General features: G+C 48.3%; 1 protein-coding gene and 1 long non-coding RNA gene across 4 annotated transcripts; one reads left to right on the forward strand and one right to left on the reverse strand.

Annotated features, from left to right (window-relative positions):
- Window positions 1-7,051: 7,051 nt before the first annotated feature.
- Window positions 7,052-20,787, forward strand: LOC143676894 (uncharacterized). Of its 3 annotated transcripts, none has more exons than XR_013172279.1 (3): window positions 7,052-8,286; window positions 18,018-18,201; window positions 18,610-20,787. It is a non-coding gene; the product is annotated as an uncharacterized LOC143676894 (long non-coding RNA). The 3 variants fall into 3 exon arrangements; XR_013172278.1 differs by having other exon boundaries at window positions 7,052-7,638; XR_013172280.1 differs by having other exon boundaries at window positions 7,052-7,236.
- OSR1 (odd-skipped related transcription factor 1) lies at window positions 10,189-16,776 on the reverse strand. The gene is made up of 3 exons (XM_077151814.1): window positions 16,512-16,776; window positions 11,564-12,266; window positions 10,189-10,864 (listed from the first exon to the last, which is right to left on the reverse strand). Exons 2-3 carry the CDS (start codon window positions 12,229-12,231, stop codon window positions 10,729-10,731), a joined length of 804 nt encoding a protein of 267 aa, XP_077007929.1. The 5' UTR covers window positions 12,232-12,266; window positions 16,512-16,776; the 3' UTR covers window positions 10,189-10,728.
- Window positions 20,788-71,596: the final 50,809 nt, after the last annotated feature.

Raw genomic sequence — 71,596 nt, forward strand, 5'->3', positions numbered from 1 at the left:
ACAGATCCTCAGATACCCGTAGGACTATAACAAAAATGTAACAGCCACGTCATCACAGGCTTAGAATTAGAGGAGAAAGAGAGTGTGGTTGAAAAAGTGTTCAAAGAAATTGTGGCTAAAATTTTTTCTAATTTGGCAAAAAAAAAAACCCACAACCACATAATGTTACATATTCAGTTATCTTAGTGAACGCCAAAGAGGACAAACCCAAAGAAATCCATACCAAAACCCATGGTAAGCAGACTTTTGAAAATTAAAAACCAAAAAATATCTTGCAAGCAGTGAGAAAGAAAAGATACATTACCTTAGGAGAAAAACTATTTGATTACAGCAGATTTTTAATCAGAAGCAATGGAGGCAAAAAAGAAGTGGCACAACATTTTCAACTGCTAAGAGAAAAGAACTGTCAACCCAGAAGTCTATACTCGGTGAAACTGTCCTTCAGGAATGAAGGGGAAATAAAGACATTCTCAGATGAAGGAAAACTAAGAAAATTTGGCACCATCAGGCCTACCCTAAAAAAATGACTAAAGAAAGTTCTTGAAACAGAAAGGAAATGATAAAAGAAGGAAATCTGGAACATTAGAAAGAAAGAACAGGAAAAGCAAAACCAGGCTAAATGCCGTAGACCTTCCCTCTCCTCCTGAGTTGTGTAAATTATATTTGATGATAAAAGCAAAAGCTAGAATATTGTCTGATGCGGATCTCTATACATGTAGAAGAAATACTGAAGACCATTACAAGCAGGGGGATAAAAGGACTTAAAGGAAGCAGGGTTTGCACACTCACTAGAACTGGAAAATGTTGACACCAGTAGATCCTGATGAATGAGGAAATAGCTCTGTATCTGAATTCTGGTGGGGTTATGAGAATCTACACGTGTGACAAAATGGCATAAAATTATACACACGCAGTGCACCAATGTAAAATTTCAAGTACTGATGCTGAACTATAGTTATGCAAGATCTAACCATTGAGATAAATTGAGTGAAGAGTACAAGTAATCTCTCTGAACTATCTTTGCGATTCTTCATAAATCTCCAATTATTTTTAAATAGGAAACTTTTTAAAACGTATAGGAAACGGTTCTGGATTAAAAGAACCTAAGCACCCAAATGCAATGTGAGGAACCTCAGCTGGATTCTGATATTTAAAAATATAAAAGTTTGGAAAATTTGGAGAAGCTTTAATATAAACTGAACATTTGATGTTTCTAGATGATATAAAAGTACTAATTTTCTAGATGACATAGTAATATTATGGCTATGTAGGAGAATTACTAATCCTAAAAGATGCACAGTTCAGTTCTTAGGGGGGGACGTATAATATAGACTGTAACTAACTTTCAAATCGCTCAGAGAGAGAGAAACAAATATAACAAAACATCACCAACCAGTAACTAAATGCAGAAGATGTGCGTGTTCATTACACTATTATTTCAACTATTCTGAACGTTTATAAATTTTCATCTTTAAAACTTGGAGGGAAGAATTGACAGTAACATGATAACGCAAAAATGTTGGTGTGAGATCTAGGTGGTGGCTTTCTGGGTGCTCAGTATAAAATTCTTTGAATTTTTCTGAATGTTTGTACATTTTTGTATAAAAATCTTAGAATAAAACGCGGCAGGGGGCCGAATAGCACAACTCAATTCCCTCCCCCAGAACTTAAAAAGGTCACAGATTAAAAAAAAGAAAGTAAACGCCTCTTATTAGCTGTGAGTTTGCAGTAGCTTCTGTAATAATTACTTTTTGAATTTTCCATCGATACTGCTTAGTGGAATAAACCGTCCAAGTACAGATTCCAAAGGGGCTATCTTAGACCAGGAGAACCCTAGAGGAGCTGCCGATTCGGAAAGTTGAAGGCATTTTATTGGCAAGTGACATGTGGACCAAAATGGCTCCGTAACTCCAGGGCTGGCGACAGGACTGGTCCAGAATCGCACTGCTCATTCAATCTCCTCTTCATATGTACCTTTCGATATTTCCTTTATACACAAGCCCTCCTAGCTGAACTGAGACTCCGAGCTAACGGAAGTGGTGAACCTTTGAATGCATGAGTCAGAACGAATTTTAATCGGATCACTGAATATTCAGTTTATTTTTTAACTACACAAATAATGTATGCTTGTTCTGAAAAAACAGAAAATGCAAGTAAGCACTAAACGCCATTTGCTGCCTGGCCCTCTGGAGCTGACATGCAGATGCAGATGTGGATACAGACGCAGGTGTGGAAAAGGTTATTAAAGTGGGAAAACATGCATGCCATTTTATAGCTTGGTTTTTTAAGGATAAATATTTCATGAGCCCTTTCCATACCCATAAATTTCTACTTGTTTAGTATTAACATAATAATCTGTTGTATGCATATGCCACGTTTTATTTAACCAATCCTCTGTTGCTAGATATGTGCTATTTTCCACTTTTTTGTACTTCAAAACAATACTGTGATTGCACACATTTGTTACACTTCAACGGTTGTTTCTAAGATAACTTCTTAGATATGGGAACTACTGGGGCAAAAAGCATCAGTTGCATATTATCGCCAATTTACTCTCCATTAAAGGGGTATTGATTTAGGCTTCCGCCAGCATCCTACAGAAGTTCCCGTTCTATTCTTCCTAATCCTAGAGATTGATTTTTATTTTCGTCAGTCTGATGAGGAAAAAAATAATACATCTTTTTTTAAAAAATGGATTACTAGTAAAGTTTTGTTTACATGATTATGTAAATGTATTTATCTCTTGTAAATGTATTGTTCCTGAACCATGCCTGGTCTTTGTGCAGCAGTAACCTGCACATGTTCATAAAGTGTCCAAATGTTTTTTTGTTATGAATGGCAATTTTTTCAGAAATCATAGTACTTATGACACCGATTCTTTGATATTTGAGAGCAACTTCATGGCATGATAAATGACCTTTTAAAGAATGCTCCATGTGTGACTGAGAAGGTGATCCTTGCTAACTGTGGTTGCAGAGATCAAACTATCCATCAGATTGATCTTTTTAATTATAAGACTCATATCATCTGTTTTCATTTTAATTTTTCAAATTTTGTGCCTGTTAAATTCTAATTTTGGTATATCCATTGTTGTATTAAAAACCCTCACCAGATGGTAGGGTTGTCATCTTTCAATGGTAGGTCATAAATGTATTATACAGATACATATATGTAATAATTAGCATTCTTTTTATTAAGTGCATACAAATTTGGAAGTGATGACTTCTTGGTGGATTATCCCTAATAATACCTCTTCTTTCGAAATCTCTTTTATCCTCCATCCATCCAGAAACTATGACATAATGGTTATGAGTACAAACTGTGTAGGCATTTTGCTTGGATTCAAGACCCACTAATAATCTGTGAATCCCTGGAGAAAATACTTAACCTATCTTGGCCTCAATTTCCTCTGCTTTAAAGTGGGCATAACAGCAATATCTATTTACTGGGTTATTTTGAGAATTAAATAAATAGAAGAGCTTAGAAAGGTGTCTGGCAAATTTTAATATTCAATATATATTAACACTCCAATAGCTTTATCAGTTTTCTCTTGGCTTGTATTTGCCTGTTAGAGATACCCTAGCTCTATAATGCCAAGCTGTGAGACAGTACTAGGGCTTGGCTTCTTTAGCCAGCAAGCCAGGAAAGCTTTTGGCCCTGGAAAATATATTTTTAATTATCACTGCTATGTATTCAAGTGGGGCATAAGAGAACGTTCCATTTAAATTTTTGGTGCTGTTTTGATGTTTTCACCAAATTCAAAGGACACTTCATATGTTGAAGACATTAACACACACCCCTCTTATTCGGTGCAATTATTTAGCCTCGGTACTTTTGGGGAATAGAGGGTTCAGTTCATAATGAGCTTAGAAATGAATGAAGTCTATTCAGAGAAAACAAAATAGTAGTGTTCAAAGTAAATTGAACTACAGCCCTTTTATTGGGGCTAGTTTGTGTGTGTTTTATCCCATCTCTCTGCCTTCACATGTGCATTGCTGAATTGATGAATAAATGAATAAAAACAATGGTGTTCGCATGTTCTTAAATAATGTGAAAAACATCCTCTGTTGCATGTTCCGTGGCAATGGCTGAATTCCGAGTAGACATCCAGCAGGAATCCCCAATCCAGCTTCTCCATCCAGGCACCCTCTGCCCCCACCCCACCCCCACCGACCATCCACTTCAGCATTCACAACCAGTATGCGCCCAAGCTCATATCTTCTTCCCTGAAACCTCAGTCTTATCCCCTACCTCTGTTAAGTGCCTTCTCCTGTCCACGCTGTCCAGCTCCCACTACTGCCTTAAAACGTACAGCAGATTAATGCAAAGAGTTCTCCACTGAAAATCAGAAAGTCCATTCAGTACTCAGTACCACATCTATGATGAGTGAGCATGCACAAGTCACTCAACCCCTCTGACCCTCTGTCTCCTCATCTGTGACATGAAGATAACAGTGCCTACCTTGTAGGGTTATTGTGAGTAGACAAACTGCCTGTGACTCTACCACACAAGAATTCCAGGCCTAACTCCAGGCCCTTTCTTAGCTAGGCCAGTCCTTCATGACCATCTCTAAGCTCCCAGGAATTCCTCTAACGGCTCCACCCCTCGATCGTGTCCCTGCTCAAACCTATCAGTGCTGGCTTATCTGTGCATGGACAAGGCCACAGAGACTGTACCTTATGGCTGCACCACCCCACGTGCTCTGGTTCCTGGTCTACTTCAGACCCCAAAGGGGTTCCGTAAACATTGACTGAGGGGTTACTTGGATCTGGACTTCTCTCCTCATCTTGCAAAGGCCCTGTCTTCTGTCTCTTCCTTTCCTGTCTTAAACTCCCTGCACCGCCCCAACCCACCTCCTGCTTACACACACACACACACACACACACACACACGTGCCTAGTTCTGTATGCTGTGAGATACTGAAAATATTCTGAGCTCTGGCTGCACCCAAGAAACTCAGCTCTTCACCCAGGTTAGTAAGAATTGAACCATCCTTCCAAGTTGATCTCAGTACTTGATGCAAGGTTCTAATTCTCCAGCAGCTCGTTTTCCCTCCCCAATCTTTGAAAGGTAAAGGGGGCAGCCATTCCTCCCCACTCTTTGCCTTGGTTTTCTTCTGTGTGCTCCACGTGGATCCTCACCCCACACCGTCTACCTACGGGCTCCACGTCGCATCTGCTCCTGCAAATGCCAGAAGCAGTCCGTCCCTGCCCGGAAATGACAAAAACGCTTTCTCTTACCTCACTAGCAAAAATATTCAATCAAACCAAACATTCAAAATGAATTAATCATGGTTTATACTTGCCCAGAGGCAGTTAAGCTTCTGAGAACCAACCCAGTGTTTGCAAAAGAGGAAAAACTCACAATCCTCCACCCATGCACACTTCTGGCTAAGTACTTGTACATTCTCACCATCGGAACAGAACCGTCATGAGCACCCGCCGCCCCCACCCCCACCCCCACCGACCATTCACTTCAGCATCCACACCAGCACCCATTCTCCACTCGCGCTCCTGCATTTTCCCCTGAAGCCTTCGGTCTTATCTACTTGTCTACAAGTCTCTGTGCAGTACTATTGTGTGACCCCTTCTCTTTAGGCCAGGATGTCCTGACACAAGCGAAAAAATAAAATCACAATTTCGTAGGAAAGGTCATTGGGGACTTTTCACTCTGCAGGATGGGCTCTGAGCGCCTCCCTCCCTCCTGCGCAGCTCCCCGCCCCCCCCCCACACACACACACACAGCCTTATCTATGTCTCCCTTTACCCCTGGGCACCTGCCACGCAGGACCGCTGAGCAGGATTCATACATACATTTTGTCTCCCAACCCCTCCTCTCAACAAAACACAATGGTAATTTGTGAATTGATTAACCCATTGGCCCCGTGGAGTTGAGGGGGACTTCCTTCAAGGTTTCCGGGCGTCAGGCAGCCCCGGTGCAGGTCCCCTTCCCCGCTCCCACCCCACTCGGGGTCCCTGGGCAAAGTGGGGGTGGGGGAAGAGGCAACTGTCAGAGGGACAGGGAAGCCTTTCTAAGCACACCAGTTCACAGGGTTCACGAATGCCAGAGCTGTTCTCCCACACGCTGAGGCTCAGGTTTCTGTTCACAGGAAGAGTAGTTGAGAAAATGTTTATGGCTTTCACCTCCGCATGGCTAACTAAGGTAGGTGGGAAGAATATTCTCCCTCTAGGAAGAAAACAGGCTCAGAGCGGCGCAGAGTACGGCGCAACGCCGCGGGGACAAGCTGGAACTGAGTCATCGGGCCCTGGCATCGGAGGAACCGCGCTGCTGCCTCTCCCCGCGCCCCCCGCGCGCACGTCCACAGCGGCTTCAGCCGAACCGCAGCCGCGCTGGGGCCCCTACCCCCCCGCCCGGCCGCGCCGGGAAAGCGGCGGGGAAGCCAGGGCTGTGTGTCTGGGGACGGCGCGGGAGAGGGACCCGGGCTCCGAGCGGCGGGGGGCGCACTGGGCAGAGCCGGGGCGCGCGCTGCCGCCGCCTTCAACCTCAGGGACCTCCACGGGGCTGCGGGGTTCGGCTGCGCGACGCCCCTGGGGCTCCAAGTCAAGGTCCCGGCGCGCGGCCACCGCGCCGCGCTCTTCCTGCTCCGCACTCCAGCGGTGAAGGGGCGCGCCCTGACCCTGCGAGCCCGGAGAGCGGGACGCGCCACTCCGCAGCGACGCCCCGGCCGCGGGAAGAGGCGCCGGGCCCCATCTGCGCCTGCGCCTGCGCGCAGCTGGCGCGGTGGGCGGGGAGGGGGCGGGGAGATGGGCAGGAAGGGGCGGGGCCGAGATGGGGGGGGTGTAGACGCCCGCGGCGCGGGCAGGCGGACTGGCAGAAAGCACCAGATCCCGTCGGCGGGCGCCGCCGGGCGCGCCCCTCCACTCAGGGCACCCGCCAGCGCCTCGAGCCTGCGGCTCCTGGAGGTGGAGGACGAAGCGGGTCTTGGCGCCTCCAGGGGCCGGATGCGCGCGCCGGGCCCGCGAAGTGCGCGCGCGGCGGTGTTCCCGCTCGGGGCAGGGCCCGTCTGTGACGTCGCAGCGCTGCGTACACGGGGCACCGCTGTGCCAAACGCGGAGCCCTTGCTCGTGTGGGACGCCCCTGTGTCCTTAGCGGCTGCCAGGACGCCACAGCCCCTTAGAGCCTGGAGGCTGGGTGGAGACGCTTTTGAGCCGGCTTTCATGGTCCCGAGTTTCCAAGTCGGTTTGACATCACAGGCCCCAAATCCTTGGAGCTGAGGTGACGTCAAGGAGGACCTGGCCATCCCCACTGCCTTGCCCCCCTTCTCCCGGGGAGTCATGGGCAGGGGGGTTCGCAGGAAAGGGACCTTCTACGCCCCAGTTCCGAGTTCCTCTCTGTTAGGAGGCGGCGGGCCCCGAAGCTCTTCCTCTCTGGGAGAAGCCGCTGCGGACTCGTCTTCCCCCGGCTTTCTGCTTTCTCCTGGCTTGGGGGTGGGGAGGGCCGTCTATCCCTCCCACTGAGAAGGCCGGCAGGCTGGGTGGGCCCCTCTCTGGCGCAGGAGCCTTAGCCCTAGCGACCTGGGGAGGGGCCCCGGCTGAATCCTCCGGCCCCTTCGCTCCTGAAAACCCGCCCCAGGCCCGCTGGAATTCTCCCAAATGCTCTGAAGGCCGCGTGTAACCGGTACGGACACTCGGAACGACAGACATCCTCTGATGGCAGGGAATGGGCTGGGACCTGCCAGCGGTGTAGGGAAGGAATTGGCTCCTGCCGAGTGGGGTAGCCAAGGAAACCCACCCCGCATTTCAGTCCGCCCCACACTGAGCACAAGGGGGGCCTGCCCCAGCCACGTGGTCCGGGAAGCGCAGCCTCGTGGGCTCGCCGCCAGGCCTGCCCTTCCACCTGCACTTGCTGTTCTGTCCAATCTGCCAAATCTCTGCGCGCGTGGAGACCGCAGCAAGCTGCCCACAGGAGCGGCCTCTGGGTCCACCAGGCCAATGGCAATGGTCCGTGGAGCAAGCCGAAGCTTTCTGAGTGGGTCGGCGGTTCCTGGGAAGCACCCAGCTTCACCCACTCCGAACGCCCCCCCCCCCACACACACACACGCGCGCTCACACAGCTCCTACCAGGCATCCATTCTTTCAAGTATACACACTTGATCCTGAGAGTCTCTCAGCTGCAGGGGCTAGGGGCCGAGGACTACAAGGGGATTCACCGCGTGGAGGTGGGGGTGGGGGCCCCGGAAAGGGAAAATGTCCCGCGCAGAGCTCCCCATTTCGGTCCTTATGATATCCTTGAGGCCCAGCTAACAGCGCAGGCTCAGTAAATTCTGTGAGTGTTGTGAGGGGAGGCCGGGGGGGGGGGGGGGGAGCGAGCCCGCCAGCAGCTGTAGCCAAATGAAATCCCGGAAAGATCAGAGGGACCAGTGGCGTTCTCTCCCCCGGCCCTCCTGGGCAGCTGTGTGTGTGTGCATGTGCGTGTGTGTTTACTTGAGCGCGGGCACGCACGCTCGTCTTCTTGTTGAAACCAAAATCGAAAAGGAACCTCTGTGGCCACTGCCCTCGGCCCTAACCCACGCCCAGGCCCGTGGCCGACCTGCCCGGGTTGGGTCTGGGCAGTCCCAGCTCTAAACCCACTGACTACCCGACTCCCGCGCGCCCAGAGGTTCCACATCTCGGGGAGCGGGGCTCCCTTCTCTCCTGGAGGCTTTGTGAACCCGGGTGGGACGTGGGGGGGGGGGGCAGCAAGAGGAGACCCACAGGGCCACTCCAGACCCAGGACGGTCGGGCCGGCCCTCCCACTCGCTGGGTGGCCCTGGGACCGGTCAAGAATCGTTCGGCGGGCGAGGCCAGGCTTATGGATGGGTGGGAGGCTGGGGGCCTACTGGGGCCGAGTGGGAGAATTCCGCGGGTGGGGGAGGGTGCTGGAGGGACGCAGCCGGAGTCCTGGATGCTCTTACAGGCGCGTCCGGCAGGGGGCGGCGCGGCTCCGGGCGCCGAGGGCGAGGCTCGTCCGCGCTGACCCTGCCCGACTGCCCCCGGCCCGTGGGGTTCCCGCCGCCGAGGCGCTGCCGCGTGGGGCCGGAGGAGGCTTCGGGGCAGCGAGAAGCCAGAGCGTTTCAACTCCTCGCGCCCCAGCCCGCGTTCTCGGCCGCAGGGCCCGGCTTGACCCTGGGAATTTGGGTCCCTGGCGCAGGGAAGCCCGCCCAGGGCGCGGGGCGCTGACGCCCGCGAGGCCGCGCTGGGTGTGGAAAAGGCCGCGGGCGCCACCGCCTGTGCGGCCCGGGGGTCGGGCGTCGCGGCTGGGGAGCCCGGCCCCGCCGAGCGGGAGGGACCGGCGGCCTGGCCTCTAACTGTGGGAAAACCAGACGCCCGGGAAAGGGTCAGCGAGCGGAGGGCGACTCCAATTTCTCCTCCGAAGAAAGCTCCCCCGGCGCCCGCCCCCGCGTTCCGACGCGGCCTTGGATCTGCAGGGAAACTTGACGGCGCAGCGCCGCTATCCCCGCAGGGACCAGCCCCAGCCAGAGAATTGCGGCCGGGGTCCTAAGGGAGGGGAGGATGTGGCTCTGGGGCTCGGGGGAAGCAGAGGAGATTGTGTCTACAGCCAGGTGGGGGTGGCAAGGAAGAATAGGTTCCAAGCTGTATGTGAGGGGACCCCAAAACAGAAGCAAGACGCCAGCCCGGAGACCTCTGGTTGGGGAGGGCCGCTATCCTGCCCCTTTTGTGGCCCCTAAGCGCCCCGCAGTCCCGGAGGCGCTGGGATTTCTCGCTACCCGTGTGCGGGCCACAGGCGCCTCTTCTCTGCAAACAGCCCTTTGGAGCGAACAGTGGGGGACACTGAGACCCTAAGACCGAAACGGAGAGAAAGGCAGTGGGCCCGCGGCCGGGACGCGGGGCTGCGGTGAGGGTGCGGGAAGTGGAGCAGGTTGGAGAGGGAGAAAGAAACCACCCCCCTCAAAGAAAGTGGCCGCCCAGTGTCCTGCATCTGTGGGGGGAATGACCCATCCTGCGATGGCTGTAAAATAACCGTTTATTTAATATTTTAGAAACTCCAGTGATAAATGTCCGTTACCGATGGTCAGCGTAAAGTGCCAATCGCAGCCCGGCGCCCCGCTCCTGGCCGGCTGCGCGCTGGCGGGGGCGCGGCTGCGGCGCAGGCAGCGTGGCCCCGGCCCCTCCTGGGGCTCGCGGCCCCGGAGCCCCCGGCCGGCTGCGCGGCGGGAGCGGGGAGGGGGCGTCCCGGCCCTCTTGGTGCCTGGGCCAGGCGGCTGAAGCAGATACACGGATTACACTTTTGCAGGCTCCCGGGGGGCGGGGGGGGGGGGGGGAGAGCCGCGAGCGCGCGGAGCTCCTTTTCCTCCCCCCACCTCCAGCCCTCCGCAGAGTTACAAGCTTATATGGGCAAAGAGAAAAATAATAAAGAAAACGTATAAAATAACAATAGAAAAAGTAATACTTCTGGGAGAGGCGCCGCTGCGGCTCCGCGGAGCTGTCGTTATTATTTTTTTCCTTTTTGTAAAATGCAGTTTCCCTTCTGCCACATGAGTACCGCCTTTTGGCCAAGAGTTTAGCCGCGTCCTGGGGCAGCCCCCGGAGGCCCCTGGTCACGGCCTTGGGCTCTGGAGTGCCGCGTGCGCCTGGGGACCCTGGGGACATTAGAGTGGGGGGAGGTCGCCGGCACCCCTCCCGTTGTCGCCAGAGTCGCCTTCGGCTTCCGGTCCTTCTGGAGGAGGGGGCGATGTGACCCAGAGTTCTGGGGGCCCAGAGGCTTTACTTAGCATTTGATCTTGGAGGTTTTGAGCTCCTTCACCTGTGAGTGTAGGGTCTTGTGGACAGCGAGAGTCCTGGACTGGCAGAATCCCTTCCCGCACTCTTGGCACTTGAAAGGCTTCTCTTTGGAGTGAATATATCTGAGGGCAAAAACAGAAAGTCAAGCCTTGCAAATGACACAACAGTAAGAACATTTGCCCAAGATCGTCTCCCACTGCTATAGGCCTTCGCCTTCAAAGGGGCTTGTGGGTACCCGGTGTGGGGGTGGGGAGGCAGGAGGCTCAGTCTGTGATGGAGTTAACTGAGACAATCCTGCCAGCAGGCCACCTGTCCTCCTGGTGCTGCAGGCACCACCTCCTCTGAGGACTGTGTCAGCTGGAAGGTGGGGGCAGGGGGTGGGGGGAGCTGGGCCAAGACAGTTTGCTAGAGCTGTGCTGTCCAAGCCCAGAATTGCAAGCCACATACGGCTCTTTAATTAAAAGTAATTTAAATAAGATAAAATACTTCAGTTCCTCAGTTGCGCTAGCTGTGTTAGAAGTGCAATTGTTACATGTGTTGGGTGCCACACTTCATATCATAGCAGAAACCTCTTTTGGGCGGCGCAAAGGATCAAAGAGCTGGGGGAGAACTGACCTAGTCTGCCATCCTGGTTGCCCCCATACTTCCTCCAAGAACCTTTCACTGCACTTTCTCTGACTTCCGTTATGATTATTAGGGGATTCCCAGAGGCTGGGCAGGCTTGGAGCTGACAGGGCTCGCAGACCTCCTCATTAAGGAGGCAAGGGTGAGCTAGAGGCAGACAGACACAGCTCCCTCTCGGGCCACCCACAGTGTCGCACCTGTGGTCCCGTAGGTGGTCTTGCCTCCGGAAGGCTTTGTGGCAGATGTCACAGGTGTAGGGCCGCTCGTCAGTGTGGGTCCGCTCGTGGATAAGTAAGTTGTAGGACTTGGTGAAGTGGCGACCACAGAACTTGCAAACAAACTCCTTCTTGGTCTTGGAAGGCAGGCGTCCCCTCGTGGGTTTCTTTTCTGGGGACAACTTGGTCACGTCCAGGAGGGCACCAAGCCCACTCGAGGGGGAGCCGGGGCCCTCCCCCCGGCCGAACTTGGACGGGTCTTCTTGTGTAGCAGCCAAGGCCAAGTTGGCAAAATCAAAGCGCGGCTTGGTCTTGAGCGCTGCGGGGCCGCTGCCTCCAGCACTGACCTCAGGTTTGGGCTGGACAACGTGAGGGAACCAGGGAAAGGCCGGCAGCTGGAAGCGCGCATCCACTAAGCTGGACACGGCCCCCGGCACTTTGGAGTAAGAGGAGCGTGGCAAGTGCATGGCTGGGTAGCCCAGTGTCCACTGGTGCAAGTGCACGGCGTGCAGCGCGCTGAACCCGTACAGGTTGGGCAGGTGGTCGGAGGGCACGGCGGGCAGGCCGTTCACTGCCTGGAGGAAGGAGTAGTTGGTGAGCTGCAGGGAAGGGTGGATGGGCACTGGCGCTGGCAAGGTTTTGCTGCCCATTGCCTTGATCACAGTGGGTTCTCACAACCTCGTAGCTGCAAAGAAAAAAAGAAGGGAGAGGAGGGGAGGAAAAGAGGCTCAGGATGGTTGCCTACCTCCCGAATGCCAGCCCAGCACACCCTCTCCTTCCCCAGGCCTGGGAGTCTGGAACCCACCTGCTCTCACAGGGGAAGTGGGAACATAAGATGCAAGGGGGCCCTAGGCATCTCTCTCTGCCCCTGCTCCCCTGGTCTGAGCCATCCTCCCCCCCCCCCCCCCAGTGGCCTCAGCCACAAAGGCAAACAACTTGATACGGAAACCTGGAGAAAACAAAGTCCCGTGCAATTGAAGCAATTTGCAGTGAGGGCCTGTGTGCACAGGACACGGAGCAAAGCATGAGTAAGGGGAAATCTGTGTGTAGAAACTTACATCTCCGCAGGGCCCAGTCCACACAGAAATACATGCTCCGCAAAGATAAACAGGAACTGGGAAGCACACTCACACATTCATGCACAGATAAACAAACACAGACAGGCACACTGACAGCTAAACACAGAATCACACTTTCTGCAGGAGAGTTGACAGCAAGGTGCAAAGATAAACGGGGGCGACCAGTGTTCTGTCATACAACACTGGCTATGAAACGCAGGGACCAGCCAGCACACAGGATCAGATCACACAGATGAGACTTGTGGGCATATAACACACATGCAAATGTGCACACACATACACACATCCTGGCTTCTATGCAGTAAGTCCTTGATTGGGTTCCAGAAACCTTGTCATCTTTGCCCTCAAAACTCTCAATTTTTACCTCAAATTTGTTTTTCTGTCTATTAATGACCCCTATCGACAGCACTCTCTGCAGCCACCTGCAGACTGACAGCCCCCAAGAGTCTTTGGGGCCCCTTCTCAACAAGAGTAATGACACCTGCAGTATTTACTCAACAACACACCTGTAGCCACATACAAGGGGGCTGCCCTACCTACCCCAGAGGGGGTTCAGGGTCTTTGGGCTCTCAAGATATTTCTGGATGTGTGCGGTGAGTCCGGGCAGGTGGGTGAGCCTGTGAGTGAGGACCCTGAGGCCAGGTCAGACCCCTGTGACCAGGTCTGGGCTCTGCAGAAAGGTCTCCCCTCTGCCCCTCCCAGACCTGCCCAACTCAGGTCAGTCCAATTTGGAAAACCTAGGAAAAAGGGAAGTTGAAGGGAGACTTGGGAGACTCCAGGGTTGAACTCCCAGCTCGTAGCCCAGAGTCAAGAAGTCACTCCCAGAGCCAGGTCCTTGTGACGCCCTTCTCCTTTGCCCCAGCTCCCCACTCCTTAACCTTCCCTTCTCCTATCCTTCCTCTACCTAGCCTGGTCCCCCTTCCCTGGGGCGTGTGGCCACCGCTGCGCCCCAGCCCAGCTGACACTCCACTCTGGCCAGCCAGGCCCAGGCGGCGCCTTTCGCTGCAGCGAGGCAAGCTCGGCCTTGGGCAGGGATGTGCTGCGCCTGTGTCTCGAGAGCAGTATGGACAACACTGACCCAGAAAACCTTTTCCCCCGGAGGCTGGCAAGCCCGCCTGGCTCCCTCGCTGGTCGGTGGACCCTAAGTAAGTGGAGCAAGCAGTACCAAACGCCAGGAGCCTGCAGAGGTTTGCTTAAGCAGTTCAAATCAGCAATCCATTGAAAACCAATTCTGCCGGCTACAATTCCTTCTGCCTAGGGGCTCGGAGAGGCACTGACCTGCAGCGGTCCTGCCCGCGGGGCCCCAGCGCCAGCCTTCGCTACTCCTCCCAGCACGGCTCGCGCTCGCGACAACCCAGACCATCAGGGCACTAACTCTCGGCGAGACCAAACACGAATTGAGACAGAGAGACGCTGGGACCGGTTCGGTGGGGGTGGGGGTGGCAGGGGAGGAGAAAACCTGCCAGCTTCAAAGGTCGCGCCCGACTTCGGCGGGTGTGCGCTCTTTGATTTGCTGTCACCTCTTCTTCCCCTCCAGGCGCTGGAAATCAGATCCTTATCTCCGGCTCCCCGGGGTCCGCCGGGCGCCACCGAGACCTCCGCCTGCTCCTCTGGGGCCGCGCCTATCCAGGACCCGGCGAGCGGCCGCGGCGGCGGGATTCTGGGCTGCACGGCGGGACTGAGCCTGCTGCGGGCCCGGGTCAGAGAACCCACCCACCTCGGGTCCTCTCGTTGCCGTCTCTCCGCTTCCCGCTGGGGCGAGGAGCCCGCCGCGGCGTTGGGCTCCGTGGGGCCCGGCAGCGACCAAAGCTTACAGCCTCCCCGGCTGTTTGCGCGACCTTGTTTCCCCCAAGGTAACATTTACTTGCCGCAGCGGCCCACCGTTTCTTCGTTTCTGCCGCTTCCCGAGGCCATGGCTCCTCGGCCTCGCTCCACGAACTTTCCCGGGGACGAAATTCGTTGGAACCGTGGCTCTCTGCACTAGCACCGAGACGGGCGCGAATCCGCCGGCGGAGTCCAGGAGGTCAGCTAGGAGGAAAACTAAGTCTCGCCCCGGTCTCTCCGGAAGAAGCTCGCGGGTGGCCCGCAGCGCGCCGGCCCCTGCTGCCTGGACGCCGGAGCCCCAGCGCGGACACTTTCGCTCTTCACGCAGTGCCGCAAGCTCCCCCGGCGGGTGTCCACTCGACCTGGGGCCCAAGCCTCGGCACTGACAAGTGCGGCTCGGGGTCCCGGCTGCACACACAATTCGCGCGGCGGAGCGGGGTTCCTGCGCTGCGGAGCGCGGTCCCTGCGCGGCGCCAACCCCGGTCTGCAGCCAGCCCTATGCTGGGCATTAATGAAGTGTGCCGAGTCTATTAAAGTGGTTTATTCGGGGCCAGTGGAGCGTGAGCGAGTTAACTGCTTGCATTAATGAGGACAGAGAGAGCCCCACGAGCTCATGCTTGGAGGAGCCCAGCAGCCGCCCGAGGAAACCATCCTGCAATCGAGTCCCCAACACGAGTGATGACAGCGCGTCCAGGCCCGCGCGGGAAGATGGACCAACACCAAATACTTCTGGTGCTTTCTCCCAACGAACGACATCGAACGAGCCCACCCGCTAGGCAGCCGTCCCACTGCCCTTAACCGCCCGCAGCGTGTCCAGCCATCTTCTCGCCAATTAATGAAACCGCAATTAATTCGAAAAGCCTCGGATAGAATATCCACCCGCTGCTCGCCCCGCGCGCCGCTCCAGGCCTCCTCTTCCCCCGGAAGGCCGTGAACCCGGGAGATGAGGCTGGCGCGCGTTTCTGTTCCCAAAAGCCCACGAGCAGCTCTTAGCCTGGGTGAAATTTACCAAATTTTGGCAACAAAGAAATTCTCCCCGCGAGTTCACAGTGGCAGAGCACACCCCACAACTGACTGAGCTGCTGAAAAGGGAGTGCAAATGGATTTTCATCCTTATCAGATGCATTTCGGTGGAGACATCAGCTCCGCAGGCTGCACACCTCTGTCCCTCTCCCCAGCGGCTCCCACCTCCTCTCCTGAAGGCCGCATCAGGCAACGCTCAGGGGAGCAAATGCATCCTTCCTTTCCAAGCCCGGGCCCCGAGACACCCGCGCTCAACGGTGTTTCTGCTACGGCGGTGTGCGGGTTTCGAATTGGGAAGCAGGGCTCGCGCCCCCCGCCTGGCCTTCCCGCCCGGGTACAATCGGGGTCTATATTTCGGGCCCTGAAGACACAGCCTAAGCGTCCTATGGAGAAAGCCCTGGAGTCAGAGCGTGAGTGGGAGGCTGGAGCCGGGCACGCTGCCTGGGGCTCGCGGTGGAGGCGGCCTCTACCTGAGCGCAACTTGGCTTAAGACAAACTTGCACCCCAGCGCGCCTCGGCCGGGGCGTGCACCTGTCCCCGGCGTAGTTGGCTGTGGCGAGGCCACCAGCTCTCCCTTCCTTCTTCGTCACCTAAGGCGGGCTAGCCGGGGCGCGCGTCTCAGCAAAGTTTTTGCCGGCTGAAGTCGAGCCGGGTTTCTAAAGTGGGTCCGCAGGCAGACTTCCGATGTCCGCCGGCACCCAGCGCGGGATTCCGCCGAGCTGGGCCCCGCTTCGGGCCGGAGCACAGGCCCGCCCCCCCTCCCCCGCTTCCCCGGGGGGTCAGAGACCGAGGACCCCGCGTGCGACCTCCCTGCGGCTGCGCCCCCAGCCTCCCCGGGCTGCAGCTTCTCTCGCTTTCACAAAGGCCCCGCAGCCTTCGTTTGGCAAGAGCAGCTTCTTTGGGGGACGCTGTGGGAGGGGAGGCACGCGCCGCGTTGCGACAGGACACCCGAGAATCCTGCCCCGTTCCCCCCGCCAAGCCGGGGCGCCCAGGGCTGCAGTTACCTTGTCCGCGGCAGTCTGGGTGCTGAGCGCGTCTCCGGGGTTCCGGCTGCGGGGCCCCGGGAAGCCAGAGGCGCGGGAGTCCACAGGCACCACTCGAGCGCTGGAGTCCTGGCCCCTCTTGGGCCGCGGGGACCCCAAGCGCCCGACACGCGGGAGCGCGGCGGAGGGCGGCAGCTCAGCGGCCCGGGAGTGCCGGCCGCCGGGGGACCGAGGCTCGCTCGCTGGGTCTGAACCCGAGCGGTGGGGAACGCGCTGAGGAGAGGCCGAGCTCCGACTCACTCATCCCTTAGCACCGAGCCGCCTACTTATTTTAATCCACCTCCCTCCCTCCTCCCTCCCCCCGCCCCCCTCCCCGCCTCGGGATTCCTCCCCTCCTTCCCCTGCCCCCCAACCCTGCCCTGCGCCTGCGCACTGAGACGCAAAGTTTTGCTGACCCGGGCAGCCGATTTTGGCAGCTGCGCTGGTTTGGCCCGGGCCTCTCTGGACCTGCGTCCCCTCCTCTTCAGCCCCGGGCGACCCCTCGCGTTGTCAGGCTCGGGAAGGCACGCCGGGCGCGCCGGAGGCCGCAGCCCCCCCCCAGATGAACGCTGGCTGCGACCGCGCCCTTCTGGGTCCTCGGCGCAATCTGGGCCCCGGGCGGGAAGCTCTGTACAGCGGCACCAGCGCGCCGCGGCTCGCTCCAGAGCACTCGGGCGCCTGCAGGGTGGGCTCCACTCTCTTCGCAGAGGCCGGGGACCCCGGGGCCTGGAGCAGCTTCTGGACATCCTGGCGCGCGCAGGGCGAATGCGGTAACCCAGGCAGTGCTGGTTAGTTCCTGGTGCGGGAGGGCCAGGGACACCAACCCATCCTAGCGCGAACCTGTGTTGTGGCGTCCGGTGGAAAGATGAGGGCAGGAAGTGTGGGAAAGAGGTAAGGGTGGCTATTTTCCTGGGATCCGGAGCCCTCTGGGACTCCACCCCAAGGCACAGCCGTACTCTAATCACGTATTCATTTATTTGGGGAAGATGAACGAGAGTTTGTAGAGGCGGCACAGGCCAGGGAGGCAAACTGCAAGGCTGACTCCACGGACCCTGAATCCAAGGGGCTGGTTCCGAGCCTGGGATCTAAGAGGGGTCAAGAATCTGGCCGCAAAATAATCTCTCGCTCCACTGCCCATGCCTTACTCAAGAGGGTACCAGTGTGGTCTTGATTGCCCTTCTCTGGGAGCTGAACTCGAGCTAACCCCAGCCCTGACCTGTCCCTGCTGCCTCTCTCCCACACCCAGCCCTTGGTTCTGGACAGGAGAGGGCGTCGGTTTCCCAGGGTTTGGGTGGGTCCGGATTTACATCCCTGGACTCCCAGGTTTTGCTCCAGAGTTGCTGGTGATTGACGGCTCTGTGCCCTTGGGAGTGTCTCTGGGGTTCTAACAAACTGGTATTGAGTCCCTGGGGAGGAGCTTCCCCTATCCCCAGCTGCAGTCCACAATGCAGAACTAATTTTTTTTTTTTTTTTTTTTTGGCGGGGAAGAGGAGTAGACTGAGATTCCTGGCCTTGGGAGCTGGTCATGGTGATACTGCAGTGGCACAGCAGGGGAGATGCTTGTCTTAGCCCCAGGCCTTTGGAGCCGAACTTAGCCTCCAGCCCTGAAGTTGCTTTGGCTTGAACGGAAGAGGAAGATGGGGGCACAAGGATTGTGCTCTCCCATACACAGGTTAGTGCTGCATGCAGAGCTCCTGCTGGGTTTGCCTCTGCAGCCGGGTGCCTAGCAGTTGCCCAGGAAATACAGGCGAGGCCCCTTGGGAGCAGAAGGGAGCACAGATCAGTCGGCAACCCCAGGTTCCTGGGCAGCAAGTTTGAAGAGGAGGAACTTCCTAGGAACTTCTGGGCTGGGCATTCCTGGCTTGTACTCACATTCACTTAGGGTTCAGGGAGTTTGTGTGTTCCAGGACACTCCACTGCCAGTTGTGAAAGAGTCTAGAAAAGGCTTCCCCAGTAGGGCCTCTGACTCTGCAGACCTCTTCGGAAATGTCTTCGAGGAAGAGTTGATGCTCAGGTGGGATGGGCATCCTGGGAGTCCTGCTGGAGACTGCTCACAGCTCACCTGTGCTTCTTCCTCCAGTTCACCTGAGGTTCTCTTCTGGAGCAGGGTTCCTTCGCTACAAGACGTTCAGAAAGTGCCAAGTCGTAAACCCCCTAAAGAATGCTTTGTGAGAAAGTGTTCATCATCCTAAGGAAAGGAACATGCATCTGGATTGTTTAATGTCCGCTTTTGTCAGGTTAGGGTGAAACTGGATCCAAATCCTGTAATGTAGAGGGTGGTGGGGCAGGGTGGAGAGGCGAGGTGGGTGCTGGCGCCCCAGGTCCCAGGTCGTGCTCCGAAAGGGGCTGTGGCCGCTGCCTCCTGCGACTCGTCAGCGGGCAGGGCATAGCAAGGTGGGGGGAGGGTGGTACCTGGATCGGCCTTGGCAAGGGTTTGCCTGATCAGAAGGACTGCCTTCCCCGCTCTTCTCACCAGAAAGCCGCGATAACGAAATTCGAGGTTTTCTGGGAGCTGGAGAGTCCTCCACGCGGCTGCAGCCTCTCCAGGCGGAGAGCTCCAAGTCCCGGCCTCGGTCTGCCGGGGAGGCTCCCGGGGGTCGGGTTCCCTCTAGCCGGGCGGGCGGGGAGGAGCCCACAAGCTCAGGGCCCTGCCGTGGCGCTGCGCAAAGGGCGGGGGCGACAATCGGTGGCATTCTCCTCCCCCGACGGTTTAAGAAAATTGAGCAGATTCGGCGCGGCCTAGGTCGCTGCGCGGGGCGGACGGAGGCTCGGATGGCTGCAGGGCGCTTTCACCCGAGTCACATTTGCTGGGCAATACCGGAGACGTGGCTTTTCGAATTCTATAAACGCCCGCGGTACCCGGCACCCAGCCATCCTCCCAGCCCCGGAGCGCAGTGAAAGTGGCGCAACTCCTCTGTCTGGACGCACGGCCCCATTCCCGGGGCGCAGCCTCCGCCATTTGCACCCAGCCAACCCCGCCGCCGCACCCATCCCCGCCGGGCCAAACTGCGGCGCCGGAGGGGTACCACACTTGGCTGGAGACCGAGCAGCTTGGGGAGGGGTCCCCCCCAGCAGAGACCAGGTCTCCGGGTCCCAAGTCCCGAGCCTCTCCCCGCAGGCCGCGTCCTGTCTGGCAGGGAGCGGTCGCCGGGTGGATGCGAGGCTCCGGGTCCTTGACCGCGTGGCACCCAGTCCCGCTTTCTCCCCAGCGCGGTCGGGACGCGACGGGCGCCGCTAGCCTCCCAGCCCCACCCCAGCCCTCCAGACTTCTAGTCACTGGGAAAGAAAGTGCCCCAGCCTGTCTCCGGAATGAACATTGAGCGACTTCCAGAAAATTAACCAGAACGTGGCCTATTGCTTTGGGGTGTTTGGGATAAAAAATGAAACCCTCACTCTTCAGCCAAACATAAATGACCTCATTCTTTTTCTTAGAAATAGAATTTACTTAGCATGAGTGACTTTTTCCTCCAACGCAAACTTGCCTGAAACTATGTTGCGAACCATCGAGGGTCGCCCAAGAGACCTCCCACCCCCATCTTAGGCGTGGCCAGAGCTCGCGCACCACCGGCAGATTGAGTTGTCCCTCTGCGTTCGTTTAGATGATGGGTTCTTTAGCTCAATAGTTCCTTTGGAACCATCGCGGCCAATCAAGGCGAAAAACAGATTTGGGGGGAAGTTTTCAGGCTCGAGAGGTGGGCGGCAAGCCTTGCGCACACGTTTGCGCAGATAACGCGCCCCGATTGCGGGTCCCGGGAGGGCGGCTGCGGATGAAGCCCAGGGCAGGCGCTCCGGGGCCGCGGCAGGCAAGTGCAGGCTCAAACTGAAAGGGAAAGTGAACTGTCTTCCCAGGCCGTCCCACTCGCTAAGCGCTTTGTGAGCACAGGAGTATCTCGTAACTATTTTCCACCGTAATGAATGCAGCGATACGCGAGGCCGGTGTCTACCGTGGTTTGGGAAGCACGAAGGAGTGAGATGCGGCCGTCCTGGGCTCGCTTCAGGTGTGAGACCGAACGCGAAGGTCAAGTGCAAAAGGCATGGTGGGTTTTTACTTTTTGTACAAATGTGAGTTACCGGAAGTATTTTCCACAACTGATGTGTTCTAAGATCGCTGAACTTTATCCAAGGTGGCAACAGCTGTATTTAAAGCAACGCAGTTTACTCCAAGGACGGTGAAGAAAAGTTATTTTAGCTGAGTTGTACGCAGATGGGGTGAAGCCCCGCAGTGAGAGCGCCTTAGTGCGCGCGTGGCGTGGCGTGGCGTCCTCGGCCGGCCACGCGCGGCGGCGGCGCGGAAGGAACGAGCGCTAGCGGCCGGGAAACGGTCCCGACTTTGCGGGACCCCACCCCGCCAGACCCCACTCCTCGGACCCCAATACCCCGGCCTTCACTCCCCGGGCCCCCACTCCGCCTGAACCGTACTCCGCCGGACCCCACTCCGCCGCGCCCCACTCCACCGCGCCCCCACTCTGCCGCGCCCCCACTCCTCCGGGCTCCCACTCCGCGGCGCCCCACTCTGCTGTCCGGACCTGCCCAGCGACCCCGCGAGGCGCGCGGACTGGGTCGCGGTGCGCGCTGCTCCCGAGTAACTCTGAAGAAAACGCGCCACCTGCTGGCGAGGGCCGACGTCTCCCGGTGCCGCTTTCCTGATGAGTCTACACTCCAGGGATCCCTGTTTAATTTTACCGCAGTGTCTTTTTCTTCCTTTAATTGTCCTTTTCTCAGCCACGAAATTCGCCTTTACTCTTTTAAAACTAGATGCGCTTTTCCCCGTCCAAAGAGCAGATGAGGAATTCCCGAGGTTTCTTTCTCCGCTGCAAATCAGATGTTCTTGGTTTTACATGTTTGTGGGAGTGGGAGCCCCCACCACACAATTACCCCAAACTCTAGGCGACTATATACTGCCGTCAGTTTCTGGCCCGGAAAAGTGATAAGCGAAGATTAACCGTGAAACTGCATTCTCCAAGCCGGGTTTGAGTGTATGACACTCCCACGGCCACAGAGAGCCGAGATGGGGGAGCACCCCCCCCCAGCTCACACAGTTCTGGTACACCCCCACTAAGGATTCCAGGTTCTTGGCTTTCCAGAGAAGCACAGAAAGAGGGAGGGAGGTGGTTTCTCTAAACCAGTTTAACACAGTGATGCTTCTTACCTCCTCTTTCCTCAGGCCCTTTGCTGCCCCCTTCCCTCCTCCAACTCCCATGTGGAACACACTTGCTGGACCCTCTCTGGTCCTCGTCATGTCTGCAGTCTTCAAGCCTTCCAGATGGGAAGCCCAAACAGGGTGATCCTAAAATGTACCTAGTCGCTTTCTCTTTGTTCTCTCTGCTTCCTAGAGAACCAAACAGGGCATCAGAGATACTGGGGGCTGCAGTTGTGCTGCTGTCACGTCCTTTATCCACCTTCCTTACAGTGCCTTCCAAGCACACTGGGATGTTAAGAGCTGAAAGGAAGCAAACTGTCAATAAGGAAGCAAGTTGAGCATGCTTCAACCACACTGCATAGACCAAGTTCTTGGATAAAGTATCATTTGTCATCCTGAGTCTCTCCAAGACAGATAGTTAACTCTTCACGCCACTCCCTGCAGAAAAGGCCTGAGAACACACAGAGAGCAGACAAGCCAGGGTCCACGAGAAAAGACAGAGTACATGTCCCTGGCCTAGGCTGTCAGAGGAACATGCTCTCCTGCCCCAGACCACGCCCTTTGCTGCGGAAAAAGTGAGGTCTGCACTTCCCCATCTGGAGCGTCCAGTGCGGGTGGCAAGGGCAGGGCCCTGGCGCAAGCATTCTGAAGCACCGCAGCCAGCACGGGCTGGTGAGACTGCCCACACTCCCCACGCGAAGTCAAGCACACGCTGTCTCGCCATGATGCGTGAGTGACGTCGTTGCTGGATGGAAGGGGTCTGTGCGCGCCCTCTTCAGTGCTTACGGCAGGAGGCTTCCTGAGTCCAGCAGCCGGCTCAGGAGGGGCTGGGCCCTCAAGGCAGCAGCGCAGCGGGAAGGAAGCTCACATCCCTGGTGCAGGTCTAGCAGGTGGTGTCCTCCACACCCCTGCACCAGTTTCTGGGTGTGTGCGCGCGCGCGCGCGTGTGTGTATGTGTGTGTGTGTGTGTGTGTGTGTGATCAGGTGAGGGAGCAGAATTGAGAATGTCCAAGGGGGCAAATCCAGAGTAACTGGCCAGCTGTGAGGGCACCAGCCCCTCTGCTGAAGAACCCTTGTTTCTCTGTTTCCTGCGAGGTTAGGCTTGGGACAGGTAGGAGCGGTGCTGGTGGATCAGAGAAACCTCGGTCTCTCACTACAGCCACCGCCACGGCAGCCACCCGCCTCCACGGTCCGCGCCGGAAGTGGACATGAGCGTTCCAGCTCTCACCACGCCTCTCCTTCTTCCAGGTAACTCCAGGCAAATCAATCTTCTGATCGTGCCTCACATGAGAACCTTTCCTCCAAAAAGAAAAGCATTTACTGAAATACTTTGAGCAAATCCAAAATGCTAATGACTAATGTATTAGTTCTTTCAGTGTATGTAGGCATTTATTCGCTTGGCACATGTTGACAATAAAGAAATGGCAGACAACTTAAAACTGAGGTATTACTATCTGGAATAGATTCCAGATAAAGAATTTCTGGAACCATGACTTGATTTGTCAAACATGAGTCTGTATCATACCTTTCAGAAGGTTTGTCTAGAGAGGGTGAGCCACTTGCGGCCCATGAGGGGCTGTTTTTATCCTTAATTTTCTGAGAAAATGTCCAGGGGAGGGGGGTTTGCAAAAGGCCATTGAGCCCAGGGGAAAGGCCTCGGAGCCTGTCCTCGGTGCCTAGGGCCCTGCCCAGTGGTGAAATGGCGGGGGGCAGGCAGGGGCCCCCGCCCCCAGTGAGCATTGGCCCACCTGGAAACACCTGGGGCAGGGGCACCCTCCTGAGGAAAGGGGCGGCAGGCAAACGTTTCCCAGCCCCCCCGTGCTCAGGAGCCGCCCTGCTCTCACAGCTGTCAGTCAGCTTTCCCGCTGGGGCCCTCGGGGGACAGTTAATGTGCCAATGGTTTCAGAAGGTGCTTTCAAAGGCCCCATGCCACAGAGCCACCATTGAGAGTTTGTCAAAATGCAGGCGAGGCCGCCTGCAGAGGGCCTGGGAGTCAGCATTCAGGAAATGTGCCCCAAAGACTGATCCCGGGGTTCAGGGGCTTGGTAAGGAGTACCCAGGCTGAAAGGCCATCCGGGCTCACTGAAACGGACCTTCGTTTACAAGGTGCGTCTCCTTGAGCAGTGTTCTTTCCTGTGGCCTCTTGCTCCTCAACTGTACGAGGAGTCTGGACCTGGTCATCCTCAGGAGCGTTCTCAGCCCCCTGCCAGCGGGTAAGCAGTGAGCTAATTGGGGGCAGGGTCTTGGCTTTCCCTCCAACCCACACCATGCAGGGGCTGCGCTGCCCCACGCAGGGTTTGTGCAAGCGAGGGAGCACCGGGCAGTCCGTGGAAAGGAGTCTTTGCAGGAGAGATCCCGGGGGAGAGGCCACAAGCAAAGCCGCCCTCGGAGCTCAGAGGCTGATCCCGTTGTGAACGGGAGAAAAGGGCCTTCAGAAGCCCGAAGTGAGTCCCCCGCCTTCGACCCAGCGTGGTTGCGGAGCTGGGAGGAGAAGGAAGGGGTGGAAACCAAACGTGTGGGCCATGGTTTGCGCAGACCCCGTGCGCCGAGATCTCGGGCTGACACCGCCGCACCTCTCGCCCCGGAGCCTCAGGACAGCTGAGGGAAGACCCAGCACGGCTGGTTGTTGTCCGCAGGGCTCACGGGGTCAGCTCTTGCTGGTGATTTTTGTAATGCTTTTATATTAAAGGAACTGTCCAATTTTGCTTGGACAAAGACTCACTTCACATTTCATTAATTTTAAAAGTGGTTTAAAGCATTCTATATGAATATGATCGATTGTCATCATCTGTGATACACAACTATGAGTGTTGTGCACACACACACACACACACACACACAGAGTTTAGATTGCATGTGTGCAGGGCTCCATTTGGCTGAGAGGAGCTGGGATTCCCAGCATGGCTCTGCTGGGCAGCGCATTCGGGAACGGGCATCCTTCCTGCCACCCCCATTTCATTAACAAAGAAGTGAGGCCTGGGGCCTCCTCTGGCTCAGCCAAGGCTCAGGAGCTAAGCCCAGGAGGAGACCCCAGCACAGCGCGAGCTCCCGGGTGCTGCTCTCCAGAGTGCCCCTGCCCCGCCCCAGCCCTGCCCCCCCAGCTCCCGCCCCGGCCACGAGACTCACTTTAGATTTGAGGAGGCCAGCGCTGAGAGACACATTCTGAAACGTGTCCAGAATCCCATGGCCCGGCAATTCTGGAGTCCGGACTCAGATCCAGGCCTGCTGCACCAGGGCCCAGCTCCACGCCCGGGCCTGCTGCACTGGGGCCCAGCTCCACGCCCAGGAGTGCTGCACCAGGGCCCAGCTCCACGCCCGGGAGTGCTGCACCAGGGCCCGGGAATGCTGCACTGGGGCCCAGCTCCACGCCCAGGAGTGCTGCACCAGGGCCCAGCTCCACGCCCAGAAGTGCTGCACCAGGGCCCAGCTCCATGCCTGGGAATGCTGCACCAGGGCCCAGCTCCACAGGAATGCTGCACGGGGGCCCAGCTCCACGCCCGGGAGTGCTGCACCAGGGCCCAGCTTCACGCCCGGGAGTGCTGCACCAGGGCCCAGCTCCATGCCCGGGAGTGCTGCACTGGGGCCCAGCTCCACGCCCAGGAGTGCTGCACGGGGGCCCAGCTCCACACCCGGGAATGCTGCACTGGGGCCCAGCTCCACACCCGGGAATGCTGCACCAGGGCCCAGCTCCATGCCTGGGAATGCTGCACCAGGGCCCAGCTCCACGCCCGGGAGTGCTGCACCGGGGCCCAGCTCCACGCCCGGGAGTGCTGCACCAGGGCCCAGCTCCACGCCCGGGCCTGCTGCACTGGGGCCCAGCTCCACGCCCAGGAGTGCTGCACCAGGGCCCAGCTCCATGCCTGGGAATGCTGCACCAGGGCCCAGCTCCACGCCCGGGAGTGCTGCACCGGGGCCCAGCTCCACGCCCGGGAGTGCTGCACCAGGGCCCAGCTCCACGCCCGGGCCCACTGCACTGCACCGGGGCCCAGCTCCACGCCCGGGCCCACTGCACTGCACGGGGGCCCAGCTCCACGCCCGGGCCTGCTGCACGGGGGCCCAGCTCCACACCCAGGCTGGCTGCACGGGGACCCATGCTCCTCAGGGCAGTTCCCTCCCTGCCCCCTGTGGTCTGTGGGGGGGCAGCCTGGGCAGCCCCTGAGCTGGCTGGAAAGGCAGACTCTGAGACTGTGCCCCGTCAGCCTCCCGAGGGAGCCTCTGCACTCAATCAAGGTCCCCAGGCACATCGCCCCAGCACAATGGAGTTTGTAAAGCCCGCAAACTTTCAGTCTTTGCCCTAAACACAGGCTTTACTTTCAACAGGGAGAGAAAGCCACTGGATGTACGAAGTCAAATGAAAGATCCGTCGAGGGTCAAGGAAAGTTTAGAAAAAGGTCATCACCAAGCTCAGGTGACCTCTGGGCAAGCTCTTAACCAGCTGCCTCTCCTGCCTTGGCCCAAGAGCAAGCGTGTGGGCTGGCCAGCAGCCTGGCCGTGGCCCTGCACGGTGACTGCCTCCCCTGGAACCAGAGGTTAGGGTGCCTGAGCAGAGACACCCCGCTCCCCCCCAAGAAGGGTGAGCAGGGCACAGCGTGGCCATGGAGCCTGCTCTCCGAGTTGGGGATAAGCTGCAGCTCGGCCTGGCGTTATTTTGAGAGTAAACGGTGTCTGCAACCGTCTCCTAGTTGAACAGAACATGAGAGGGGCTCATAGGACCTTCTCTGGTGAGGCATGAACTATACAGTAACATGCATATTATTGATGATATTTGCACAATAACGTTGCATTGCTGATGTGTAATTTTGGCAAAGGTAACGTTTTTAAATTCAAAAGGCATTGGTAATAAATGATAGCATGTTACAATTATGCAAAGGATTAATCCCTCCCGAGTCACAAAGTTCTTATTCAATTATCCAAATATCTGCCAAACTTAGTGTGGTCATTATATCATAGTCAATCAACACTCTTTGCCAGCAAAAAGGATGCCAGCTTCGGCAAGCGTGCTCCGTCTTCCTTAGACTCCCTCTTTAAAATCAAATGCAGACGAGTGCTCGGTGGCGGCAGGCGGCCAGCCCCGGCTCTGGTGAACACATCGCAGCCCTGGAGGCTGGTGTGTCCTGTAGCATGGCTTCTCTCCCGAGGGCTGTCTCCTCCCGCAGGAGCTCAGGGCTCTCAGGCCGGGCCAGTTTGACCTTCTTTCTTATCCTGAAGTTGGAGGGACTGCGACTATCACCACATCAACGGGAAGGTGCATTTTCAAGGGCAGAATCTGGAAAGAAAAATGTTTAACCTGCGGGATTGGCACAGAAGTAGTGGCATTGCCTCTATTCCAAGGAACACAGAGTCTCTGAACTCTTAGAGGAAACTTAAACATACCATCTTTGACGCCTCCATTGCACAGAAATCTGAGCCTCAGGATTTGACTGCCTCAGTAACAACTACAACTTAGAGCCAGCTTTCCCGACATCCAGTGGGGACTCTTCACATTTCACTACCTGCTCCCACTTCTGTGAGTTAGGACTGGGACGGACGGGTCTTAGCGAAGGCCTCCCTTTGTCCCACCGTCTCCCGAGGACAAAGCCCGCAGTAGCAGGCGGCGCTGCCTGGGGAGGGCAGAGGCCTCGCCGCCCTGCAAGCCCGCAGCAGTGCACGGTCGCACCAGTGCCTTGCTGGGCTTTGGATGACTGCTGTTCAGTGCAGCCACTTTATGGAAACATTAAATGTCATTACTTATTTCTTCATGTCCAAAATGTATACTTCAACATTTTTTCTCCATAGACAAGTGTCACTTTTACTGCAATCTTCAGGCCAGATGTTCCTGGCATAAGTGGTAACAGCTGCCACGCTGGCAGCGGTGTGGCTCCAACGAAGTGACTTTCCAAAAGGAACCCAAAGCCTCTCTGAGGCGCACTGGGATGGCAGGAGAGACCCATTCCTGGCTCTCCTGAGCTCTCAGGAAACCACTGCAAAGGCTGGAAAGTGGGCATCTGGGGAGGGCAGATTGCCAAACCACGGGCTGCATTTCCCTCTTCCTCGGTGATGAGCTGGAGTCCCTGGGACTCTGCCTCCTTTCCTCTGAGCTTTCTCTCAAAGCCACGTTTGTCGTGCCATCTCCCATTATCTGCATCCCCACTTGTCTCAGGACCAAGTCGTTTCCCGAGCTTTCTGTCATGCTCGCGATAGCTTTCTATGATCTTAAGTTGACATTCTATTGTTTCTGATTTTTGCTCAAGTTCCTGCCACCTGGTAGCATTTATCTTCTCAGTTCCCTTGGGCCTTGGTGAATTCCTCAATGAGGTCCTATCTCAGTGTCAGCATTTCCAGAAAATACAGGCAAAATTTGCTTCTATCTTCAACTAAGATTGGAGACTTGATTCAGCCAAAAAATAACTCTTGCCTATGCAATTTTTGGCACTCTGGCTGAATGGCCTATTAACCAAGAATGTCATCTGTTGAGTAGGGTTGAATTTATAAGGTGCATAGAACACGGACTGACACACGCACACACAAACACTCTCCATGTAACACAACATAGCGTAACACACACTCTGCAAGCTGTGTGTGGCTGCAGCTTGGTGCTTTCTCCAAGAGGTGGCGAGCTCATTCAGTGAAGTACTCCTGGCTCTTCACATGGGAGTGAGTCCAGAGTGTGGCCGGAGAAAATCACATCAGGGACCGCTCTTCTGGCTTGGCATGAACAGACAGTTTGGAAGACCTTGTGACCCAAGCTCTCGAGAAGCCGGAGGTCATCAGAAGTCTTCTGGACCAGGGTGTCCAGAAGCAGTGGACACTGTTCCTCCAGGCAGGATGGGGGGTCTGACCAGGAAGCAGCAGCTTCCTGCCTAGAAAGACTGTGCAATGGTGAAAAGAGCTGGGCTCCGGGATTGCACAGACCTGGTTTCTAGTTCTGATTTTGCCTTTTAATAGCTACTTGGTCTTGGGCAAGCTCCTTAACCACTTGAAACCTCTCTTTCCTCAAATGTAAAATGGGCTCAACACTGGTTTCATAGGAAGACTGCGATTAATGAGACAGTTGTAAATGTTTAAAGGGATGAATAAACATTATTTCCTTCTTCGGCAGTGACCAGATAGTGGTCTTTTAGGAAAAATCTCTTCTTAAAATTAGAACTGCATTCAAGCCTGCTGCCTCAAGTATAGAAAGAATAATTGCGCCCATCAATGGGCCAATGTCTCTCAGTTCCAAACCCATCCTTCTATGCTCTGCTTTGTGGGACTGGGCAGAGACCCTGAAAACTACTGCAGCCTTCTGCCAGCTGCCTTTCTGTTGAATTTTGAGAACAAGGGGCACCAGGGAAAGACCCAAAGGCAATGGCTTACTGGCTCTGCCAGTGCTGTCCTCTTGATGACACACCACCCAAGTAACATCAGTTGGCTCCGTATTTCTCAGCAACCCCAGAACCAGGCTCAACAGCATCCTCTCCTCAGAAAGCTGCGCCCCTGCTCTGGGGATTTCCTCCACTGACCTACCCTGAGCCAGCAGGGAAGAACTCGCCCCTCAGAAGGCTGAGCCCACCTTTGCAGGCTCTCTCTCTTCTGTGCTTCCAGGTTCTGGTCACCTCAACCCCAGCCGTTGTCTCCCCAACCCCTAATACACTGTGTAACTGCCATGTCTCCCCACCCCATTATACTGCGTAACTGCCATATCTCCCCAACCCCTAATACACTGTGCAACTGCCATGTCTCCCCACCCCTAATACACTGCATAACTGCCATGTCTCCCCAACCCCTAATACAGTGTGTAACTGCCATGTCTCCCCAACCCTTAATACACTGCATAACTGCCATGTCGCCCCACCCCAATACACTGCGTAACTGCCATGTCTCCCCACCCCATTACACTGCATAACTGCCATGTCTCCCCAACCCCTAATACACTGCATAACTGCCATGTCTCCCCATCCCTAATACACTGCGTAACTGCCATGTCTCCCCACCCCATTACACTGTGTTACTGCCGTGTTCCCACTTGACTTTCTTAGAAGCCCAACACTATGTGGCCCATTTTCTGTATAAAATTCTCTTTGTTGAAATGCCTAGCATGGTTTTTGTTTTCCTGTCTGGACTGTGGCTGATATAGTGACCATATGTCCTGGCTTGCCTGGACTACCCTGATTTATACTTGTTTTTCTGGCATCTTACTTGTTTAGCATTTATCCTAAAAAAAAAAAAAAAAAAACTGACCTGGTTTCCATGGTAAATTCTTGGGTCACTTTGGGTATAGTTGTCTCTTTAATAGGCCACAGGAGAAGTAGTTGAACCACCTGCATATATTAGGTTTCTTGCTGCAAATTTTTATAATTTCTTTTTGAACCAGACCCATACTCATATTCTCTCTCTTGAAATAGGGAATTCCCATTGATTGTTTTAAAAAGGAGCTTCTTGAGTACAGTTTAGAATTGAAGTTTGAGAGGAATTGGCCATCTATTTCTTTCTTAGGATTCCACAAATTTGCCCATGCATAGTAGGCTCCTTGGCCCTTCCCAGTTTGGCCGACTAGGGCAGAGGTTTCTCTCACTTTATTTTGAAATATTTTTAATTCTATGGTCTTACTTCCTAAGCAACCCTAAAATGACCAGAATCAATAAGTACTTGGTCAAGGTTCAGGGTCAAGGTCAAGGTGTTCTCTTGGCTTGGAATGACATTTTCCTACCTGCTCATACATTATCCACCCTTCGAGGCTTACCCCAAACATCACCACCTCCTTGCTCCCTCCCCAGAGCCAGCACCTCTCCCTGTTACGGACCTGTCATGGCCATTCTATCACATGCTTTGGCATTTCACCCCTTACTTACTGGGCTTCTTGGGTTTTATAAGGGGCTCTTCTATCACTAAAACTGCAAATGCATGTTGGCCATGTCAATGTGACCAATTGTCAAGTTCCCTGATATAACTATCTGTACTTTTTATTTGAATTCCCCATAGCCCTAATCAAACTTTTCCCACTGCAGTAAAGTCAAACCTCTTCCATCTGAATCCTTTTAGAAGCATCCCCTTCTCCCTCCTCCACCCCCAACTCACACACGGAACAGCCTCTTTCACACTCTGTTCCTCAGTTCCTGCATTTTCTCTGCTTAGGGCTCTCTCTGCCCCTTCACCCCACTCATCCCTCAAAGCTCATCACAGAAGTTTCCTCTCTCAGAAGCCCTCTTCTGATACTCCAGGCTGAGCTACGCAGCCCTTCTCTACACTACTATCGATCTCTGCCATAACCCCTATCCCCACACTTACCACATTATACTGAAATTGTTTCTTATATGCCTGTCTCGTCTTTTGGACTTCTCCATAAGCTCCGAGGATAAATGATGTGCTTCTCCACTTCTGTACTCACAGCACATAACATAATACCTGTCACATGGGAGGCACTTGATAAATGTTTGTTGACCTAAATTTAATACATTTTTGCTGAATGATTGAATGACATTGAGGCGGCAAATCCATGAGCTTCCATTTCTCTCCTCTGGACACATATTTATCTCCTTCGTCCCCTGCCAAACCCCACAGACTGCTTCACTATGCTGTATAATCTTTCTGTCAGGCCTCTGATACACAAAACACATGGAATCATTCCATTATGAGACCTGGCACTAAGTTTAAGCAGCGTGTGCAGATTTATTAGATCTTGTACCAGGAAACCAGTGAGGCAGAGGGTTTAGGGGGATTTCCAAAGGGATGTAAAATGTTCATGAGCCCTTGTATTTTGAGGCAATTCTATGCTCCCATGGGGGCCTCAGCTGTCCAAGCAGATTGTGTTTCTCCATCTTCCTGTGAGATAGCTGGGCAGGCTACTGCCATGGGCTGACATGGAGAAAAAACCCACTTCTCCCATTCAGAGTCAAGGGCAGCGAGTACAACCTGCTCACTGCACCTTCCCGGCAGCCCCACTTCCCATCTAGAATGAACGTTAGTTTACAGTTTGTGGTGAAAGGCACCTTGCACACCGTTTAGACTGTCAAGTCTGTTCACTTGAAAGTGTTACTTTTCACACCAACTCGTCTCCTGAGCTCTGTGCTTGAGGGTCCCACTTCTTGACAAGGAATGCTGTTGGGTACAGGCGACGAGAATGCCCTGTAGGCCACCTAACTTTATCCAGGTGTTTCTTGTCCCTGGTGCCCCAAGAAGGTGTCCATTCCAAATCTCTTCCATTTCTTCAAGGCTCAACTTCAATCACACGTCCTCCAAGAAGCTTTATCTGGATTCTAGATGTCTCTCTATTGGCTCTGAAGGTGGATGGCTCCCGGTGTGGCTCTGCAGTGAAGGGTCTTGGAGAGGCATTTTAGGGTGACGAACACTGGATGGGGGCTTAAGAAGGTCACGTGCTGGTTTCAGGTCCCTCGGTGATATGGCCAAATCGCTTTAACTCTTCCTCCTTCCTCTGCCCTCTTTTCCCTCTTCGTTCCTCCTTCTCCTGTTTCTTCTTCTGTTGTATAGGACAAAACAATCCCTGCCATGGTAAGATCCCAGTTTTATGAGGAGGATGAAATGATATATGTATGGAAATGCAGTGATGGCTATGAAGTGTACAAGGCTGAGGGGTGGAGACTAGAAAGGAAGAGCTGAAGATAAGATATTTCTTAAGCACTGGCTGCCTTCAGGAGAAAGGTGACAGCAAGAGACCTGCAAAAGGCCCCCAAAATTGGGAAGAGTGAATTCCAGAGATGGAGGCTAAGTTTGAGTTGAATGAGTAGTCATCACTGAAGCATTTCTCAAGGGGTCTGAAACCGGAGGCCTGTCAGCATGGAGAGTGGATCCCAGGAACAACCAGAGCAGCTGCTCATTCATTCATTCATTCATTCAGCATAGAGTTAATGAGCATGTGTACTGGATATTGTGCAAAGCACCGGGGATGCAGGGTGAAGAAGGCGTAGTCCCTGACCTTGTTGGGGCGTCTGATTCACTGACAGAGTCATAGCAATGCAGCATGGAACCCATCCGAGCAGAAGGGAGCACAGGGCGTTGTCGGAGAACAGAGGGTGAGCATCTCACTGGGTCTCAGACGTCCAAGGAGGGCTTCCTGGACAAGGTGACATTACACTCCGGAGTGTGGGTTAAAGATAGGGAGCAAATAATAAGCCTGAGGGCAGCAGTCTGAAGCCCTAGTGCTTGGACTGTTCAGAGAGGGATTTACCATGAAACTCACAAGGTTTAAGCTTCAGGTCCCCTCACTTGGCCAGGTTCCTTCCAACACCATGGAAGGGGCCCTAGCAACGATGCATATGACCAGATGTTTTGGTAAATTTTGGAAAAGTAAGATATTCAAATGTGATTAGTGAAGACTGCTGTGTCTTTCTACTCTGATTTCCCTCACACTTGTTATCACATGAAGGTGAGGCCCAGAGGTGTGTACGGATGGGAATGTGTGCGGGGTGTCCTCACGTGCCCCCATTCGAAGTGCATGGGTAGGAAACAAAAAGATTTATTTGAAGCTAGAAGTTGGTCTGTACAAAATTCTTCCAGTTTTGCAGTTCTTACAAAAAAGAAACTTGATAGAGGTTTCCCAAACCTAAAAACGTGTTACATGATCCATAGCAAGTTGTAAAACTGGAATACTGTTGTCTAAATGGTAACTGATAAAAAGTAAATTCTGATCCATCATGCTAAGAAGAAAGACTAAATCATGTTTGCACTTTCTCTATTCAAAAGCGTTCTTAGGATACAGCCAAAGATGTAGGGTGGCAGGTCAGGCAACGAATTCATAAAATATTGTCATTTTTCTGGATTTCGTGATATTGATGGCATTTGCCAACTTTTTATAAAAAGTAATTTGTCATGATTTCTTTGTCTAATGTACATAAAGAATCACTCTCATTTGGAAAGAGCCCTAACGTGTGGGCTGAAGTTCCTCTGACTCGCGCCTGCCCTGTTGGCCACGGGAGCGCTTTGCATTGCTGGGTACCAGCGCCCGCTATGCCAGGGCGGGAGGTGCAGCCCCTGAGGCTCTCAGTGACCAGGGAACTGTGCCCGCCCAGCTGGGCACACTGCTGCCCACAGCATTTATCAGGGCTGTTCAGGGCGGTGCCCTATCCAGAACCCCACTCTGTAGAGGGGGTGAGTGAGGAGAGACCCTAAGCCCAGCATTTCTACCGCAGGGGATAAAACTCAGCAAATCCACACATCCAGCCCTAAAAAGAATCATTCTCCACTGCAGCGTCTCCTGTCTTCGCCTCAGGGACTTACACGGAGAAGCTGGAAGCCTGGTCTCTGCACTAAAGGAACAAACATGGAACAGACATGCAAAGCCACGGAACAGACACGGAATAGACACGGAACAGACACACAAGGCCATGGGCCAGACACGGAATAGACATGGAACAGACACAGAATACACATGGAACATACACGGAATACACACGAAACAGACATGGAATACACACAGAACAGACACGCAAGGCCACGGGCCAGACACGGAATAGACATGGAACAGACACGCAAAGCCACAGGAACCCAAGGACCTCCTCTGTGGCATAAATATTAACCGTTTTAACAGAGGACAAAGAATTCAACCAAAATGAATGGTTACACTTGATTATACAAATTCAAACAAACCCTAACTTTAATAATTTTTGCCTTTTTTGTTCTTTTCCAAAATAAGGCCTTCACTGTATATATGCATGAAATATATCACACTTTTTGAAAAATCATGACCATACTTCTTTTTAAACTTCTCTCCCTCTCTCTTTCTTTCAGGTGGGTCCTAGCTCTATTATCACCTTCTTTTAGAGGGAAGGCATCCTGGCCCCATCAAGGTCTAGGAGCTGACTCTTACTTAGGGTCACACATCAGCTGATAAGTGGAAATAGCTGGGATTAAAAAAAAATCATTGGACATATATATAATGCAAAATTTCCCATTTTAATCATTTTTAAGTATATACTTTGGTGTATTAATTACATTTGCAGTGTCATGCTACTGTCACCGCCATCCATTACCAAACCCTTTCCATGACCCCAAACAGAACTCTGCTCCTAGTAACAGTAGTTTCCCATTCCCCACCCAGGCTATTATTTTTTATATGACTGTATCTAAAATCCCATTTATAACAGGGAAATTGAGATGAAACATTGATTTCATTTCTTCTAAATATGATACATAAAAAAATAAAATATCGATGCCACGTTATATGGTGGCTTGGCTCTATATTTAGCAGAAGGAAAATTATTTGGGAAAATGAAGCTAGGGGCCACGGCATGGAAAATTACTGGTCTAATTCCTTGTGTTTCTCTCTCAAAAAAAAAATTCAAAGGCTTTGGAGTGTGCATGAAGCACGAGTTTCAGAGCAGCTAAGAGCCTCCGAGGGCACATCTGGGCACTTAAATTTTAAAAGCACAGAAGGAAGCTGCGTAGGAATTCTTCTGAATGGAAGAGTAGGCGCTTGGTTTCCAAGGAGGCTCCCTGTCCCGAGCAGGCCGACGTCTCAGCCCTGAGGACCATGCACCGGAAAAGCTGCGTCTGCCCTTCTGGGAGCTCACGCGCGTCCACAGCCACCGTCAGGGCCCAGGGCCTTGGGTGGGAACCTCTGAACGGGGCCTGGTCCCCACGGCCAGAGCCAGGAAGGGCCCTGCCCTGTGCGGCAAGCAGCCCCGCTTCTCCCCCGCGGGCCTGGTCTCGCTGCCCGCGCGGCCCTCCTCCCCTAGAGTCTGGGCTGTGCCCCATTCCCAGGCACGCCCCTCTGGGTGGACGGCCCGCTGCACCCACAGACCACCCAGCAGTGGCTCCTCTGCTGGGGCGTGGGGGGGCCCAGCCTTTCCTGATGGTGCAGTGCCCCCTGCTAACGGGAATCTGGAGCAGGAGTCAAAAAGCCGAGCTCCAGACCCTCCTCTGTCTCCCTGTTTATTCCACATCACCGCATGGACCCTGCCCCAGGCCTCCTGAGACCAGTCAAGTCAGAGCATCTGGGCATGTCCTGACGACTTCCTCGTGGCCACGGCTGGGGTCACAAGGTGTGAGCACAAGGGCCACTGTAAAATGCTGCATACCAATGGTTCCCTTCCAAGCTGCACGCTTCCACAGACCTTTGCTAAGAGAAAAATCCCTGGGCATCAATTCACAGAGTGCTTGAGATTTTATTAACCCCTGTCTTAGTTTGCTGATGCTGCTGGAATGCAAAACACCAGAGATAGACTGGCTTTTATGAAGGGGATTTATTTAGTTACAGATTTACAGTTCCTTGGAGGAGAGGCAGCTAGCTTTCATCTGGGTTTCTCTGCCACATGGGAAGGCACAGGCCACAGCTGCAGGCCGTCTCTCCCAGCTTCTGGGTTCAGACAGCTTCCCAGGGATGTCGCCTTCCTGCAGCTCCAAACCTCTGGGTCTGAGCGCTGAGTGGAGCTGAGCTGGGCTCCCTGCTGACTTCTCTTTTAAGCCTCACTCATTGTGGAAGAGCCATGGATGAATCTCACGTGCTGATGATTTAAGTCCACCTCATCAGAGCAACTGGGCACTCTCAGCTGGCCAAGCTGACACCTGCACCCACCTACCACGACCCCCGAATTGTGTAATGTAGAACCCTGAGGCCAAAGGACATACGTTTTCTGAAGTTAGGATGCTGGAAAGTGGCGATCAGACACTGCAGCTTGGTCTGGACACCACCCTGCTCTGTAGAACCACATGATGACTTGTTGCCCTAACTAAGCTCACCCTTAAACCAATGTTGAATGCTCACATTCGGAACAGGAAAGTTCACTTGTCCTGTGCGTGTGGGTGCTGGTTTTCGTGGTCCCTCCACCAGGTAACGCGCTATGATGGACGCTCTGCCTTTCGGCAGACGGACAGGTAGGTGACAGCGACCGGGCAGTGGCTAAAGCAGCTAGGGCCCCTGCACTTGGAAACCATGGCAGGCAGAAGCTTCTAGATTATTTAAACCTCCTTCCCTTTAAAATAACTGCATGTGGATTTCTAATACATGAAGTGGTTAACTGTGTAGAGGGAGAACCAGAGACGATACCTAATACCAGCTTGATGCAATTATTTTAACATGAATTTAAAATGAAATTAAAGTTAACAGTTTAAACTGATGTTTGAGGGTTTTAAAAAGATTTAGTTTCCTTTGGAACCACTGTGTTATTTGATCTAGTACAATCTTTTTGAGCTCCATGCATAACATCTTTACCCAAGTACCATTACTACCAGATTATGCCCATAGGTTGAGTTACAAATGTCTAAAAATCTTAAAATTATTAAGCTCAGATTAGAGTGTTCAAAGACTATAGTGTTATTTTAGTCCCCTGCCATATCCTCCATTTACTATAAACTTGTTATACTGGCATTCAAATAAAATGTCATAAAGCAAGTATGTAAGGAGGTGTTTGGGGTTTGTTTCAGGCTTCTGCGAGCCAAGTTTGCATGGCAACCAAGACATATAACAGAAACACTTAAATGGTCTTCATAAAAAGGAATGCTGAACAGAGCTCCAGTGCAGGCAATTTCTAAATCAGGGCAGAGCTGATCAGAACAATCACTGAGGACCTGGACAGGGCAGCATGTCACCTAGCAGCGCCAAGGCACTCCCCTGTCAGCTCTTGCTGTGGACACCAAGGCTAATGCATCGCTGGCCACATCCCCAGAGATGCAGCTCCTGGAGTCTGCAGATGTTACAGGTGGAAAGACCCTTCAACACCATCTTAACCAGCAAGGAACTGGAGACCCACAGCTGTGGTCTGTCCCCTATCCTCGAGGTCTGTCTGTATACTTGTAGCAGAAGCATAGGAGTTTGCTCTGACCTGTGTCCTTGGTTTTTGTGATTTTTTTTGTTTTTATGATTGAATATAGATTTCAAAGTTAACATGTTTTACTGTTCTGAAATAGAATTAGAAAGCAAGTGTGGATGCAAACATCTTCCATTTGGACATTGCCTCCACGAGGCACATGGGAAAGTCTGCTGGTCCTAGGCAATGGGATTTCCAGATTAATCTGCCAGGAAGACCCTGGCCTGGAAGACCAGCTCCTGGAGTCAGGTCTGCTTTATTTCCTTGCAGAGAAGGGATTTGCTGAGCTGAATTGCCCCTCTGCTGCAGAGAGGAGGGGGACGCTGTCCTACGCAATCCTGTGGGTTCCTGAAACCCGGATGAGAGGAGTAAGAGCAGTTTCCTGGCATGAGGTGCCCTAGAGCAGGGGGAGGTGGGGTCCCCAAGTCGCAATTTCTTAGAAGTTTCCATCTATCAAGTAATTGCAGAAGAGGGACAGACCTACGTGCACAGCACCGTGGCATCAACGCCGCACAGGGTGGCCGCCAGCCTGCTGGGGATGGATGCCCTTTGGTAAATACCACAGTAATGCAAGAGCACCTCTGAAATCACAAATTGGAACAAATAGAGAAAAAAAAAGATATTTGGCATTGCTGAGAAATGGTACTTCATTCCACAAGACTATTACATGCCCATGTGAGAGGAAGGATGCGGTTTTTCTTTTCTCTTGGCCCTGAATGTCTGTCACTCAGATCCTCCCTGGAGAAGAGTAGCCTCAGTGACAACAGAGATCTAAGTGTCACTCACGGCTTGATCCAAAAGCGGGCACTGTGAGTGCCATGGAATGCAGGGATTTGTCACAGAGATGAGACGGCAGGCGAGCTCGGGAGCTGGTCAGAAGTCCGGGGAAGCCCCTGGCCTCTGCTCTGGGGGTCGGTCTGGTAGTCAGCTGGACCAGCAGGTGGCCCTGAAATGGGAGAAACGAGTGGCCACCGGGAACCTCTGGGGACCACAGGAACTGCGCTTCTCCTAAGGCCTCTGGTCCTCACATCGGCAGGCCCTGCCTTAGGCCTGTGCACATGGCCTGGGAGGGGGCGAAGGTGAGGAACAGACATGCTGGGCGCTGGTGGGGCTGGGAGCCCGGCTGCACCCACGCAACCAGGTGAATCAGCAAATTGTCGACAGTATTTCTGAGCTTTAGCGGCATTTCTCCACGCCGGCTCTTCCAAGTATAAAACTGGCCACTCCTTCATTTCTGCCTTCCAGAGCTTGGGTAAAATGTCTTTTGTGCTCAGCACTATCCCAGGACTATTCAAGGAGAGACATTCCCGGAAATGTGGTTTAAGCTTAGCCAGGCTGACGAGGTACAAAATTACCACAACAGCCCATGACCTTTGCCACGGCAGAGGCGGGTCCCGGCTGCTTAACATGCCCACCCGGCCTGGTGGTGCCTGCTGAGCTGGGCCACTTGGGCGATGCATGGTGGTGCCTCACCGAGGGTTTAACTCTCACTTCCTCATGACTGATCGAGCTCTTGATTGCATGTCCATTGCTCATGTATGTTCTTTTGTAAAGCCTTTGTTCAAGTTTTTTGGCTATTTTCTGTCTCTTTCTTATTATTTGTGTGAATTTGTTTTATATTCTGGACGTGAGTCCTCATCCAGGTATACGTGTTGCAAATAATTTCTCCTGCTGCATCATTTGCCATTTTAACCATTAATGTTGTCTTCTGATGTCTAGTTCTCAACTGGAAGGGACTCTGGCATCTATTTTTTTAAATCTGTACATCTCATGGCTCGTTTAGGAAATCTTTGCCAGTTTTCAGGCCATAAGAAAGTTCTTTTCTTATGTTATCTTCTAGAAACTTTATACTTTTACCCATTGCACTGATTTATATTAATTTGAATACATTTTGTCTGATTTTTTAGTTCTTTAGGTAGAAGGACAATTCCCAGAGCAGCTAATCAGTCCTTTCTGGGTAGAGGTAGAAGGTCACTTGGCTTCTGTTCTCTCCTTCCTGTGCATTCGACAAGTGCTGTGGGAATACTGCTGCTGTTCGGGTCTCAGAATCTCTCTCCTCAAAATCTAGAATCCTTACATCATAGTTGCCTTCTGAACCTTAAACTTCAATTTCTTCTTTTGTTCTTTTAAGATCGATAAAACTCTGCTGACTTGTCTGTGTCTTAGTAACTGCCCTCTATCTGAATTTAACCTATAGAATAAGGCTCATTTCTCTTTCTGAGATCTTGGCCGCTTGAAGTCTATATAACTCTCCAGTGTCTTCAATGTGTTTTTTCCCCCCTATGTCTCTTCTGGTTGTCCTCAGTAGGATAGCAGGCTTTGTCCTATTATATTCTTATCTAATAATTTTAATAAGTTCAGTTTTATAGGTCTGTGCTTGCTGTAGATGTTTCTGCTGTTTCTAGTGCTAGGGATTTTTTTCTCTGTATATGCAATAAGTATTGGTGTGCATCGGTACATTTTGGGGGGAGGAGTTATTTGTGGAAACTTTCTAGGTCTCAGATGAGATGTATTCTTGTGAAAAGAACGTGTGTTTATTTCTCTCAGATTGCTGGGCCACTTTAAATTAAATACATAGCTTGAGATTTATTGTATTATTGTACCTTATTGATTTGGGGTACAAATGTAAGCAAGAGCAGTTATTTGTGATAACAGCTTCCAAGGCACCTTTTTTATTCTAATTTACTTTGTACGGAGGCAAACAGTCCTTGTGGTTCTACAGGATTAGAGGTGCTGGGCAGATTTACTTGTAGTTCGTTTTTACACTGAGGTTGCAGCTTTTTGAATGCCCAGCTTTACGGCAAACACGTTCTGCTGTTACATGCTTGGGCTTTGGGTTTCAGTGGCGCTCCCCACGGTGCAGAGAACTCTTCAACCCCAGGTCATCAGGCTGCACAAACTCTCCCAAGACTAAATGTCTTCATTTCCGCCTACTTCTCTGGGTTACTAGCTGTACTAACTTTTTGACTGGATAAATCCTTGTTCTCTTGCCAGCATTTGAAATAATTTAAAAAATATTTCATCCAGTGTTTATATATTACTATATACTTATTCATACTGGATTTTTTATGTATTACATGACATTATATTACATTGCATTATTTATATATTCCATGTGCATGGCCAGAAACCTGGATTGATCATCTCACAAAATGCAACAAAAAATCTTGGATAAAGCATTAAAAATATAGGTTGAAAGAAAGCCATATTTCCATATTTTCAAAATAAAAATCATTAACTTTTTTTCATATTCCTCTCTCTCTTTTTTTTAACTCCACAGAGATGACTGATACCCTCCAATTCCATTCACCCCCATTTCCCTAAAAGGATCCTTCCAGGATCAAAGTTTTATGTATTTATATATTAAGTACAAAATCGCTTCTCCAACTTGATTTTTGCCCCACTCATCACTGTAGCTAAATGAGAATTTCTGTGTCCCCAACCTCCTGCTTTCATGTGGAACAACTTCTATTCCAGTGCTGGGTGGGCCCCCATCTCCACATCCACTCATCCCCCAGGTTGTCTGACTGGAGAGCTTAGAAGAGGCTGTCTTCCGACCTCTCTGCATGCGGGGGCAGCTTCCCTGCGGGGCGCGGGCATTCGGCTCTGCGCTCTACCACGCAGAAGGGGGTCTGTCCTTCACAGAAAACGCCCTCAGTGTGAGTGTGCCAGTGGACCATCCAGGCCTGTGTAGTTTAGAGAACGCGCCACAGAGCTGAAGCGTAGCGTGCAATCAGCCGCGTCGGTCACACAGAAGATGCTTGAGCTCCGATGGTAGATTCTGAATTAGGGAACCCAAAACCAACCACTTATACTGTAAGTATACAGTTCAACTATACTTTTGGGAAAACTCTGTGGTGAGTAGGAAAAGACTTCCCAACCATCTCTCCAGATTATATGAAGATTTCACGAGCCGGGGGATGGAGCTGTGTGAGGCTAAAGGCAGAGCCTGTGCAGGGCTCCAGGCAAAGCCTTCCTCGGGTGAAAATAAAACCAGAACAGTAAGCATAAGGAGGAGGAGGAAGAGGAGGAGAAAATATGTTATTACCCAACCTGGAGCCTTAATGAAGTTCATTAAACTACAGAATATAGGTAATAACTTAATTATAATAATATTGGCTCATGAATTTTAACAAAGGCACCAGGCTGACGCACAAAGCAGAACAGGGAAAAGTGTGAGTGTGAGTGTCGGGGTACATGAGACCTCTGAACTCTCTGCGTGATTTTTCTGTAAACCTAAAACTGCTCTAATAATTTTTTTTTGGTATGCTATGTGGTGGGGTCACATTTCATTCTTTTTCCATGTGACTATCCCATTATTGCAGCACAATTTGTTGAGTTTTTCGATTTTATTTTTTAGTTTTTGGGAAGTACATGGGCTGGGACTCAAACCTGGGTCTCCCGCATGGCAGGCAAGAATTCTACCACTGAGCTTCCCAGGCACCCTTTCTAATAAATTTTTTAAAAAGAGAACAGCATGTGAATATCTGTACACCTGCACTTTAAAAGCCCACTTGGTGTGGTGGATTCCCAGGCTGTGGCAGCTCCGGCCCCACCTCTCCTTGGGCTCCCCCACCCCAAGGCAAGCGTGGAGACCCCCTGCTACCAAAGGCGCTCGTGTTCATTGGCCTCTGAGGCCAGTGCCAGGCCCATGGCGGGCTCTTCGTGGTGGGGGCCGTGGCGCCAAGTGGGGGAGCCGGGCACGAGAGGCCACACAGTCATGCGACCCCATTTCCAGGGCGTGCCCAGAGCAGATCCACAGAAGCCATGCAGATGGGTGGTGGCAGGGCTGGAGCGCTGGCAGAGCAGCTGTTAACGGGTGCTGGAATTAAAAAATTAATAAATTCTCTCTCAGAGGAGAGAGAACATTCAGTATGGAGTTAGGAATGGGTGGGGATTGGGGATCTCTGAGAAAGGCGCCTCTGTGGGGCGGGGTGGGGGGTCAACAGAAACCCCAGGTGTGCCTGGGCAGCTGATGGGGGGCAGCCACTGGCCCACGCCCACCCCTCTCCTTGGGTGGATTTTGGGAAAAAGACGAGACTCGGGGCAGACGTTGTTGCTGGGCCCAGGTAGATGGAGTGGAGCCCAAGTCACTGAGCGGGTCGGAACCACCCAGGTCAGCCAGCGGGGGGCCGGGGGGGCAGACCTCGTTGAGGAGGGCGTGACCGCGTCATGGGGACTGCCAGCATGACGGACAGACGGGCCTGGACAGACCTTCCCCCAGGGCCGTGGCCTGTGCAAGGCCCTCAGACCTTCTTCATGGCGGGGCAGAGGGGGACAGAGGAGCAGGGCAGTGAACTGATTGAAATGAAGTTTCCGCCACCCAGGAGCTGAAGCTTCATAGTGGAGGCGGGTCCAGTACTGAAAGAATGGGAGAATGTCATGTTTTCGGCAGAGCTGGCCTTACAAACCCGTATTTACGGTGCGGCTGGCTCAGCTGCAGTTTCTAGGGACCCCCCCACCCCGCAGTGCTGACCGCGGCAACTGAGCCATCCCAACCCGACTAGAATTAGGGCCAAGTCACCTTGAGGTTGTGGCCACACCCTGTGAGAAAATCCGTGTGGTGAGGTAAGGAAGGGTCAGAAGCCTTGGCCAGTTTCGGAAATAGCAGGGGCCTGTGATGAGGCCGGTTCTGAGAGCACCTGGAAGGGACTTCAATTTCCTTGGGTGAACACAGCCTGGCGTACGGCCGGGCAGCGAGGGGCCGTACCTACGTGAAGAGCTCGTGGGTGAGAATTCTCTCTGACCCCAAACTAGGAGAGCAGAGCTGTCTCTGGGGCAGGAAGGGTGGTTCTGGCGACACGCAGCAGGCCTGCTCCATCGCCCTCCTCTGCAGATGTGGTAGCCGGGGCCGGTGCTTGCCCTAGACAGGATGAAGGGCCCCAGCCACCCCTTAGTTTCCCCACAGGTCAGAGCCCTGCAGGAGCAGCAGGACATTTCCCAAGCACCGAGAGCAAAGATGGAGACCAGAGAACCGAACGCTCCAAATCCAAAGACCAGGGCCAGTGTAGGCTATGAGCACTGACGGGAAGCCTGGCTGGGGGACAGAATCACCTTCTCTCTCCCCTCTCCACTTAATGTCGTGACTTCACACCAAACCTCAGAACTTAGCTGCCCCAAGACAGAAGGGGGTGTCCCAAAACTGACTAAGAAAGAGTGTCTGAGTGACTCAGTGGGTGGATGGCGCAAAATGTGCATCTAGTGCCGTCATAGAAAAATGAAGTTTTGTTTCTTACACACCTGAATTTATGGACTGAGATTTAGATGTGCTGTAGATATTTTGACCACCAACATTAGTCTAACAGTTCTTTAGGCCAGGGTCCCAACAGCTGAGCCTGGCCTCATGGTGAGGGCAGTTCTGTGCCCTGAAGCATGGTGTTGGAGCAGGTGTCCCACCCCCGTTGAATCACCTCCACCTCAAAGGTCACTCTCCTCTTCCATGACAGCATCCTCCACCCCCAGTGCCTTTCCCGCCAGGGCTCTCCTCTATCCTCACCCCGTGACAGTAATCCCCATTTGCTGTGAATGCTTCAAACTCCTTACGTAAGGAGAAAAATCTTTTACTCAAGAGTGAGAAAGAAATGACCTGAAATGGCAACTCCTGGTTCAGACCCCGATGTAAGATTATTGAGTTTCAGCTAAAGTGCTGTTAGTCATTCACCAAGTACTAAGATAGCAGATGCTTCCAAACTCTGAAGAAGAGTAGAAAAAAGGTAAACACATCATCAAGGGCCTTAGAGGGTCCATCAGTGGGCGTGTATGTAAAATGGGTTTAAGGGAAGAGAATCTAAGAATAAGGAAATGAAAGGAAGAAAGGAAGTCTGAGAGCAATGAGAAGACAACCGAGAGGACCCAACTCAAAGCTTGAGTTTGTCCACTGCTGGTGGAACCTCGCTTCATACCCACCTCCTGTTCCCCATCCCCCAACTTAGACTTCCTGCACTCTCAGGCAGTGATGGCTAAACTGGGTAAGAATAGACAGACATGCTCGAGGCACCCCCATTCTTGTTCTTTTTGAGCAAGGGACCCCCAAGAGAGCTGAGGTTCTCCTCGGCTTCTCCCTGTCGTAAGCAGTGCGTGGGTCGGCCATGCGAGGACCAGCTTGCTATTGTCCAGCATTTCTGAGCCTTGGTGGGATTCTGTATGAGAAGTCAACTAGTTCACAAATGTAAGCTATGGCCACCAAACTATTTCTATCCCAGCAATCAAAGTGATACTTCAGCCCCCCTCTTTGTAATTTGTTTTACCTCTTGGTATATTTGCCACAGAGCTGCAGACCCAGTCAGCTACGCATCAGAGCAGAGTGGGAACTTTCTTAACTGACCTCCATTTAAACAATTGACTGGTTTAAGTAACGCCCTCAATTCCCTCTTTTTATTAGCCTTCTTGATCAATATTTTATTATGTGAAGTTTCAAGCATATGCAAAAATAGAAAAGTATAATGAAGCCCAAAGTATTTCTGGAAGTGGGATTGCTGAATCAAAGAGTAAATGCATGTGCAATTATGCAAGGTGTCACCATTGTCCTCTATGGGATTGTATAATTGGCACATCCACCAGCAAATTAAGAGCGTGACTTTTTCCTCACAGTCTCAACAGAATATATTGTCTATCTTTGAGATTTTTTTCCAGTCTTATAGGTGAGAAATTAGTATCTCACTGTAGTTTGAATATTTCTTATGATGAGTGAGGTTGAACATTTTTTGTATGGGTTAAGAGATATTTGCATTTTCCTTTCTGTGAACTGTGGGTTTATATCCCTAGATCATTTTGTATAGGATTGTTGAAATTTTTACTTTCTATTTTAGATGTTCTTTGTATACTCGTTTAATCAATATAAAATTGCCATTTTTGTACATCAAAACCAGTCAGATATTTGCTGTTTGTATGATAAACCCTAACATTAGTTATATATGTTTTCTGATATAAGTTGCCAATATTTGTCATTTGTCTTTTTTTTATTTTCTCACCGTTTTCTTTAGGGAATGTAAAACTTTTCTTATTTTTAAGTAATAAAATTTATCTTTTTCTTATTGCTACTAGATTTTGACTCATACCTAAGAAACTTTTCTCCATGACACAGTATGAGAAATACACTCACGTTTCCTTTTATTATTTGCTATAGTTTCATTTCTTTCCATGTTTTACATTTTAAATGCCTAGTCACTTTACATTTTATCCTGATCAATGTATTCTGGCACACAGGTTGAGGAATAAATCCAATTTTATCTATGTCATATGGTTATTCAGTTATCACATTGCCACTTAGTAAAGAGTCCTTTCTACCCCTCCCCAATGTAAGATGCCAATAAATTTTTAAAAGGTATGAAATACAATAATCTTCTCTAGCCACGATAGAATAAAGATAACAAAGGGAAAAAAATAACAGAGGTAAAACGGAAATATTCACAAATATGTGGAAGTTAATACATTCTTAAACAGTCAATGGGTCAAAGAAGTCACAAGGGAAATTAGGGCATTTCTTGAGGCAAATGAAAATACAACATACAAAAACTCATGGGATGCAGCAAAGACAATGCTGAAAGGGAAATATTTAGCTTTAAATGCTTCAATTTAAAACAAAGGAAGATCTCAAATCAGAGTCTTAAAATCACAACTGGAAGATCTAGAAAAAGCAGGAGAAATTAAAACCCAAAGTGAGCAGATGAAAGCAAATAACAAGGAATGGAGTGGAGATAAATGAAATAGAGAATTAAAACAAACAAACAAACATTAGAGAACTAAAAAATCAAAACTTCATTCTTTTAAAAGATCAATAAAATCAACAGTTAGCCAGACTATCAAAGGAAAAAAAGAGAGGACACAAATAACTAAAATCAATCATGATTAATGAATCTATAGAAAAAAAGATTATAAGAGAATTCTATGGACAACTATACACCAACACATTAGATAACTTAGTTGAAATTCACAAATTTCTTTAGAAAAACAAAAACTACTTACACTGATTCAAGAAGAAATAGCTCTCAACAGAAAAATAACAAAAAGGCATTGACTCAGTAGTCAAAAACCACCCAACAAAGAAAAGTCAAGGATCAGATGGCGTCAATGATGACTATTACCAAACATTCCAAGAACAATTAACAACAATCCTGCTTAAACTCTCCCAAAAATTAAAGAGGAGGGAACACTTTCAAACTCATACTGTGAGGCCAACATCACCCTAATACCAAAGCCAGATAAAGATACCACAAGAAAAGAAAATTATAGACCAATATCTTATGAATATAGATGGAAAATATTCAACAAAACACTAGCAAACCAAATTCAAGAGCACATTAAAACAGCAATATTCTTGATCAAGTAGGATTTAACCCAGGTATGCAAGTGTGGTTAAATATAAAGAAATCAATTCATGTAATACTCCACACTAACAGAACAAAGGAAAAGAACCATAGGATCATCTCAACTGACAAAGAAAAGGCATTTGACCAATGCCCCATCTTGATAAAAACACTCAGAACTCTAGGAATAGAAGGAAACTTCCTCAACATTATAAGGGGCATATATGAAACACCACCAATATCATACTTAGTGATGAATGACTGAAAGCTTTCCTTCTGAGATCAGGAATAAAGCAGGTATGCCCACTGTCTCCACTGTTATTCAATATTGAATTCCATGTTCTAGTCAGGGCAACAAGGCAAAATAAGAAATTAAAGCAACGAAATTGGAAAGGAGAAAAGTGAAAGTTTCCCTGTTTGCATGCGACATGATCCTTTATATAGAAAATACTGAAAAATCCACAACAAAGCTACTAGAGCTAACAAACCAATTCAGCAAAGTGTCAGGGTACAAGATCAACACATGCAAAAAATAGCTTCTATACACTATCAATGAACAATCTAAACAGAAAATCAAGAAAAAAATTATATTTACAATAGCAACTAAAAGAATCAAATATCTAAAAATCAATTTAACTGAGGATGTAAAGGACTTATTCAAGGAAAGCTATAAAACATTGCTAAAAGACATAAAGAGGACCAAAACAAAAAGAAGGACATTTTGTGTTCATGGACTTGAAGACTAAATATTAAGATATCTATTCTGCCCAAGGCAATTTAAGATTCAATGCAATCCCAATCAAAATTCCAACAGCTTACTTTGCAGAAATGGAAAAGCCAATCATTAAATTTATATGGAAGGGTAAAGGACCCCAGATAGGCAAAATCATGTTGAAAAGGGAGAACAAAATTGGAGGACTCACACTGATCTAAAATCTTTTTATTAAGTTATAGTAACCAAAAACAGTATGGAACTGGCTCAAGCACAGACATATAGACTGACGGAATCAAATTGGAAGTTCAGAAATAAGTCCTCCTATGTATAGCCAGTGATTTTTGACAATGGTGCCAAGTTTATTCAGTGGAGAAAGAATAGTTTCTTCAACAATTGGTGCTGGAAAAACCGGATACCCATATGCCAAAGAATAAAAGCAGACCACTACATCACAACATACACACAAATTAACTCAAAACAGATCAAAGACTTGAATATAAGAACCAAAATTATAAAAATCCTAGAAGAAAACAGAGGGAAGCATCTTCAGGTCTTGATGTTTCTTAGATGTTGCATCAAATGATTTCTTGGACTTTGCACCCAATGCAGCAGCATCAAAGAAAAAATAGCTAAATGCGACTTCATCAAAATCAAATACTTTTGTGCACAAAGCACTTCACCATGAAAGTAAAAGACAACCGACAGAATGGCAGAAAATATTTGGAAAGCACATATCCATTGACAATTTGATATCAAGAATATATAAAGAAATCTTAAACTTAATATCAAAATGACACAACCCAATTTTTTAAAGTACACAAACTTGAAGAGGCATTTCTTCAAAGATATACTAATGGCCAACAATCATATGAAAAAATGCTCAACATTATTAACCGTTAGGGAAAAGCAAAGTAGAACCACAATGAGATACCATTTCATACCCAGTCAAATGGCTACTATTTAAAATAAAAAGGAAAATCACAAGTATTGGAGACAAAGTGAAGAAATAGGGATTCTCATTCATTTTTTACGGGGATGTAAAATTGTGCAGCCACTGTGGAAAACAGTTTTTTTAAATTTCCTCAGGAAATTAAGACTAGTAATAGCGTATGACTTGGACTCTCATGTCTACATATATACCCACAGGATTTGAAAGTAGGGACCCAAATAAACATTCACACATTGATGTTCAAAGTGACATCATTCACAATTGCCCAAAGGTGGAAGAGACCCAAATGTGCATCAATATTTGACTGGCTAACAGTGTGTGGTATATATATGCTTAATACCATACATACTATTCCGTTGTGTGTGTGTCTGTGTATACATATATGGAATATTATTCAGTGTAAAGGCGAATGAAGTTCTGATACATGTAACAACATGGGTGAGCTTGAAGATAACAAGTTGAGTGAAATATGCCAGGCAAAAAAGGAGAAATAGTGTATGATTTCACTGATATGAAATCATTAGAATAAGAAAATGCGTCGAGTCAGAAGCTAGCACGCGGGTCACCTAGGGTCGCTGTGGGGGTGCGGAATAGGGAAGTGGTGCTAACTTGGTGGGGACTTTTTGTTTGAGGTGATGGAAACTGTGGGGAATGGTGGTAGTGATGGCAGGACAACCTTGTGTGTGTTTAATTAACACCACAGAGTTGTATTTTTGAATGTGGTTTACAAAGGTGATTTTAGGTTGAATATGTTACCAGAATAAAAATTTAAAAAAACACAGGACTGTGCCACCCAAACAATGAATCTCAATGTCAACAGCAGACGACAGTTAATAGTATGATCATGTTAGTGTCGTCTCATCTATCGGAAGAAAGGTGCCACAGTAATGCAAAGCACTGCTACCAGGGAAAACTGCACGTGTGGGGGGAGCATGTGGAAACATATGTAGAAAACACAAATCATTTTTCTATAAAAACTAATTTTTCACAGGATGAAGACTACCCATAATGAGGCCTAAAAGTTGCATCCAGGAAGCTTCTCTGTTGCTCAAATGTGGCCTCTGTCTCTCTCTAAGCCCAACTCTGCAAGGAGAATCATTACCCTCCCCCCTATGGAGGACATGACATCCAGGGGTGAAAGTCTCCCTGACAATGTGGGGCGTGATTCCCAGGGTTGAATATGGCCCTGGCACTGTGGGATTGGCAATGCCTTCTAGACCAAAAGGGGGAAAAGCAGTGTAATAAAATGAGGCACCAATGGCCAAGAGAGATCAATAGAATCAAGAGGCTATTCTGGAGGCGGCTCTTACGCAAGCTTCAGTTAGACAGTGCTCATTGCCATGGTTTGCTAAACCCAATCAGCACCACTCCTGCGGACTCTTGAGAACACCTCGGGCTTGAACTGGACTCTGTAAAGGTTTCGTGCACTGGGTTTGCTCTCCTGGAACCTATAATGCTTGGAGGATTCCTAAGTCAGCTAAATCCTGAAACCCAGAGGGACTCACCTCTGCAGGATTATCAGCTAATTACATCCCCACATCCTTTAGTGTGGACACCCTTTCTCAACATGAAAAAGTCAGAAGGGACTTTGCCCAAACATCCCTACAGATTGGGAGAAGGATCAGAGCAGAAGGAGGAGGTGTAAAAGAGAAAATAGGATTTAACAAATGAGTATGACTGCTGAGTCATTATATTAATATTCCTTCTGGCCTCCAGTGTTCTGGAGCAGCTAGAAGGAAAACTCTGAGATGGTGGAATGGTAGCCCACGACAAACTCTGGGATCTGTTCTGGAACTACTTGTTGAAGTGTGCTTTGAAAATTAGTGCTTTTTTCTTTCTTTGCTTTCTATATATGTTAAATTTTACAATAAAAAAGTAAAAAAAAAAAAAAACAACTTTCCATTCTTGGAGCTGGATTGGTGTAAACATTCATGGCTTACATTCTTGTGCCCTGGCTAGAAGGTCAGAAAATTACTTTCTCACTTGTACCTATGGGAGGTAGGACTTAAAATGTAGGGAATTTCTGTTTCAATTCCTGGCCCATGCACTTCCCGAAACAAACAAACAAACAATTCAGCAAATAATGCTGTGACACTGGCATACTCACAGGGAAAAGGAATGAAATGTGACTCCAGTTATACAGCATATAAAAAAAAAAGTAGATAATTTCCAAACTGCAGGAGATTTTCAAAAGATTCAGGGCTACTATAAGAGTGAAATGAATCCATCACAAGTACTCTACCACTTTTCCCTATTTTGCTTGGGAGAGTATAGAAATGGCTGCTGGCATCAGAAAAGGGAAAATGGGTAGGAGAATGATGCCAGATAACTCTCTGATGAAAGCAAAGCACCAGGGTCTTATGTCTGGGCTGAGAAAATAGCTGTGACCCAGGAACGCAGGAGCCCCTTTCGACGCCGGCAGCTCCGGGGCCCCTTAGTTTTGGATCCCGCACCCAAAAGCATAACAACGTGTTAAAATTCACCCACATCCCCCATTAAATATAAATGCTGCCCATAAATTTCTTTTTGATTCTGCTTTTAAAACTACTTTTGCTTTCAAGTAATTTATGTAATTTAAAAATTATAATGGTTTATTCACAATTACCGTACAAAGCTCAAGAACTCTTGCAAAGTAAGAGAACTAAACATACAATTCCTTTCAAGTACAATGTGTAATGATGTTTTCACTAAGACCAAGTTTAATACTTAAAGCATTTGTCATAGCATTGATTTTTATAGACAGTCATTAGAAATCATTACTTTTGATCTTCAGGTTTCTATGCGTACTTTGGGTACAAGTAATAATTTTTATGCTTCAGGCTTTTACAAGGAGTATTGAAAAGCTTAATGGACGAAACAATTCCATGAAGAGATTCCGATACTAAAGTGTCTTTCTTGTGGGATCTGGGAAGCGATGGCTTCCCAAACCTGACCCGAGAGGACAGAATCCAGCCACAATCCTGGTCCTTCCTAGCCCTGGCTGACCTTTATCTCAACTAGATGACCCCTGTCCTTCTCCTCTGGGAGTGAGGATCGAGAAAAGCCCATCTGAACTGGACCTTCAAGGGCACTTGGCCAAGATGGGAAAGGAGTCCAGGAGAGAAGAGCCAGACAAGCTGTTCACCTTCAGTCTGAAAATCACTGGGGAAAGGCTTGCAAAGCTGTGTAGAGGAGGCCACAGTGTGACGTCCGCGATGACGGACAAGAGATAAAATGTTCACCACTTGCTAAAGGCAGAGGGAGGATCCAGCCAAGAAATTAACCTCATACATGTTCAAACAACAGAACAAGATGAAAGAGGAGTTTTCACACTTAATACAAACCAATATCAAAACATCGTTCTAGAAAAATTACTTTCTTAGAAACAGATTATAATAGAATTGACACAGCTTAAAACTGAATTACTGGTACATTAGAAAGGTTTTAAATAATCTCATTAGAAAGGTTTAAAATAATCTCAGTGATCACAGAGGGAAAAAAAGTTGAAGAAACAGGGTGCTGCAGTCTAACCTGAAGGTGATGCAGTCCTTGAAGTGAAGAAGCAAATGAAGCAAAAGTGAACGACCTCAAAGAAGAGGCTTTTCAAGAGATTAATGAAAGATTTAATTTGTTGATCTGAAGTCACACCATTTGCAAAGAAAGACAGATCAAGAATAATTCATCCTGTGCCTTAGCCAGCTAAAGTAATGAATTCCATTCAAGGAAGCATTCAAAACTGAAACCAAAATAATACCACTGTGGAGGGATGTTTGGCCGCCCCTGTGACAGCAAAGGCTGGAGTTGCCTCAGGACCTGGCAATCTCGCCGCTCGGGCTGCACCCAGGAGATGTGAAGGCAGGCACACGAGCAGGCATGTGCACACGCACTGCTGGCCACAGCACTGTGTTCACAATTGCCAAAAGGTGGGAACGACCCAACTGCCCATCAACAGATGAGTGGATAAACACAATGCAGTGTCAACTGACAAGGAATATTATTCAGCTGTAAAAAGGAATGAAGTCCCGAAGCACACGAAAATATGGATGAAACTTGAAGACATTATATCAGTGAAATGGCAGACACAAAAGGACAAATATTGTATGCAATCAGTGATATGAACTAATATAATATGTAAATGCATAGACATAAAATACAGAATATAGGTTACCAGGATAAAGAATGAGGCTGAAGAATGGGGAGTGGTTGCTTAATATGCATGCAATGTTTAATTAGATTGACCTTAATCGTTAGGAAATGGACAGAGGTGATGGTAGCCTGTGATTGTGAGAATAATTAACAGTGCCACATGGTGTGTGCGTGGGGTGGAAAGGGAAGCTTAGAGCGTATTACCAGAAGGGAAGCTGCAGGTTAAAACACGGGAATGTATGACACAGTGAATGTCATGGTGGACAGTGTCTGTGATTAACTGTACAAATTTAAAAAGTTCTTTCATGAACTGGAGCAAATGGGCGACACCACTACAAGGAATTAGTAACAGAGGGCTTTATGGGAAAATGTGCTACTGCAAACTGAGGACTGTATTAACAGAAATGTTTCAACAGTCTTCCATCAGCAGTATCACGTGTGCCACACCAGTGCTAAGGGTCACTAGTAGGCAGGGATAAGGGTTACGGGAGGATGTGGGTTTTCCTTTTCATTTTTATTCCTTTTCTGGAGTAATGAAAATGTTCTGAAGTTGATCATGGGGATGCATGCACAACTATGTGATGACACTGTGAGTCAGGGATTGTATACTTTGGATGGTTTGTATCTATATCTCACTGAAATTGCATTTAAAAACCCTGAAATCTTAAGATGAGAGAATTAAAACCATATAATATTAATGCATGTAAATAGAGAAAACTAATCTATTAAAAAACACTTTTTAAAAATAGATTGGGTCACAAAAACAAAACTCAAACATTTCTTGCATACAGGAGAAGCAACTAAAATAAATCACCGAAAGGTTAAAAGTAAAAGGTTGGGCAAAAGCCCACCACACAAACTCTAAACTCAGGCTGCAGAGGAACCACTCATGGTTTCATCCAACCTTGCTTTATTTTTTACATTTAGATCTCTGATTCATTTGGAATTTGTTCCTGCGGCCATTGGGGAAAGGGGATCTAATTTTATCTCTTTCCAAATGGCTCTCCAGTTTTATCACCACCACAGGGTTCACCTTTGCCCCACTCATCTCAGGGGCCACTGTCATCATATGTCAGATTAGTTCTGTCTATTCTGGCACTTTCTATTCTACTGTTCTTTTCTGCCTATGCATACACCAATCGCATACTGTTTTAGTTATGAAGGCTTTGCGATATGTTTAAATATCTGGAGGGCTGGACCGCTCCTCCACTCTCCCTTTTCAGTGTCTTCTCAGTTATTCTTGCACGTTTCTTACATATAAACTTCAGTATCAACTCGCCCCGTTCTAGAGAAAGCTTATTAGCATTTTTATTGATTTCAATCTTATCAATTAATTTGGGGAGTACTGATACTTGATGATAGTGCAATGCCCTAAGCAAAAACAAGCAATGTCTTTCTATTTGTTCAAGTATTTCCTTGTGTTTTTCAGGAAAACCTAATGCTTTCTTTTTGAACGGGAGTCAAACATTTCTTGCTAAGTATATTCCTAAACCTTAATACTTTTTGTTGTCGTTGCAACTATAAATAGATTCTGCATTAGTTTCCTGTGGTTGCTGTAACAAATTGCCACAAGCAGAGTGGTTTAAAACTTCAGGAATTTTTTTCAGCCTGTTCTGGAGGCTGCAGCCCTCCGAGGCTCTCAGGAAGAGTCCATTCCTGGCCTCTTGCAGCTCCTGCTGGCCCTGGGCATTGCAAGGTTTAGGGCCACCGCCCTGCAGTCTCTACCCTGCGGCCACCTTGCCTTCTCTTCCCTGCACCTACTCTCCTCTGATGAGGACACTTGGGGTTGCATGCAGGCTCTCCTGGATAATTCACGACATTTTCCGCATTTCAACATCTGTAACTTCGTCATAGTCCCAAAGACACTTTTATTCCGTATAAAGCAACAGTTCCAGGTTCCAGGGATTAGGACTGGTTCCTTTGGGGGACATTATTCAGCCCGCTTTAGGTTTTCTTTATATCGTCTCAGTGCTTATTATTTGTGCATACAAAATCTATGCATTTTACATGTTAATTATATATCCTACTCCTTTGCTGAATTATTTTACTGTTTGAGTTTTAAATTTGTTTCTCCAGGGAGTTTTTCCTGGTACGTTATCATTTCACATGCAAATAGGAATAGTCTATTTTCGTTTCCAATTATTATGCCTCTAATCATCTACTCTCATCGAATTACATTGTACATTTCCTCCAAGAACATCTTTGCCTTTTTCCTGATCTCAGTGGGAATGTCTCAAATGTTTCCCCAGATGTTAGATTCTGACTTTAGGGATGAAGTATATATATGTGTTTAATTTTATCAAAGGAATTTTTTCATATCTATGGAGATAATCATAGGATTTTTCTTTCTCAAGTTACCAGCGTGGGGAAGCTGTCTAATGTTGAGCAACCTTGCATGACTAGTGTAATTCTTGCTGGGCAAAGTGAATCCTTTTCTCAAAGTGGTGTTTGAGATTGATTCTTGAAACTTGATTTAAGACTTTATTTAAAATGCATGCCTATTTGTAAAGGGCATTGATCTGCGATTTTTCTTTCTTTTTTGTGCTATCCTTGATCAGGTTTAGGTATCAATGTTATACTTCCTTTGTTAAAAAAAAAATAGACGTTTTTCTTCATTTTCTGTGCTCTGAATCAATTATGTAGCTTTGGAACTATCTAGTTTTTGAAGTTTGATTTGAATTCCCCCGTGAAAAATCATAACTCAGTACTGTTCTGTGAGATAGATCCTTGTTTGCTTTTTCTGTTGTTTTTCTATGGAAACTGGTCTGTTTGCACTTTTAATTTCTATGGGGATGAGTTTTAGTAAACTATGTTCTGCTAGAGAAATTATACACTTCGAATAGGTTTTTAACTTTGTGTCATGTGCAATGTAGTCTCTTGAGATAGCTTTTAGAATGTCCTTTGCATCATATTTGTTCTCCTTTGCCATTTCTTTATATGCTTTTGCTTTTACCTGTCATTTTATTAAAATAGCTAGTTTCTTGTCTATTTTATTGCTTATTCTAAAGAACCAGGATTTTGATACATTTGACATAATACTTTTCAGTTCAAGAGCTCATAATTTCTGCTTTTAATTTTCACTGGTTTCTTTTTGTGCTGTATTTTGGTTTGCTTTATTGTTCATTTTCCAGCTTTCTGATTAAAAATTCAATTGATTTAGTTTCATTTCTTCTTTTTTATTTATATGGCTATTTAAAGTTATAAAATTTCCTCTGAACACTGTTTTAAATAAAGCTAATATATTCTGATACATAATGTTTTCATTATCATTACTTTTCTAAAAAGCTTTATGAGTTGTAACTGATGTACAATAAACTGCCAATATTTAAAATGTGCATTTCTGTAAGTTTTGGCAGATACACCTGTGAAACCATCACAATCAATACAATGAACATATCCAGCACCTGCAAAAGTTCCCTCAAATCACTTTGCAATCCCTCTGTCTCCCTCTAGCCTAACTTCTCTTTTAAAAAGCCTGTTTGCTATTGCTGCTTGGTATTGTTTTTCAGTTTGGTATGCTTTTACAATTTATTTCTGAATTACGTATAAGATTTTCCCAAATTGTTGATATTCAATAATATTGCAAGAACGTTATCAATATGTGAGCTTTTATCATTACTTTTGCATACAACATAGTTAACCTTTTTAATTTATATGGTTTCGTTTAGAAAAGTTTCATTCAGTTCCATACTCAGTAAATATTTCTGCCACCATTTATCTGGCATTTTTCATTACAACACCTGGATTTCTCAAGTTGTGTCTTCACCTCATCTTTCTATTTCTCAGCTTATTTTTTTATTGTCTTTTTACCTTATTTGTGAGATTCTCTTACATTTATTCTTTCTTTCTCTGATTTCATTTTCTGCAGGGAAAATTATGCCATTTAATGCTCCCGATGACCCTTTTAATTTTGCCATTTTATTTGGAATGCTGCTGCATGATTTTCTTATTTCAATCAATTCTTTTTACATGATTGTCTTTCTTTTGGTATTCTTCGGTTTTGTGAATTTCTGTTTCTATTTCATAGATGACAGGTCAAAAAGATAGCATCTGAAATGCCTTTTCCTGTAAAATTCCATGCTAGAGATATACTCTTCTTTTGATCCTATCCTTTCCTATGGAATCTTTTCATAGGCCCTGGATTTTTTTTTAACTTATTCTAACACGGAGAAAGATCCAGAAAGAGTAGGTGGCACGTTCTCCGAGTTTCCCAGATTTCTCCACCCTCTCGGAACCCATGCTAGTGCATAAGGGTGTACGCCGGGTTGGGGAGCATTTGAATACCTGATTTACGGGCGGGGGCGGGGGGTGAGCGGATGAGCATTTCCTGCTCCGTCTGATCCTGAGAATAAAACACAGCGGCTGCTCTTGCGCAGTGGCCAGAGCGCGGCGGGAGAGGTCACTCCCCGTCCACTGGACAAGGAGAAGGGCACCGAGCCAGGGGCCCAGTCAGGGCGCAGGACTCGGGCTGCCTGTCCAGCCAGTCTATCCCTTCCTTCCGGAGGAGGGCACAGGTGGCGTCAATGCTCAGCCGTCGGTAAATGCTTTCTCCCCTCTCCCCAGAGGATGCGAAGCCTCAGAAGACTTTTCTCACTGAATTGCCACGAAAATGCCGTGAGCATGCATTTGGGCTGAACTTTTTCCATGGAACTCTGATACGTTTGAATTTTAGTGAAGTTTCCTATGTGTGCTTATTGCTCCTGTAAAAAGTTCCCACGCATTTAGAGGCGTAAAGCAGCACACCTACCTTCCCTTACGGGCCTGCAGTGGCGTGTCCAGCGCGGGCTGCACTGGCCTCAATCCTTTGGAGGTGTGGGGAGAAGCCATCTCCTTCTTCACCCCCCAGGGACCGTGTACATCTCCTGGCTCTGGCCCCTTCCTCCATCTCCCAAGCCGTCTCCCCGAACTCGGTTCTGTCTTCGCATCTCCTTTTCTTCACTGCAGCCGCCCTACTTACCTTCTATCAAAAGGACTTTTGGGATACCTTGAGCCCCGTGGAACATCCAGGAGCTTCTTCTCATCTCCACACCCTCCTTAGTCCCATCTGCAGCAGCTGTTGCCCAGGAGGTAATGCACGCACTGGTTCTGGGGTTAGACGTGGGCACCTTTAGAGGCAACTATTCCGTCTACCTATTTTCCATCTTAACTGTCTCCTCGCGCTTCCCGGTGCCCCATCGGCATAGCTAGCTGAAGGGCGCTGCGATTCCGCTGGGAAGCAATGGGTTGGAGCAAGGAACTCAGGCTCCAGCTGAGCCCCTGACTCCCAGCCTGGTCACCTACAGAAGTTACTTAACCTCTGCAAGCCTCATTTTCCTTATTTATAACATTGTACAGCTATTAATAGTGTCAATTTCCTATGGTTGTTGAAAGATAGAGATGAGTTGCTAAACGGGAGACATTTAGCTCAGTGCCTGGCACAGTAAGCACTCAAAATTTGTTAGCTCTGATCTACTGGCACTTAGATTCAAAAGTTAGCTGATGTGTTTTTCATTTATCAATGCTTTTATTTTTTAATTATAGGAGTTGTAGGCTTATAAAAAATCAAGCATAAAATACAGAGTTTGTGTATATTACTGTATCCTAGCACCTCGCTTTAGTGGGGTGCATTTATTACAATTCACAAAATAATATTTTTACGATTGTCCTATTTTACAATTATCCTTTACAATGGTGTTCTCTGTGTCATACAGCCTTATGTTTTTTACACAATTTTATTCTAATAACTGTTAGTCTAAAATATTTAACTTATTTGGACATTCTTGGTCTTCAAATAAGTAAACTCACTTTGGTTGCCCAAAGTGGACCTAGCTTTCCCGGCCTGAAAGGGGCACAGCATGCAGGTAGCTGCTCACAGCCCAGCCCAGCCCAGCCCCAGCCTAGCCCCAGCCTAGCCCCAGCAACATCTCAGCCGTTTGGCTAGTGCTGGACTCCATTCGGTAGCCAGCATTGGATTCCTGCACTCAGGGGTGTGTGTGTGTGTGTGAGAGAGAGAGAGAGAGAGAGAGAGAGAGAGAGAGAGAGAGAGAGAGAGAGAGAGAGAGATTTCATTTTCCGGCTGCTTGCAAATGGCCTAAATTAACATTCCATCACTGCTCAGTGAAAATGCCTGGGTACCACACATATACAGAAGAAAATGTTTGCTGTTTTTTTGTTATTTTTTTGCATGGGCAGCCAGTTTGGGCCGACTTCCTTGACTCAAAGACGGCAAGATTCCCAGGCTCTGGCATGGCAGATGAGAACTCTGCCACTGAGCCACCATCGCACCGCCCTTTTGAGCCACTGTCGCACTGCCCTGTTTTTTAAAACTGTAGTTTCTTATTGTGATAGGATGTCATAAACTATTCCAGTAGAGTGGCCAAGGCAGCAGTGGGCTCTCCTGCCTTAAGTCTGCCATGGATAACTTAACTGCAGGGCGTGGCCTTGTGAACATCGCTATACCCGCCGCTTCAGCGCCACGTCTGTGGTGCACGCCAGGGACTACGCAGAAACCACCTCGCCTTTTACAGCCCCGTCATATTCCAGGTCCTTCCTGGCCCCTGTCTACCTTTTACAAACCATTGTCCTGGGTAGCGTTCCCTCAAAGAGAGATTCTTTCACAGTGTGGTCCCAGCTTTTGGTACTCTATTTTGCAAGCTGAGCTTGGCAAATCTACAGCCAACTTACCAGTTCCTACATCTGCAATTATAATTGAATCCACCCAGATAGATTTAATCATACAGCCTTATGATACATTGGTTGTCATAGTTTTCTGCTCCTTTAAGCATATTTTGTTTACAAGCTACTGTATTTCTAGTGACTACTTATGGCAATAAAATTGGTATCTAGCAGTGTCTTCCATCCTTTTAATCTACTCGACGTGTGCACATAGTTACAGGGACAAGCACAGGAAACAAGGGAGAAGGGTTTTCTCTTCACGGTGCTTAAAATCTTCCTGGTTCTTTTTTTTTTTTTATTCAATAAGCGTCTTTGAAAGGATTGACCATAACCTAATCCTTTCCTGACTTACATGTGAAACAACTTGTTTATTACCCAACTCTTAGTGATTTCAGAATTGCAAGTTTTTGAACTCTACTCATACAGATGATATATTAGGTAGAAGACGCCCTGTGACTTTGGCTTCCGTGGGGTATTTTCAATTCTCTTTAGACATGTGTTTATGTCTTGATCAGCATTTGCCCAGGATATTATAAATGGTTAGAAATCAGTAACAGAGTAAAGTTCAATTAAGCAAACAGTTCTTGATGGCCTTTTCGTGGCAGCATGATGCTCTAGTTTGTCGAAGGTTTCCAAAGAAAACATTCTGACAAACTTGTTCCCATTTGGTTGGGCCAGCCTTTAGCAGAGCTTCTGCTAGCTTGATGTGCACGGAGAAGTAGTCAGAAGGCAGTACCTCCACAGCACAGAGCTCAGTCCTGGCCTGTCTCCCTCGCTGTCCCGAGCAACACCCACCCCTTACCAGCCCCCAGCCCCATCACCACATGTCTCAGCTCCTTTTTCATTTCCCATAGACCATTCGGTTTAGTGGTTTGGGCCGGCTTCCTTGGTGGACCCCCATTTCTGCAGCGCTTCCCTAACCTAATCCACAATGTCTGCTTGTCTGGTAAGAGTTTCCTTCCCTAGCAAGAAACTCCCAGCTCCTAGGTGGTACAGCATGTTCCCTTCCCCTCACAGCACTGCTCTGCATGTGCCCAGTCAGGGCGTGTGACAGGGCCTTTATTTTAACATCCCCAGGAGCCCATCAAACTCAGAGCCGGGGCATTTTAGCCTGCACAGGCTGGAACTCTCCACTGGGAATGGGTGAGCACGGAGAGGCCCTCATGGGCAGAAGGGGATTTAAAGTGTCCGTACTGCCCCCCACAGCGGAATGCATGCTTTCATCCTGCTTAGACATATTCTATAGGTAAAATCATTATTTTTATTTTCTTTTGTTCTACATTTTGTGTCTTGACTCAAAGACGGCAAGATTCCATACAGCCCTTAATAAGACTTCAAAATTGAATTAATCTTTTTATATGACTCAAGAGAGGAAATAAGTAATGCTACAGACATTAGAAAATGCAAAAAGAGATCAAGAGTATACTCACATGTGGGTTTAAATGAAATCAAAAGTATAAAAGTTACTATGGGTAATAATTAAAAGGGAAATAAAAAATTACAGCAAACACAAATGTAGAACACTGCAATATGACAACCACCCATCAAACGCAACACCAGGTATAAAGCAGGACAAGACTTTCATAAGAAAAAGGATGCTGACCTGATTGAAAGTTCACACTCAGCTGTCTGCTGCTTACAGGAAATATCATTAAAATCATGAAGTCTGAATAGACTCAAAGTGAATGTGTGGTCTGAGGGCAGAGGTGAATCATGCTTGTGTGCTCACATTGGATATAGTTGCGAGCTACCGCTATCGATGGCAACGTAGGAGCAAATGGCTTTCCCTGGGAATGGATAAGATCCATTTGCTGAGGGGCAATCAAGACCAAAGGCTCGAGGGCACATGCACTGGGTGCTGAATCCCTGGCAGCTGAGCGCCCGCCTGTGGAGGAGGCGTTGGCAGGGCCCCCTGAGCTAGTTCAGCCAGGGCCAAGCCGCGTCCGCTGGCAGCTGCCATCCAAACAGCCTACTTTGGGTTACTGCAGGTAACAAGGAGCAGAGACCTGCTAGCAATTTTCCAGGGGTTCAGATTCCAGGATTTTCTGGGTTGGAAGGAGATATTTGGTGGTCTGGGAATATTTACCCAGCAAAAGCACTTTGCCTGAATGAGCAGCCTCTGATCGCAAGATGTGCCCACTAGAAAATGTCCATAAATCATTCAACAATACTTTGCAGAAAACAGCAAACAGAAAACAGCAAAAAGCCTAGTACTAACTTGTGTAAGTATCACTGACCACATTGTCAAAAACACTCCAGGCAATAAATCGCCAAAAAATATATGTATATCTGCAACTTCACTGTTTAGAAATTCATTTTAGTTTGACAAAACAATTAGCATTCTTTCTGAAGTTGAGGTCAGCATGTGAAAACGTTGTCTGATTATGTAAACCCAGTTGACAGATGGAATATACTGTGCATACCTTACACAATCCTGAAAGGAGGAAAGGGCACATCACCCAGAGCTGCTCAGAGTTTGTTTAGAATAGCTTGCCACCCTCCGTTGTAGCCATAGGTGGGGGTGCTGGTCTGAAGCTGTTATTGCACCCAGAAAAGCCATGTTCTTCTAGTCCCATCTTGTGGGGACAAACCTTTCGTTTGGGTGGGACCTTCTGATGAGGTCTTTTCCATGGAGACGTGACCCCGCCCACTCAATGTGGGTCTCAATCCTTTTACTGGAGTCTCTACAAAGAGGAAAAAAGGAAGAAAACAGGGAAAGCTCGGAGCCAACCAGAGAGCAGAGAGACAAAACCAAGACATGGACGTCTGAGTTGCAGAAGGAGCCGAGAGGCCTTGGACCCAGAGGCCGGGAGAGGCCAGCAGACATCACGAGGGAGTCCGACCCCATCAGCCTTGCTCGAGGGAAGGCATCGCCCGTGGGGGCCTTGGCTTGGACATTTTCACAGCCTTAGAATTATAACTTAATAAATTCCCTTTGTAAAAGCCAATCCATTTCTGGTATATTGTATTCTGACAGGTTTAGCAAACCGGAACAGTAGGGATTCCTCTTCAAAGGAATTAGGGATAGTTTGCTGACATGACTATCTCCTTCAGTGTATTTCACTGGGGTTGCTTTCTTACAGGTCTAGACACAGAACTATGTCTTCACTGTCTGTGAAAACGAGTTTTGCTTTAGTCAGTCCCGGATGTTGATAAAGCATCTTCAAATCAATGAAAATGTCTAAAAGTGGGAATGAGGAAAATGAAACCATTTGCCCCACTTTCCAAAGGAACTTTATCCAACTGCTAACCTCTCACTTAGTATCAAGCCTTTCTATCACAACGACTTTGCTTGCTGTTCCTTTCTCCAGCATTGCTCCCCCAGGTTTGCAGGGTGCTGTCGTGTGACCTGGGATGAGCTTGCATGAGGAATTTGGAGTTTGGCTATCAAAGTGGATACATCCCCCACGGCCTTCAGCTGAGTGAGACCCAGTGTGATGGTTTGTCATTTTCATGTGTTTTGGTTTATACAGCATTTATGCCAGCTGAAGTTCACTCAGAAACCTTGGTACCTGTGCAACTGTAATATCTTAACAATTCCATAATGAAATTCACGTGGAATCTCATATCCCCAGCCAGATTTGTGTCAGCTTCCTTAACATGTTCCAGTTGCATGAAATACTAATTAAAGGCACTCATTGTTAACTGATATAAATAGTCCCCACTTAGCCCATTATAGGTATGGGCTGTAAAACAAACAATTATGTGACAGATGATACATGTTAACATAGAGAAATTCTGTAATGACATTTCTGTAACACTGTAACCTCTTCAACCACATGTGTTACACATTAGCAGCTAAAAGGGGTGCTGATTGCAAAGGTGACGCACTCTCCAGCTTGTGACTTTTCTTCTAAGAATAGAAAGGCCTGGAGCACCTCTGAAGGATTTACATTACAAATGGAGGCGAGGCAATGAAATCATTAAGGGGACTACGTTTTTTAACAGTTCCATGTGTTCTGGATTCTGCACCTAGATGCCAAGTCGTAGCATCAGCCTACCTACAAGACTGGCTTATCTACGCAATCAAAGGAACTCAATTGTATACAATACAGCCCGGCTCTCTTCAGATGTCTTCACTATCTTGACCCTGGGCTTTGGGTGTAAAAGAGAGTTTGACACAGTGGGAAATTAAGTTTGAAATGCCCTCTTTCTCCCGAAGAGATAAATCAACTTGAAGTCAAAATAGTCAATGAAGGTAATCTCCTAGCCATCATATCAATACACAAATTAATTCAATCATGCAGTGACAAACCATCCGCTCCCCATCTCTCTTATTCTTCTATCACAAATTACAGGTGTCTCTTCTGAAACACTGGACAAAGACTGATTGTGTGACAGCTTGTTCTAGTAATAGGAGTCTTCTAAGTACACAACTTAGTTGAAATGAACTTTGATAAAAGATTGTAAGCATTCTGTTAAATTAAAAATTGCTCATGTACAATCAGCAAATGATATCCATATAGTCAGTCTCTAGTAATACTGATATTTTTCAGAATTACTTCGTTTGCTTTCATGTATTGACCTTTTTCTAGTTGCAAGAAACTATTTTCAAAGCTTTAAAGGTTATCTCATTTGCTGATTAAAAGTCTACAAGGCAGGCATTATTATTCATCTTTTAGAGACAAAGTAATTGAGGCATAGAGAGATAGAGAAACATGCCCAAACCTTCAATCGACTACTATGAGCTAAGTTCTGTGATAAGAGTTGGAGATACGAAGGCAGCAAGATACAATTGGCCGTTATCCTCATAGAATGTGCAATCTGATGGAGACAGGTGTTAAGTCAATAGTAATGAACAGTTCAATGAGACTGTGCTGAGTGCCGTGGAGGAAAATTGTGAAATCGGTGAAAACATATAAAGTCTGGTGGGTCAAGAAAGACTTGTCTGAAGAAATAAAATGTGATTTGGGGCTTGCAGCAGGCAAGGGGTGGTGGAAGTGCTTCCTTGGCAGAGAAGCTAGATGCAGAAAATGGCAGGAGTAGGACTTTAAAATAAAAGGAAGTGGAGTCCAGGGGGTCTGGAAATCATGACCAGGAAGAGTCAGGCGAGGGTGGTGGTGCAAGAAGGCAGCAGCAGTCCTGAAGACTTCACCAGGTTCCAGAGACTTTCTCTCAAGAGCCATTGGGAACCACTGAAGAATCTTTAGAAGAGTGGTGCAGATTGGATTTGCATTTTTAAAGAACCATCCTCTAATCACTGGGAGGAAAAAGTCAGGCAAATCCAGAATGTGGGACATTACATTACACAATGGGCCTATTTTCTCTAGACATTCAATGTCACAAAAACAAAGTCTGTGTGAGGAGAAAGCTGGGTATTACAGATTTTTTTAAAATGTTAGACATAATCAAAAGCAAAGTATGATCCTTGATTTGTTACTGGTTTCAAAATAAACAATAAAAAAAAGAAATTTTAGAAACAAAGGGGAAATTTGACTCTGGATTGGTTATTAAATTATTTAGGGCATTATTTTAATTTTCTTAGGTATGGCAGTAGTATTGTGGTTAGGAAGGAGCTTATTCTTTTTGGAGATGTACGTTGCTTGTAATCTTTTTATGTACCATTTCAAAATAGCATACACATGCATCTAAGCATTGTATACATGGTTCTAATTCCATTATTCTGTCTTTCCATAGGTTACATTTTTTTTGTAATAAGAAGTTAAACAACTGGTTTCTGTGTAAACAGTGGATTGGGGTTGGGTGGCAAATGCTGCAGAGATACAAGTTGGGCTATTGCAGAAATGCAGGCACAGAATGATGGAAGCTTGAACTAAAGGGTTACAAGTGAGGGTGGAGATAGACAGAGAGGTGAAAAGTGATTAGAAGGTAACAGAAGCAGCCTTGGTGAAATGACCAGTTACAGAGGAAAGGGGAGGTGTCAAGGGTGATGTCTCTCCACAAACAACTGGGTGGACGGGTGGACCATCCACTCACATAGCAAACAACAGAACAGGCACGACTTTGTGGGGTAAAGACTTGAAACTCAACTAAGAGTGTTCTGAGTATGCATACCTGGAGATGCCCGAGTGTAGGCGCTTAGATGATGAGCACACATAGAGGCCTGGATCACAATCATGGAGGCCCGTGTGTACACACACAGGCACACACACACACGGAAACATGCATGTAGTCCATACACACACATGCACACGTACCTCTCTAGACCAATAAGCTGTCATTATCCACTGCCCCCCCACCCCCCCAGCTGTTTTCCAGAGTCCGGGATCAAGAACAGAGAAGTTTGAATTCAGCACCTATTCTACCCAGCAAGAATGACAAAAGTAAATAATGGTAAACGTTTTAGGATATCATGGAATTATGAAGAAGTTTGACAGTGGAAGCTAAGCAGTAGAGTAAGGTAAGTACTAAAAAAGGGGGAGGAGTGTGGATGGTGAGAAAGCAAATTATTCAGTGGACTGGAGGTGACATCGTCGTGGAATTACAGGCGTGATGTTATAAGTTGAAAGAGAGACTGGAATAATATGAGGATAAGTATGAAGAGTGAATGTCTTAAGATGGTGCATGTGCACAGTGACGACACGTCCCAGGGTCTGGCCGGAGCAGGTGGCAGTGTGAAGGGATTGCAGAGGGAGGCCATGGTGCCAGCACCCGCCCTCGTTGCTTGACACAGGGGAATCTTAATACCAGTGGCATGAACAGGTGGGAAGATGCTGTCTCTCTCTTGCCGAAGAAGCCCAGGGTCCGCTGTGTGGGGACACCATCATCAGATTCCCAGGCCCCTGTCTCACTGTACTCAGTTGCCATCATGCTTTCACAAATTACCAGAAACTTAGTGGTATAAAATAAAATAAAAATTCATTCTCCTAGCTTTCCATAGGCTAGAAGTCCAACACCATCTCCCCACGCTGAGTGTGAGGTCTTCGCAGGGCTGCACTCCCTTTCGGAGGCTCAGGGAAAGGACCTGCTTCCTGGCCTCCTGCAGCTTGTGGAAGCACCAGCATCCCACGGCTCGTGGGCTCCTCCTTCATCCATGAAGCCAGCAGGGGTTGGGAACTGCTCTCCCTCAACCTCTGACCTCCCCTCTGCCTTCATCTTCCACTTTTACGGTTCCTTGTTTTCAGGCTGGACCCAACAAATAATCAAGGTCCTTCACCACATCTGGAAAGCATTAGTTGCCATGTGAGGTAACACATGCACAGTTTCCAGGGATGGAGGTGTGGACGTTGTTGGGGAACCATAATTCTGCCTACCACACTTACTACTTTGCCAAACTTGTCACATAAGTCCAGCTCTAAAGTCACTTAAAACGTCAGATGGGGTCTTAAGCTTCAAGGCCATGTTAGTGAATTACATGATGGAATGTAGAACATGGTGACAGGTCATTGCTTCTACCCTAAAAACAAGGACAACAGGATAAATTACAAAACAGTATTATTAAAAGACACTGGTTTAAGCAAAGAGGTTTGGAAGAATTACATTCTAGTGAGGGCTTTTTAGGTGAGCAGAGATTGGGGGATGTTTCCCTCCTTGGGATAATTTACTGAATCAGGCTTCATAGGCTGAAGGAGGCTGCTGGACAAAAAGGAAAACCAGCAGAGCTTCTCATGCCTGCGTGGTCTGGAAAGTAGACTTGAAACTTGGAGGAGGTTCAAACACGAGCCACTTTCTGTATTAAACTTTTGCTGACTGCTAGGGTAGTAAGGGAGGCTGGAGGACTGTCTGAAAAGACAGGATAAAATTTCCTATGGTCTTTTGAAGCTTAGAAGCCAAAATTTTGCATAAAGAAGAATCCTGCAATACACTGGTATATCTTACACTCATGAATTTTAAAATGGAAAATGAACTGATTCTAATTAAAATTCCAACCCAGTCCTGAACCAGCTCAAATATTAATTGAATGAAGATGATCAGTCTCTCACTCTATCTGTCTAATAGAGATTGAATAAGCCCTCTCTGAGACAAAATAGCATTAAGTTCAGTCTACATGCCTCTTTTATACATATGTCAAACATGTAATTGTAAATTGAGAGGTATGAAGGAGAAAAATATGACCGGTAATTAAAAAAAAATAAACAGACAGAAGAAGCAGACCCACAGATGATCCATATGTTGGAATTAGCAGACATGGATTGAAAAATAACTGCGACACTCAAGAATTCAAAAACACCACATCCAAGAACTACAAAATACACATTCTCATAAAATGAAAAAAATTGCACCCATTCCAAGGCTGCCACTAAGAATAAAGGAGATTGCATATTTAATGGCACACCTTTTCTGCTTTCTCAGGGCACCCCACCGGCTGAAGGTGCTGGGGCAGGCATGGACATATATACAGAGGCCATGGCCCAGCCCTTGCCTACGCCAGCTTTTCCATAGTTTAAATATCTTTCCAGTCCGGGAACCAGCAGCCCCAGATGGTTATCGGGGCAGGAAGCTCAGTGTTGGGGTGTCCTCTGCCTGGGTGGATAGAACCCCCCTTGGGCAGTGCAAACTGTCTCTCCCCTCAGCAAAGTGGTGTGGGCAGAGGTGCCACCCACCTATCCTGATCCAGTTTGGCCTCCCGGGGGGACCAGCTCTGATGAAGGCTCATCTCCTGTTCTTTTGGACTCTTTGTGCTGTGTAAGTAATAAAGTGGTCATTTGCTGAAGAAAAAATACACATTCTCAAAACTAGACCTGATTTATGATTATAAATATGCTAAAAAATTAGAGAAAAACTTGACAAATTTCAACAGATTATTAATTCAAATCTACAAAATGTACTTATATGGACATTCTAGACTTAGAAAATATAACCTGTGATATTAAGATCTCACTGAATGAGCTTGAAGGCAGGCTAGAACAAGGAGAAGACAGAATTAATAAATTCGACCAAATTCCATAGGAATTATACAAATTGAAGCATGGAGAGAAGAAATTAATTTTTAAAAAATAAAGCTTGAGAGATGTGTAGGACACAGACAAATGCTCTAACATGCTTGTCGTAATTACAGTCCCTGAAGTGAGGAGAGAGGGAAGGGAGCAGAACAGATGATAGCTAATTCTTTCGCATAACTAATGAAGAACATCAACCCATGGGACAAATAGTTGGAATCCAGAAATAAAGGACAGATTGCAAAAGTCACAAGGGGGGAGGTTAAAAAGACAAATGATCTTCAAAGCAAAATGATACAAATTACAGCAGACCTCTGATAGAGACTAGTGAAGTCATAAGACTGTGAAATAACACATTTAAAGGCCTGGAAGATGACTGCCACCTAGAATTCAATAATCTGCAGGGAAATTCCTTAAAAATGAATGCAAAATAAGATTTTTCATACAAACAAATTTGACAAAATTTGCTGCCAGCCTAACAAAACTATGAGATGGTAAAGGAGGTTCTTGTGGCGAAGGAGAGCTATTCCAGAAGGCACAGCCTGGCAGGAAGCAGTGCGGAGCCCCAGAAAGAAGGGCTGCATATGTGGAGGCATAAAAGTGACTCTTCAATGCGAGAATACAACATCTTGTGGTTTTTATAAGATACATGGAGGAATAATATATGACAACCATAGAGCAAAAATATGGAGAAGGACAAGACAGAATTACACTGTTGTAAAGGTTTTGTTTTGTTTATAAAGTTATAAAGAACTAATTTAAATTATATTGCAGTAAGGGTACAAATTGTAAGCTCTGAAGTTAAAGTAGTACAATATAATGAAAATGTTAAAAAAAATGAAAGTGGAATATGTGACAGGAAAGGAGGAATAAAGGAATAAAAAGCAGATGAAACAAGTAGAAAAATAGTAACAAAGTGATAGACTTAAATCCAGATATATTGGTAACTACATTAATAGTAAGTGGATTAAATACTCCAGTTCAATGGCATTGTTGTCATATTGTATACAAATTATATACTATTAATAGGAAATGTACTTTAAATATAAGAATATACATAAGTTGAAAATAAAAGGATGGAAAAAGATATTCTATGCAAACACTAAGCCAGAGAAAACCGCCCTGTATGAAAAGAACATTGAGGCAAGAAATATTATTGAGGTACAAATGATTATTTTGTAATGATAAAAGTTCAATTTAAGAGAGACACAATTATATATTCTAAAGACATATTCATTTAATTTATGACTTCAAAATATATGACAAAATTGCCAGAATAAAAAGGAAAAAATTCACAATCATGTTAGGACATGTAAACATAATTCTAAGTTAATGATGGAGCAAGCATATAAAAAATAAGTAAGCATATAGACGATTTGAACATTATTAACCAATTTGAATGAAATGACATTTATAGCACACTGTACTCAAGAACTACAAAATCCACATTCTCAAAACTATCCTTATGTGTTTATCACCATGAAATACACAGTATATACATTCTGACTAACACTGAAATTAAACTAAAAATGAAAACCAAGAAGAGTTTTAGAAAATCCACAAATTTTGTTGTTGGAAGTTAATCAACAATCAAATTTTGACCATGGTTCATGGATCAAATAAGAAATCACAAAGAACATTAGGCAGTAATTTGAACATAGTAATAATGTCTAATATACAATATATTCAAATTTGTGGCATGCACCTAAAGCAGTGCTTACGAAGATTCGTACCTTTATGTGGCATAATTTTATTCTTGGCCTGGTGGCTTAGTCTCTTTCTCTCCCTCCCTCGCCATTTTGGCACGTCCGGTTCTTCTAAGCCTCTGAATTATAAGCCTCACCAGCGACTAGTGATGATGCAGCCTTGTCTCTCTAACCCTATTGGCCTTCTCCTTAGTCCTCCACCTACCCAACATCCTCTGCTATGGGTACACTCAGGAACAGCATCTCTATGGTCACAGTCACTCATCCGTCCTCCCTGTGTGATTGGCTACCCTCCCCTGGAGGCCACGCCCTAACTCCGCCTCTCCTCAAACTGTATATAATCCAGGGCTCGCTGAGCCTCGTGGTCTTTAGCTACTGGCGGCCCTGGCATAAGCGTCTACCAACAATAAAGCTACCTCGCTTCATGCCTTAATTGGCTCGGCCTCCAGTCCTTTAGACCCGCAGCGAGGTCTCCTGCGCGCGCCCCTTGGACCCAGACCCTCGGCTCGAGCCCCCTCTGCGCCTGGCGGTTCTACTCCCTGAACCCCCTCGGCAGGAAGAGTGCACCCTCGCTAGCCTAGCGGGACCGGACTCGCAGAGTCCCACCTCTCCCCGCACCTTTAAATACATATTTCCGAAAAGAAGAAAGGTTTACAATGAAAGACCTAAGATTCACTTCAAGAAGCTGGAAAAAGATATACAAATTTAATCAATAAAAAGTATTAAAAAGAAATGATAATAAGAGCAGGAATCAATGAAATAAAAAACAATGAAGAAAATCAATAAATCAAGAAGTTAAGTCTTTTGAAAAGATTAGGAAAATTGAAAAATCTCTGGCAAGACTGATACAAAAAAGATAAAACACAAATGCCATGTGTCAGAAATGAAAAGAAGTGCATCACCACAGATCCGAAATTATTAAACGGGTAATAAGACGGTCTTATGAAGAAGTTCATAGTGTAAAATAGCTTCAAAAGCAGGAACCATCACCTCCTCGTTCCAGGATAGCAGAAGTAGGAAGAAAAGGAAAGAAAGGTACATGCCTCTGTCTTTTAGAGATTTTCTGGCAGACCCGCACGTATTGCTAATCCTTCAGGGGCCAGAATTCAGGCAAATGTTCTCTGCAGCTACTCAAGGAAAGGAAGCCTGTGCCTGAGTGAGCAAATCAGCAAGCCCACTGGACTCTCACCAGCCCACGTCGTCCCGCTTTGTCTTTATCAGTTTTACACGTGATTTGTTTCTATAGCTGCTGATTGTTTTGTCTCATTTTGTCTGAATTCAGATAGAGAAGAAAGGTGGCATAGTGCTTGCCCCCAACATCTCTGCGCCCCAGAGACACCCTTCAGTCCAGGCTTTCCATTTTACAGATGGGAAAATCTGGCCTTCATCGGCCAAGTTCACACGTTGAGATAGTGACAACACTAGAGCCAGAGTCGAGCCCAGGATGCCAGTGAGTCACCCAGTGCACTCCCCACTCCCCACTGCTGCCTTGTTAGGAGTCTTATGAACAGAAAGGAAAGGGAAGGGGGAGGCGGGAGGGCAGCAAAGGGAAGGGAAGGGAAGGAAAGAGAAAGGAAGGGAAGGGGAGACCTAGGCACACACCTTAATTGGCCCGAGGTGACAGAGTCTGAATTCAAATTTAACAGCCAGTCTCCAAAGTCCATCCTTACACTCCGTGGCCTGTGCTCTGAACCACGATACTAAGTATCATCTCCCAGGGCTAAGGTGCATCTCTTAAATATCTTTACTTTGAGGGTGGGCCACGGTGGCTCAGCAGGCAAGAATGTTTGCCTGCCATGCCAGAGGACCCGGGTTCAATTCCTGGTGCCTGCCCATGTAAACAAAAAATTGAAAAAAAAAAGAAATAAATATCTTTACTTTGAGATAATTTTCAACTTGGAAATAACCACGACA

This window comes from Tamandua tetradactyla, chromosome 3, assembly GCF_023851605.1.
Source record: "Tamandua tetradactyla isolate mTamTet1 chromosome 3, mTamTet1.pri, whole genome shotgun sequence".
Classification (NCBI taxonomy): domain Eukaryota; kingdom Metazoa; phylum Chordata; class Mammalia; order Pilosa; family Myrmecophagidae; genus Tamandua; species Tamandua tetradactyla.

Bases quoted from the DNA above. Each gene is read 5' to 3' on its own strand.
- OSR1 (XM_077151814.1), bottom strand. From the start codon at position 12,231: ATGGGCAGCAAAACCTTGCCAGCGCCAGTGCCCATCCACCCTTCCCTG. The intron at 10,865-11,563 runs GTGCGACACTGT...TTTTGCCCTCAG, and splicing joins GACCACCTACGGGACCACAG to ATATATTCACTCCAAAGAGA.